General features: G+C 43.8%; 10 protein-coding genes across 17 annotated transcripts in view; 3 read left to right on the top strand and 7 right to left on the bottom strand.

The window, feature by feature from the left end:
* Positions 1–1,336, bottom strand: part of LOC108038341 (trypsin eta) — a 2,378-nt gene extending 1,042 nt beyond the window's left edge. The window contains exons 1-3 of the mRNA XM_017115119.1: positions 1,014–1,336; positions 694–964; positions 1–635 (exon numbers count right to left, since the gene is read on the bottom strand). The exon at positions 1–635 is cut by the window's left edge and continues 1,042 nt beyond it. Coding sequence (XP_016970608.1) covers positions 267–635; positions 694–964; positions 1,014–1,336 — 963 coding nt within the window. The 3' untranslated portion in view covers positions 1–266. The remainder of the gene's footprint in view (positions 636–693; positions 965–1,013) is intronic.
* A 22,387-nt stretch (positions 1,337–23,723) lies between these two features.
* Positions 23,724–25,887, top strand: LOC108052944 (protein a6). The gene is made up of 2 exons (XM_017135504.1): positions 23,724–24,048; positions 24,118–25,887. The coding sequence occupies exon 2, from the start codon at positions 24,120–24,122 to the stop codon at positions 25,335–25,337; it is 1,218 nt and encodes a 405-aa protein (XP_016990993.1). The 5' UTR covers positions 23,724–24,048; positions 24,118–24,119; the 3' UTR covers positions 25,338–25,887.
* On the bottom strand, positions 25,616–27,381 carry LOC108052945 (alpha-ketoglutarate-dependent dioxygenase alkB homolog 7, mitochondrial). The gene is made up of 3 exons (XM_017135505.1): positions 26,984–27,381; positions 26,759–26,926; positions 25,616–26,699 (listed from the first exon to the last, which is right to left on the bottom strand). The coding sequence occupies exons 1-3, from the start codon at positions 27,215–27,217 to the stop codon at positions 26,451–26,453; spliced, it is 651 nt and encodes a 216-aa protein (XP_016990994.1). The 5' UTR covers positions 27,218–27,381; the 3' UTR covers positions 25,616–26,450.
* Positions 27,382–27,552: 171 nt separating this feature from the next.
* LOC108052937 (coiled-coil domain-containing protein CG32809) lies at positions 27,553–46,893 on the top strand. Of its 8 annotated transcripts, none has more exons than XR_001769673.1 (18): positions 27,553–27,722; positions 28,654–28,807; positions 28,898–28,948; positions 29,029–29,171; positions 29,228–29,836; positions 34,474–34,564; positions 35,405–35,519; positions 35,585–35,689; positions 36,845–37,008; positions 37,260–37,325; positions 37,385–37,468; positions 37,837–37,899; positions 38,014–38,476; positions 38,533–38,715; positions 38,806–38,899; positions 40,125–40,168; positions 42,900–43,061; positions 43,127–43,239. XR_001769673.1 is itself a non-coding variant. In XM_017135495.1 (17 exons), exons 2-17 carry the CDS (start codon positions 28,702–28,704, stop codon positions 44,258–44,260), a joined length of 3,633 nt encoding a protein of 1,210 aa, XP_016990984.1. In that variant the 5' UTR covers positions 27,553–27,722; positions 28,654–28,701; the 3' UTR covers positions 44,261–46,893. The 8 variants fall into 8 exon arrangements, 6 of the variants coding, with proteins under 6 accessions (XP_016990984.1, XP_016990981.1, XP_016990982.1 ...); XR_001769672.1 differs by having other exon boundaries at positions 28,895–28,948; XM_017135495.1 differs by lacking the exon at positions 40,125–40,168 and having other exon boundaries at positions 43,127–46,893.
* Positions 29,852–33,718, bottom strand: LOC108052940. The gene is made up of 5 exons (XM_017135501.2): positions 32,592–33,718; positions 31,414–31,507; positions 31,229–31,349; positions 30,886–31,107; positions 29,852–30,814 (listed from the first exon to the last, which is right to left on the bottom strand). The coding sequence occupies exons 1-5, from the start codon at positions 33,130–33,132 to the stop codon at positions 30,116–30,118; spliced, it is 1,677 nt and encodes a 558-aa protein (XP_016990990.1). The 5' UTR covers positions 33,133–33,718; the 3' UTR covers positions 29,852–30,115.
* On the bottom strand, positions 35,686–36,713 carry LOC108052934. Its single transcript, XM_017135482.2, has 3 exons — positions 36,407–36,713; positions 36,138–36,327; positions 35,686–36,082 (listed from the first exon to the last, which is right to left on the bottom strand). The coding sequence occupies exons 1-3, from the start codon at positions 36,420–36,422 to the stop codon at positions 35,686–35,688; spliced, it is 603 nt and encodes a 200-aa protein (XP_016990971.2). The 5' UTR covers positions 36,423–36,713.
* A 93-nt stretch (positions 46,894–46,986) lies between the features above and the next one.
* LOC108052939 (protein halfway) lies at positions 46,987–50,276 on the bottom strand. The gene is made up of 4 exons (XM_017135500.2): positions 49,910–50,276; positions 48,319–49,187; positions 47,746–48,256; positions 46,987–47,684 (listed from the first exon to the last, which is right to left on the bottom strand). Exons 1-4 carry the CDS (start codon positions 49,952–49,954, stop codon positions 47,292–47,294), a joined length of 1,818 nt encoding a protein of 605 aa, XP_016990989.1. The 5' UTR covers positions 49,955–50,276; the 3' UTR covers positions 46,987–47,291.
* A 108-nt stretch (positions 50,277–50,384) lies between these two features.
* LOC108052941 (protein C19orf12 homolog) lies at positions 50,385–51,297 on the top strand. The gene is made up of 2 exons (XM_017135502.1): positions 50,385–50,872; positions 50,960–51,297. The coding sequence occupies exons 1-2, from the start codon at positions 50,671–50,673 to the stop codon at positions 51,178–51,180; spliced, it is 423 nt and encodes a 140-aa protein (XP_016990991.1). The 5' UTR covers positions 50,385–50,670; the 3' UTR covers positions 51,181–51,297.
* On the bottom strand, positions 51,243–54,652 carry LOC108052938 (vacuolar protein sorting-associated protein 18 homolog). The gene is made up of 5 exons (XM_017135498.2): positions 54,274–54,652; positions 53,553–54,211; positions 52,073–53,498; positions 51,851–52,002; positions 51,243–51,791 (listed from the first exon to the last, which is right to left on the bottom strand). Exons 1-5 carry the CDS (start codon positions 54,554–54,556, stop codon positions 51,327–51,329), a joined length of 2,985 nt encoding a protein of 994 aa, XP_016990987.1. The 5' UTR covers positions 54,557–54,652; the 3' UTR covers positions 51,243–51,326.
* Positions 54,653–57,017: 2,365 nt separating this feature from the next.
* Positions 57,018–64,536, bottom strand: LOC123037978 (uncharacterized protein DDB_G0286175-like). Its single transcript, XM_044461089.1, has 2 exons — positions 64,299–64,536; positions 57,018–60,645 (listed from the first exon to the last, which is right to left on the bottom strand). Exons 1-2 carry the CDS (start codon positions 64,534–64,536, stop codon positions 59,774–59,776), a joined length of 1,110 nt encoding a protein of 369 aa, XP_044317024.1. The 3' UTR covers positions 57,018–59,773.
* Between the last annotated feature and the right edge of the window lie 3,547 nt (positions 64,537–68,083).

The following is a 68,083-nucleotide window of genomic DNA, read 5'->3' as shown; positions in this document are numbered from 1 at the left end:
TGCATGTGTGCGCGGGTAATGGCGCGGCGTGCACCACATTTCGCCTTTTGCCACCAGCCTCCCATTATGTCCCAGTATGTCCACCGCCATTGCTGGCCGCCTTCCCGGTCATGGATGACAGGCCATGCCCGCTGGTTTCAGTCGATTTTGGTTTGTCGTCCACAGACTCCAGGCTTGCAGGATAATAGCCGCGATTACTTAGTAGCACTTGCTGCTTTTCCCGGCGCGTCGACCGCCTGTTGAATGAATCGCAAAAAGGGCAGGCGCTACCATATACCCCTGAAAATGGCAAGAAAGGCCAGCAGAAGCTGCATTAGAATTAATAGTGTGGACACCGGACTCGAGACTCGAGGGCATGAGTTTTCGTTGATCCAATCCCGGAAATGGTAGACGTCGGTGTAGACTCCGGCCGAGTCGGGCTCACCGCAACCCGTGCCGAAGGACACGACGCCGGCCACCTTATTGTCACAAATAAGCGGGCCGCCCGAATCGCCTTGGCAGCTGTCCACTTCGGTGTTGCTCTGGTCATTGGCGCATAGCATACCCACCTTGGTCCAGCCTAGGAGCTTCTGGCAGAAGGTGTCTGGCAAGACTTTAACATCGCCGTTGATGACTTCATCGGGGAGTGGCCCGTACTATGGAAAAAGGTGCGTAGGGGATGGGAAGGCGAGAAAAGGGACGAAAGAAGCTGACCTGTATGACCGTGCCCCAGCCGACGATGGTGCACTGGACCCCGGCCACCGGTGCCTTGTCATACAGAGGCATGCTGGCGACGGCATCCCCCAAGCTCAGATCCTCCTTCATCAACACCAGTCCGATGTCAAATTTTTGCGATTTTCCCTTCTTGTACTTGGGGTGCGGAATAAGCCTCTTCGCTTGGACACTCTGTGTGGTACTACTTCTCACCAGCCTTTTTGGCGTACCAGCTATGACCGTTAACTTCTTGGCCATCAGCTTGCGACGACTGCAGGGGTCGATTAATGGTCGTTTAATGGGGCTACTGCAATACTCACTCATGATACAGGCAGTGGGCCGCCGTTAGGATTGACCGCTGGCTGATGATCGCTCCCGCGCAAAAGTGATTGTCCCCGAAGAACTTCTTCGACTTTCCCATTCGCAGCGAAACTACGTACTTAACCAGATCATTTGTGTGGGGCCGATAGCCACCCGTAATCATGAATTGAAAGTCTGAGGCGCTGGGACTATCCCGCTTCCGGGGCGGCGTCGTTTTTGATCCTCTTGATTCTCCGGGTCCCATTGCATCGATATCGAACGGGACTAACTCAGCGCTAACGGAAATCAGCAAAAAACACACAACAAATTTGGACGAACACATTTTGAATATTTTTCTTTAAAATTCTGACTAAAAAACTCCAGCTTAGTGACTGTTTGGTTGTAACTTTAAATAGGGCCTAAACAAGAAGACCAGCAAATGGAAGATAGCGCTTACAGCCATTTAATAAACTAATGAAAAAGTCGCCTTCATAAATAACTTGCACGCGTTAAGAGGCGAGTGATAAGTGTGCGTGTGAAGCAACAGGAAGCATTTATTTATCCCCTAAACCGCACAGCTAGCTGCGAACTGCAGTTCACCCTATTTTGAACCACTCACTCAAGTCAGGCCAAGGCATTCTAAACGAGCAATCCGGCCAAAGGCACATACACTGGCACTGTGTTGTCAAGTTATTTCCCGCTCCACACACACCCTTGCCAGTAAGTAGTTGGTTGTTTCATGTCACTTAAGTCGCTGCCTCGTCGGGCTTCCTTCCATAAGTCCTGTATGGCAATCGTGCCAGGCATTCGACGTCCGGGTGGAAGGTGTTGGTCGGGCCGTTATCATTAATTTGCAGCCTGCTTTTTGCAATAATTTACTAGACACTTCTTTTTCCTTAGCCATGAGCTCCATGGAATGAGCATTCCTGACTCCGGCGGGAAGAAGGTCCACGGTGGGTTGTTCGCTTACTGGTGCTCGGCATCGGGCCATCGACCAGGGCGCTGCAGGCGGGTCTAAGGACCCTGAGCAGCTCCTCGAGCTTTTTTGCCGGCAGTGTTCGGCTTCCTGCTGCCTTGGCCAAGTTTATAAGTTGAGTTGTCATTTCGCCCGCTTACTAAAAACAAGTTTGTGCGGCAGAACAAAAAATGATACCCATTTTTTACCCTCCGACCCACATTTAGGCGGCTCAGAGACAGCAATTTCATGCGTAATGATAAAGCAGGGGCAACTGAAAGTGCAGTGAAAGTCGAGCTTTCTTCATATTTTCATTTTACAATTAAAAGCTTCGACAAATTCGATACAGAGTCCAGGCCCAATGCAAACATTTATTCGATGAGCAGTCAGTGCCAAACTGAATCGTATTCCGAGACGATGCCAGCAGCAGCTGCATAAGTTCCCCAGGGCGGTGTGCAGAGACTGATTGTCCCCAGCCAAACAATTAAGGCACCTGACTGCCCTCTGATAGCAGACCGCCAGACATGCCACACAAGCCAGACTTGCACGAGTGTGCTCTTCTTATTACTTATCGCCACTGGACGATGCCGAGCTTTGATTATTGTTGCCTTTTACAGTTTTAGCCTAAGCACATTCGGACGAGTTCGACTCGAACTGGGTCAGGGGACAGAAGCGGCAGAAGCGGTTGGCTGTGCAACAACTGCAGCCAGAGTCGTTGCTTTTCCAATGCTTTGGTAGTCCCCTTAGCCTGGTCGGGCACATTTGGCTCCTTGCGCCGCCCCTGTCCTGTATTTGTTTGCATACATTGATTGAATTTGTTCACGCCATTAAATTTGCAAATTGCTATCGGCAATTTTGCATAAACTGCAGTGTAAGATTGTACCGCACAACTTCCCCGTCTGTTGCATGGCTAATGCCCCACACAGCTCCTGTTGTGTCATTGTCCGGTCCGTGTCCGTTTCCGTGTCGGTGATTCCGGCAAGGACAAGGCCAGGGCCGTACACTGTGTCCGTGTGTGAGTCTGCCATTTGAGTTATTAACTATTCATATGGCAAACCAGCAAATCAGCATGGGAGGGGGCGCATGATGACACATTTGATTCCGCCTGTCAACGGCCGACAACAGGTGCAAGGCCGGGTCAGTCCGGGATAGTTGTCACCAAACCGCACTCCAAGCTTAGCTCCGGCTGTAAACTGAAGAGCCTTAACCCGAAAGAACCTTACTCGGAGCTCAGCCAGATCGAGCTAAGTGGGATTGATACCAGGTTGACCTTTATTTGATTCCGTTTAACAGGCATAAACAGTGCTTAACTTTCCACCAAATGGTGGATCAGGGACTGGAAAGCGCAGAAAAATTGAAATTATCCATCCCGCGGGCGCTTTTCACTTATTTGATATAGGCGTGAGCTGGGAAATCGAATCGCTGACGGCTTAAAGAATTCAGTCGGAATATGCGAACGTTTTAAAAGCGGCCATTGTCTTCGAAGGGCGTTTGGGAGATGATCAGGTGGCAGGGGACCGGCAATATATTTACATTACCCCACTCAGCAACTCGGCTCGCGCTGCGCTGCTACATTATTATACTTGTGTGCCCTCTTAAATTTATGATAAAAGTTGTTCGTTTTTGGTAAAGGCAGAGGCTGTGGGGCAGCATTCAATATTTCTCATATCGCTTCATTCGGGTCAGTATTGGTACGACTACCCAGTCTGAAGGTCAACGGTGGCTAAAAGCTTTTTCCGCCGGCCATATAAAGTGGCGCTTTTAGTATGTTACATATACCCATTTGAGATATTGTGTTGCACCTGGCATGGATATTATTTAAAACGAGACATTTAGTTCACTAATCTGCACTTCATAGGCTACTAGTGAATCTTTCTTATCTAGCAGTTTTCGTCGATCCTATCTAGACTGAGCTGACCGAATCGCGGGCAAACTACTTTTCCGCTCGACGAGAGCACTGTAATGAGCATAATCCTAATTATCTTTGCCATTTCTTTCATGCTAGAGAACATAGTCATCTTCTCGTCCACGCTAATTCTACAGCTATTCGAGTGACCAACTCCAGGGGCCATAGCCTTTGTGCGCTGATGTGTACTTCCTTGAAGCGCTGCCTTCACTGACCTTCTGGCTTAATTACATTTTTTCCCCAGACCCGTCCTGCGCCATACCAAAAGCATGAACTTTGGAGCGGCGTGGGCGGGAATGTGCAACGGCTGATTGAAATTGGAAATTCTGTCGGCTGCACTCTAAGTTGGCATCGCCTCTGTCCGGCCAAATTACATTAGTTGCAGTGCGGCCGCGGCTTATCTTATTAAAAGCAATTATAGATAGGCGGCTCCATTCAAAACCATCTACATAAAACCCATTAAATAAACCAGTAACCGGTACCCTAATTCAAGTCTAAACAAGAAAGGAAAGCTAACTTCGGGCGGAGCCGAAATTGATATACCCTTGCAGAATACTCTGTAAATTATATTCACCAAAATTATTCATATGATGCATTCTTAATACTCATAAAAAATCATAACTTCCTAACTTTAAAAACACCAAAGTTATGGCATTTCCAATCGTTCAGTTATATGGCAGCTATAGGATAGGCCGATCCATATGAAATTTGGTAGGTCGGATTACTTGGCCAAAAATAAAACCCATAGGAAATCCCAACAAAAGAATAGTGTGTGCAAAGTTTCAATTCGATATCTTTAAAACTGAGAGACTAGTTCGCGTAGAAACAGACAGACGGACAGACAGACAGACAGACAGACAGACAGACAGACAGACAGACAGACAGACAGACAGACAGACAGACAGACGGACAGACGGACATGGCTATATAAACTCAGGAGGTGATCCTGATCAAGAATATATATACTTTATAGGGTCGGAGATGTCTCCTTCACTGCGTTGCACACGTTTGACCAAAATTATAATACCCTCTGCAAGGGTATAAAAACAGTGCCTAGGAAAATTTAAAGGGTAATTGACTTTTATCCTTGTTATACAAGATATTCAAGTTCTGCTAATATCATATGTTGGCAAATGCAGCACAAATCATATGTTTAACATGTGAAAAAAAATCGTAAGCAAAAACACCTGTCAAAAAGCGTTTCCGGCTCCATAAAGTATTTTAAAAGAAAACACCTCTTAACGACAACATACAAAATTTCTTTAAATCACATCTTGCGACGAAAAATGGTTTTGCCTACCACAAAACAAATACAACATTCCGTAAATTTTTCAATATTACGCCCTTTTCATTTCGTTAGAAGGTTCTTTACCAAATTTTTTTTTTCCCCCGCATGCACTCAAAACAAAATTTCCTTAAAAAGTGGACTTTGAAATCGGCTATCTGCAAGAAAAGTTATGGGCCTAGAAGTGGAGGTTTTCTACCACTTTTCTGCGAAGCCATTTTTTTTTTAAATTAGGAAAGCGGTAACATTATAAAACAAGAAAGGAAAGCTAACTTCGGGCGGAGCCGAAGTTGATATACCCTTGCAGAATACTCTGTAAATTATATTCTCCAAAATTATTCATATGATGCATTCTTAATACTCATAAAAAATCCAAACTTCCTAACTTTAAAAACACCAAAGTTATGACATTTCCAATCGTTCAGTTATATGGCAGCTATAGGATATAGTAGACCGATCCATATGAAATTTGGTACGTCGGATTGATTGGCCAAATATAAAACCGATAGAAAATCACAGCTTCCTAACTTTACAAACACCAAAGTTATGGCATTTCCGATCAATCAGTTATATGGCCGCTATAGGATATAGTCGGCCGATCCCGATCCGACTTATATACTGCGTGCAAAGGAACGAAGGGTGTGTGCAAAGTTCCAATTCGATATCTTTAAAACTGAGAGACTAGTTTGCGTAGAAACAGACAGACGGACATGCTTATATCAACTCAGGACGCGATCCTGATCAAGAATATATATACTTTAGAGGGTCGGATATGTCTCCTTCACTGCGGTGCACACTTTGGCCAAAATTATAATACCCTCTGCAAGGGTATAATGACGAATTAAGCCACAATCTTTTAAAAGTATGCCACTACTGAATATCTATCGCGTTTTTTCTATTTAATTGTTAGCACTCTTCTGCATTGAATATTTCTGCATAAATGATGTAATGAAAAACACAAACCTAAATAAATCCATGCATTTTCTCGGCAAACATCCCCGGCCCATTGTGACAGTCGCCGAAAACTCCGCGCGGCTATTAAGCGAAGCATAACGGATAACGGAGAACTTGCAAAGCGTTTCATCCAATTAGAAAGTGTAGTTTCATTGTTAATTGCTCCATCAGAGCATCTGCGGACGGAGGCAACTCAACTTTTCCCAGGCTCACAGCGCATACCCAATGAGCTGTAATTAACTTTATCCGAAAATCTTTGCCGCCGCTATTGTAGAGTGTGGCCGGGGGGGGGCTGGGGTGGTGGGTTGGATGGAAGATGGCCAGAAAGTCAGTCCGCCAGCAAGCTGACGGCTCGTTACTTGGGATCCGCGTCCGCTTCAGTGGCACTTCGCACTGCTCCAGTGTTGGCATTTTTATTGAGTTAAGCAGCCAAAGTTATGTTAAGATGCCCTAATTTATGGTTGCTTTATGCGGGTGCCCATCTTTAACCGAAGACAACCGTTCCGATATCCTGGCGTTCTGTCAGACAAGTGGGTATGGAGAATGGTGGAGGGGCACAGTCCTGGTCACTAAAGGCGTTCGAACACATCAGCCACCCTTTGTCCTCGTTAGCTTTTGCTTGTTTTGCTCCCAGACATTTCCTCCACACCCAAACTCTTCGCCAGTTCTTAGTCTTTGCGGACTACGTTTGGCCATTGTTGTTGCCGGTTCTGTTTCCTGATTATTTTTGTAATTGTTGTTTAAGTTGTTGTGGCTACATCAAGCGCACTTCCTTGGATGCCGTTTTGGGCGTGATTTAATTGAAATCAATTAGCGGTAATGAGTGGTCATTAGTTGGCTTAGTGGTAGTCCCTCCTCCAATCCGTCAGTTCATTCTTTTTTTACGCTTGGGCCATGCTAATTACGACTTTGCTCCTTTTTAGCTGGGATAACTTGGCCAAACGGACTCAAGAGGCACAAGAGTTCTTGGTTTGTCTAAATATAATTTAATGTTACTTGAACGCAAACTTTTACACATACGTTTTAATTAGGTAGTGGACCCTCGGTCGCATGCGAGGCCGAAGCGATTACTAACGATAACAAATTAACTTCGCCGCCAGCAAACTCACCACCCCACCCCACCCAAACGGCCACAAGTCCAGTTTACATATTAAATGAAGGCATAACGTTTGCCTTCTACAAACGCAACCCAAAGTTGGGAAGATGAGGGGGTTGGAGCGTTGCGAAAATGGCAGATGAACAGTTGGTTGGTCGCACTTAAAAGTACACGGCCCAAAGGGGGAGGGAACACAGGAGGATAGAAGCGCAGGAAAAGAGGAAGGGGAAAAGCGGAAGGGGGAAGGGCAAGCGCAACTTTTTAACTAGGTTTTTAGCGTTGCCTATTACTGCTACTGGTAGTGCCCATGGGGTAGGTTGGTGTGGTTAGCTCAGTGTCGCTCCACTTGGCAAAACGTTACATCCTCTGCTTTGTCGTCGGTCCTCCCAGCCCCTTTTTTAAAATTGTTTTGCTGTTTATTGCAAAATTACACAAAAACAATGCACGTTGATGAAGACGGCAGCAAAGCAGAGCAAGAAGCAGAAACAGGAGCTGAGTAAGAAAGTCAAGTCGACGTAGGAAACCGAAGCCAGGAATGCTCTATAGGAACAATTATATAGTAAACAGCTATGGGACACAATCATTTTCGATAAGATTTTGTCTGTCAATTTCTAATTATTTCTGAATTTAAAACTAACATGCTCCTAATCCACAAACTTCTTCACATCGTTCCTCTGGATTGAAATTTCCATTTACTTGGAATACGCCCGAACAGAGTATAAAACATAGGCCAAGTAGTGGACGGCTTAATGATGATGATGATGGTGATTGTGATTGTGATGACGTTGGCTGCGGCGTCGAAGAGTGAAACGCAGAGGCAGAGGCGGAGGCAGAACCAGAAGCAGAAGCGAACCAAAGCAAAGCAGAAGCCCCAAAACAAAAGAGATAACTGTATTGGTTGTATTCAGAAGTCAGTGCAACTGCAGGCCAGCAAATTCAGCCAAGGCAGCAGCACAAAATAAAAACTTTTCGAAATGGGAAAACTTTTTTCCTCAACGAGGACACCATGGACGGATGGGGCGGCAACGACCAGTAACGAGCCAAGTTGAAAAATCTTTATTGTGTATCAAACCATTTGTATTAATTAGAAGCGGTAGCGCCAGCAAAATAATTACAACAATGCTTCTCTTTGCATTGCCCGAGCACACAGAAACCGAAAAGAGCAACAACAACAATAACAGCATCCCAGCAATTGGTACTTCCGCTCCGGAGCTAAGAATATTTAGTTCAGCCGTGGAGTTCCTCCAGTGGGCATGTAAATACGTAGAAACTAAATGGAAACTCGTCCTCTGTAGGCCATTTCCACAGAGGACTCCCCAAACTGTGCCCCGAGTGCAGGGTGCTTTCAGGGTAGAGAGCATTCATCAGGGTCGAATCTAAGAGCAGTTATGCTGCGGCATCGGGCAGTAGCAACTGGAGACAAAAGGGTGTTACAACTACAGCGAGAGACTGCCATAAAGACAGAGGGCGTCGTGGAGGAACGAAAATGAAGCGTGGCCCAATATTGAATCTAAAGCAGCCAGAGGAAATAAGAACCAAGCCGGGTGATAATAAACTTATTTACTGCATAGTTTATGTACTGCAGATATCACTCATACGACATGGTGTCGCACATTTAACATGCACCCTGCTGTAAAATACGATACGACCAAAAGTTGCAAAAACGAACTCCGGCGGAGGAGTGGCGGAGCTCCCAAGGAGTCGCTGAAGAAACCCTGAACAAGTTAATGCGAGCACTGTTACAACCGCACAAACATATCCCTGGGTACCCGCCCGTCTGGGTTTGGGTGTGTATCGAATAGACGCATGATAGAACTACTGAAATATAAGTACGTACAAGCATAATGCGATCGTAAAAAGGCTTTTCATTGCGAGCATAAAGTATTAAGCTACTTTGCAGCATCTTTGCATGCAAAACCAAGGATAATACACAGACAAAAGTCGCAGGCCTGCTCAAGTGCCTCCATTCCCGCCCACACGCACACTTCAGCCAACGGAATCACGTATCGTAGAGCCGGATTAGCACATGTATGTATATGTAGTCAGCGAGAACTCCACCTTACTGATGGAGATGCAACTTTCTGAGAAGACTCTTGCTGGCCAGAAACCTTCTTTTAGTCGATCCAACAGGGACAACTCGCGAAATTGAATCTGACGCCAGCCAGCTGATAAATTGCCGAGCAAAATACATTTTCGATTAGCTCAATGGGTACGTGGATGAGAGGTCTAAGTCTCAACCCGAGAGAAACAACAAACCGAATTTATGAAATAACTCATCTAGCCCGCCAGCCTTCTGCATTGCTCGCATGGAAGCACGAGTGTATTTGTACTCAGCTTAAAGACTCCTACTCGATTCCCATACGGACGGATGCATTTACAAGCACTCGCAAGTGGCCGAGGGATATTTTATTGCTGCACTAGGTCCACGTCCATGTGGTCACACGGAGACACTCTAAGTAAGACCCCACAGGCATATGCGGTGAGTGAGAGTGAGTGGACACAAGGATTCCCACATATGGATGTGTATAAATACATTTTTGCGCCGCGCTTGCTTGTTTATTTTAGCTGCGACTTCAGCCCGGTTTCGTTTTCAGTTAACTTGTCTCCTTGCTCATTCCAACACTATCACTCCCTTAAGCACACCCACACATGCAGGCAGCACAGGACACCCACTCACACTCAGGCGTTGCTCGGTTGGACGGCGGCGACATTTCGTTTTGGCATTTCGCATGCAATTTGCGGTTCATTGATTCGGAAGTTTTCCCATTTAACTTAAGCCTCTTTAACCATCCTATTGACACAAATTTCTACTTACCGTTGCCCGGGCACTTGCCGCCGCATCCGCATCCGTGGAACCAGTACTGGGAGTGCTACAGATGCAGATGGGGCCACCGATACCGATGCGGAACAGATGGCTTTGCCGCAGGTGAGTGCCTTTGATTGCCGTCCACCTCAGTGTCCACTTAGACGGCGCATTTCTCCAGGCTTGCTTGCTTTCCGCCTGCTCGATAATTATAATAATGTCAATGGCCAATGGGTGATGAGTGTCATCCCCTCGTAGTAGGGTGAGACATTAAGAGTTAGTTGATGAGGGCTAAAAGGTCTTTGATCGTAGTGAACAAAGCAGTCTTCAAAGTTAATGAATTAAGAAAGTCGAATTTTGGCAGAGCGACTTGCAAGTTCAGTTTGTTCTGTCGAAACAATAACATTTCCCACATGAGGAGAGAGCACCTCGGTCCTACGGGGGGAAATGTCCCAGAGGAGCACTTGCAGCCTCTGGAAGAAGATCATTAAAATAAGTGATGTGCTTGGTCTAACAGGCAGCATGCACATCAGCAATAGAAGCGGCAACATCATCACTATCTGCATCATCGATGAGCTGGCCATCAGAGAAACGAGCCAGAGCCCGAGCAACAAGAACAGCTTAGAGTGGCCTGGTTGGTTGCCAATGGACACACAACCAGACCTTGAACAGAGAGAAACCAAGGCGCTGCTCCAAGGACAGGTGCAATGTGCAATCTTTTGGTATTTTGTTGGCTTTGAACATTTGGCGAAATGCCAAAACACAATATAAAAGATGCGGGGGATGGCAAACCTGCGGAATGAAGGCCGAGGGACCAAAGGTGGGGAAGTCTAAGGCAAAACTACACCGGCAGACGATGAAAAAAAAAATGACAATGCCAACTTGACTCAGCAACTCAACTCAACACCTGCGGAAGGCAAACACTTGAAGACGAGCCGAGGCTTCCACGCGATGGAGAAAGCAGGAACGTCAGGACGCGCACGGGATGAGCAGCATGGACGTGCATTCATTCAAATCGACTTCGGGGCGCAGTTCTTGCCCCTCACCCGAAACCATTTTACTTTGGTCCTTTGAACCGGCAAACGTTTGCAGGCACAGTCTGGTCGACCTGGAAGGCATGGTAGGTGGACACGGATACGGAAACAGCAGTGGAGCAGGAAAGGGAGTTGGAGGGCGGATGCAAAGCCAGGGGAGTCGATTACGGGTGCGTGTGGTGCGCCGAGACTTCGCGAACTTAAACGGCCAAAGTGCAATCAAAAAATACAACACAACACACAAACAGTCAAAGGAGCTGCGGCTGGATCTGCAAGGAGTGCGGCCAGAGGTGCTGTGCTGGCAAAACCCAAAGCACCGGCTAGAGCCAAGCCAAGCCAAGACCGAGTCTATAATTTTGGTTGTGGTTCCCGTCTATTGTCTTATGGCGCCCGGCTCCTCTTCGGTGGGTTTTTCCTCATCCTTTCAGCAGTTATTTTGCTGGTTCTGCCCTTGTTGCTCGGCTTGCTGGGGAAATGAGCCATTCGCGTGAATTACTGAAATCGGATCTTCCTCGTCCCTCTTTCCAGGGGACTTTATTTGGCTCATGGTTGTTGAACGAAACGCTCTTAAAGTTGCTGAATTTAAATACCCAATACTTTATATAAGTCTCTAAAAATCTGCATTCAAATGTGACATTTTTACGTTGATCAATTTTTTGACTTATTTTCATGTAAGTTTTTTCTAAGTTTTTCTAAGTTTTTTTTTCTTCCGATGACTGTAACAAGGTTACGCCCAATTGGACCTCCACAGTTTGTAACTTTACCAAATTTAAGCCGATCTTAATGTGGCATACCTCTAAAGACTTGTGATTCAATTCTTTAAAAATCTGCATTCAAAATTTTCAATTTATCGTTGATCAAATTTTTGACCCATTCTTATGTTAGTTATTTCTAATTTTCCGACGACTTGTTTAACGTTGACCCAAAATTGGTCTTCGAGAGTCTATAACTTTACCAAATTTAATCCGATCTTAAAGTGGCATACCTCTAAAGACTTGTGATTTGATTCTCTAAAAATCTGCATTCAAAATTTTTAATATGACGTTGATAAAATTTTGGACCCATATTTCCAAGTTTTCGATTAGTTGCATAAATGCTAACCAAAATTGGTCTTCGTAAATCTATAACATTACCAAATTTAATCCGCTCTTCAAGTGGCATACCTCTAAAGACTTGTGATTCAATTCTCTAAAAATCTGCATTCAAAATTTTCAATTTATCGTTGCTCAAATTTTTGACCCATTTTCATGTTAGTTATTTCCAAGTTTTCGCTGAGTTGTTTAACGTTGACCCAAAATTGGTCTTCGAGAGTCTATAACTTTACCAATTTTCATCCGATTTCAAAGTGACATACCTCCTAAGACTTGTGATTTAATTCTCTAAAAATCTGCATTCAAGACTTTCCATTTAACGTTAATCAAATTTTTGATCCATTTTCATGTAAGTTATTTCTAATTTTTCGATGACTTGTTTAACGTTGACCCAAAATTGGTCTTCGTGAGTCTATAACTTTACCAAATTTAATCCGATCTTAAAGTGGCATACCTCTAAAGACTTGTGATTCAATTCTCTAAAAATCTGCATTCAAAATTTTCAATTTATCGTTGCTCAAATTTTTGACCCATTTTCATGTTAGTTATTTCCAAGTTTTCGCTGAGTTGTTTAACGTTGACCCAAAATTGGTCTTCGAGAGTCTATAACTTTACCAATTTTCATCCGATTTCAAAGTGACATACCTCCTAAGACTTGTGATTTAATTCTCTAAAAATCTGCATTCAAGACTTTCCATTTAACGTTAATCAAATTTTTGATCCATTTTCATGTAAGTTATTTCTAATTTTTCGATGACTTGTTTAACGTTGACCCAAAATTGGTCTTCGTGAGTCTATAACTTTACCAAATTTAATCCGATCTTAAAGTGGCATACCTCTAAAGACTTGTGATTTGATTCTCTAAAAATCTGCATTCAAAATTTTTAATATGACGTTGATAAAATTTTGGACCCATATTTCCAAGTTTTCGATTAGTTGCATAAATGCTAACCAAAATTGGTCTTCGTAAATCTATAACATTACCAAATTTAATCCGCTCTTCAAGTGGCATACCTCTAAAGACTTGTGATTCAATTCTCTAAAAATCTGCATTCAAAATTTTCAATTTATCGTTGCTCAAATTTTTGACCCATTTTCATGTTAGTTATTTCCAAGTTTTCGCTGAGTTGTTTAACGTTGACCCAAAATTGGTCTTCGAGAGTCTATAACTTTACCAATTTTCATCCGATTTCAAAGTGACATACCTCCTAAGACTTGTGATTTAATTCTCTAAAAATCTGCATTCAAGACTTTCCATTTAACGTTAATCAAATTTTTGATCCATTTTCATGTAAGTTATTTCTAATTTTTCGATGACTTGTTTAACGTTGACCCAAAATTGGTCTTCGTGAGTCTATAACTTTACCAAATTTAATCCGATCTTAAAGTGGCATACCTCTAAAGACTTGTGATTTGATTCTCTAAAAATCTGCATTCAAAATTTTTAATATGACGTTGATAAAATTTTGGACCCATATTTCCAAGTTTTCGATTAGTTGCATAAATGCTAACCAAAATTGGTCTTCGTAAATCTATAACATTACCAAATTTAATCCGCTCTTCAAGTGGCATACCTCTAAAGACTTGTGATTCAATTCTCTAAAAATCTGCATTCAAAATTTTCAATTTATCGTTGCTCAAATTTTTGACCCATTTTCATGTTAGTTATTTCCAAGTTTTCGCTGAGTTGTTTAACGTTGACCCAAAATTGGTCTTCGTGAGTCTATAACTTTACCAAATTTAATCCGATCTTAAAGTGGCATACCTCTAAAGACTTGTGATTTGATTCTCTAAAAATCTGCATTCCAAATTTTTAATTTAACGTTGATCAAATTTTGGACCCATATTTCCAAGTTTTCGATGAGTTGCATAAATGCTAACCAAAGTGCACTTCTAGAGTCTATAACTTTACCAAATTTAATCCGATCTTAAAGTGGCATACCTCTAGAGACTTGTGATTCGATTCTCTAAAAATCTGCGTTCAAAATTTTTCATTTAACGTTGATCAAATTTTGGACCTATTTTTATGTTAGTTATTTCCAAGTTTTCGATGAGTTGTTTAACGTTGACCCAAAATTGGTCTTCCAGAGTCTATAACTTTACCAAATTTCATCCGATTTCAAAGTGACATACCTCCTAAGACTTGTGATTTAATTCTCTAAAAATCTGCATTCAAGACTTTCCATTTAACGTTAATCAAATTTTTGATCCATTTTCATGTAAGTTATTTCTAATTTTTCGATGACTTGTTTAACGTTGACCCAAAATTGGTCTTCGTGAGTCTATAACTTTACCAAATTTAATCCGATCTTAAAGTGGCATACCTCTAAAGACTTGTGATTCAATTCTCTAAAAATCTGCATTCAAAATTTTCAATTTATCGTTGCTCAAATTTTTGACCCATTTTCATGTTAGTTATTTCCAAGTTTTCGCTGAGTTGTTTAACGTTGACCCAAAATTGGTCTTCGAGAGTCTATAACTTTACCAATTTTCATCCGATTTCAAAGTGACATACCTCCTAAGACTTGTGATTTAATTCTCTAAAAATCTGCATTCAAGACTTTCCATTTAACGTTAATCAAATTTTTGATCCATTTTCATGTAAGTTATTTCTAATTTTTCGATGACTTGTTTAACGTTGACCCAAAATTGGTCTTCGTGAGTCTATAACTTTACCAAATTTAATCCGATCTTAAAGTGGCATACCTCTAAAGACTTGTGATTCAATTCTCTAAAAATCTGCATTCAAAATTTTCAATTTATCGTTGGTCAAATTTTATACCCATTTTCATGTTAGTTATTTCCAAGTTTCGCTGAGTTGTTTAACGTTGACCCAAAATTGGTATTCGAGAGTCTATAACTTTACCAAATTTGATCCGATTTCAAAGTGACATACCTCCTAAGACTTGTGATTTGATCCTCTAAAAATCTGCATTCAAAATTTTCAATTTATCGTTGATCAAATTTTTGACCCATTTTCATGTAAGTTATTTCTAATTTTTCGATGACTTGTTTAACGTTGACCCAAAATTGGTCTTCGTGAGTCTATAACTTTACCAAATTTAATCCGATCTTAAAGTGGCATACCTCTAAAGACTTGTGATTCAATTCTCTAAAAATCTGCATTCAAAATTTTCAATTTATCGTTGATCAAATTTTTTACCCATTTTCATGTTAGTTATTTCCAATTTTCCGATGACTTGTTTAACGTTGACCCAAAATTGGTATTCGAGAGTCTATAACTTTACCAAATTTGATCCGATTTCAAAGTTGCATACCTCTAAAGACTTGTGATTTGATCCTCTAAAAATCTGCATTCAAAATTTTCAATATATCGTTGATCAAATTTTTGACCCATTTTCATGTTAGTTATTTCCAAGTTTTCGCTGAGTTGTTTAACGTTGACCCAAAATTGGTATTCGAGAGTCTATAACTTTACCAAATTTGATCCGATTTCAAAGTGACATACCTCCTAAGACTTGTGATTTGATCCTCTAAAAATCTGCATTCAAAATTTTCAATTTATCGTTGATCAAATTTTTGACCCATTCTTATGTTAGTTATTTCTAATTTTCCGACGACTTGTTTAACGTTGACCCAAAATTGGTCTTCGAGAGTCTATAACTTTACCAAATTTAATCCGATCTTAAAGTGGCATACCTCTAGAGACTTGTGATTCGATTCTCTAAAAATCTGCGTTCAAAATTTTTCATTTAACGTTGATCAAATTTTGGACCTATTTTTATGTTAGTTATTTCGATGACCTGTTTAACGTTGACCCAAAATTGGTCTTCGTGAGTCTATAACTTTACCAAATTTAATCCGATCTTAAAGTGGCATACCTCTAAAGACTTGTGATTCAATTCTTTAAAAATCTGCGTTCAAAATTTTTCATTTAACGTTGATCAAATTTTGGACCTATTTTTATGTTAGTTATTTCCAAGTTTTCGATGAGTTGTTTAACGTTGACCCAAAATTGGTCTTCGAGAGTCTATAACTTTACCAAATTTCATCCGATTTCAAAGTGACATACCTCCTAAGACTTGTGATTTAATTCTCTAAAAATCTGCATTCAAGACTTTCCATTTAACGTTAATCAAATTTTTGATCCATTTTCATGTAAGTTATTTCTAATTTTTCGATGACTTGTTTAACGTTGACCCAAAATTGGTCTTCGTGAGTCTATAACTTTACCAAATTTAATCCGATCTTAAAGTGGCATACCTCTAAAGACTTGTGATTCAATTCTCTAAAAATCTGCATTCAAAATTTTCAATTTATCGTTGCTCAAATTTTTGACCCATTTTCATGTTAGTTATTTCCAAGTTTTCGCTGAGTTGTTTAACGTTGACCCAAAATTGGTCTTCGAGAGTCTATAACTTTACCAAATTTCATCCGATTTCAAAGTGACATACCTCCTAAGACTTGTGATTTAATTCTCTAAAAATCTGCATTCAAGACTTTCCATTTAACGTTAATCAAATTTTTGATCCATTTTCATGTAAGTTATTTCTAATTTTTCGATGACTTGTTTAACGTTGACCCAAAATTGGTCTTCGTGAGTCTATAACTTTACCAAATTTAATCCGATCTTAAAGTGGCATACCTCTAAAGACTTGTGATTCAATTCTCTAAAAATCTGCATTCAAAATTTTCAATTTATCGTTGGTCAAATTTTTTACCCATTTTCATGTTAGTTATTTCCAAGTTTCGCTGAGTTGTTTAACGTTGACCCAAAATTGGTATTCGAGAGTCTATAACTTTACCAAATTTGATCCGATTTCAAAGTGACATACCTCCTAAGACTTGTGATTTGATCCTCTAAAAATCTGCATTCAAAATTTTCAATTTATCGTTGATCAAATTTTTGACCCATTTTCATGTAAGTTATTTCTAATTTTTCGATGACTTGTTTAACGTTGACCCAAAATTGGTATTCGAGAGTCTATAACTTTACCAAATTTGATCCGATTTCAAAGTGACATACCTCCTAAGACTTGTGATTTGATCCTCTAAAAATCTGCATTCAAAATTTTCAATTTATCGTTGATCAAATTTTTGACCCATTTTCATGTTAGTTATTTCCAAGTTTTCGCTGAGTTGTTTAACGTTGACCCAAAATTGGTCTTCGAGAGTCTATAACTTTACCAAATTTCATCCGATTTCAAAGTGACATACCTCCTAAGACTTGTGATTTAATTCTCTAAAAATCTGCATTCAAGACTTTCCATTTAACGTTAATCAAATTTTTGATCCATTTTCATGTAAGTTATTTCTAATTTTTCGATGACTTGTTTAACGTTGACCCAAAATTGGTCTTCGTGAGTCTATAACTTTACCAAATTTAATCCGATCTTAAAGTGGCATACCTCTAAAGACTTGTGATTCAATTCTCTAAAAATCTGCATTCAAAATTTTCAATTTATCGTTGGTCAAATTTTTTACCCATTTTCATGTTAGTTATTTCCAAGTTTCGCTGAGTTGTTTAACGTTGACCCAAAATTGGTATTCGAGAGTCTATAACTTTACCAAATTTGATCCGATTTCAAAGTTGCATACCTCTAAAGACTTGTGATTTGATCCTCTAAAAATCTGCATTCAAAATTTTCAATATATCGTTGATCAAATTTTTGACCCATTTTCATGTTAGTTATTTCCAAGTTTTCGCTGAGTTGTTTAACGTTGACCCAAAATTGGTATTCGAGAGTCTATAACTTTACCAAATTTGATCCGATTTCAAAGTGACATACCTCCTAAGACTTGTGATTTGATCCTCTAAAAATCTGCATTCAAAATTTTCAATTTATCGTTGATCAAATTTTTGACCCATTCTTATGTTAGTTATTTCTAATTTTCCGACGACTTGTTTAACGTTGACCCAAAATTGGTCTTCGAGAGTCTATAACTTTACCAAATTTAATTCGATCTTAAAGTGGCATACCTCTAGAGACTTGTGATTCGATTCTCTAAAAATCTGCGTTCAAAATTTTTCATTTAACGTTGATCAAATTTTGGACCTATTTTTATGTTAGTTATTTCGATGACCTGTTTAACGTTGACCCAAAATTGGTCTTCGTGAGTCTATAACTTTACCAAATTTAATCCGATCTTAAAGTGGCATACCTCTAAAGACTTGTGATTCAATTCTTTAAAAATCTGCGTTCAAAATTTTTCATTTAACGTTGATCAAATTTTGGACCTATTTTTATGTTAGTTATTTCCAAGTTTTCGCTGAGTTGTTTAACGTTGACCCAAAATTGGTCTTCGAGAGTCTATAACTTTACCAAATTTCATCCGATTTCAAAGTGACATACCTCCTAAGACTTGTGATTTAATTCTCTAAAAATTTGCATTCAAGACTTTCCATTTAACGTTAATCAAATTTTTGATCCATTTTCATGTAAGTTATTTCTAATTTTTCGATGACTTGTTTAACGTTGACCCAAAATTGGTCTTCGTGAGTCTATAACTTTACCAAATTTAATCCGATCTTAATGTGGCATACCTCTAAAGACTTGTGATTCAATTCTTTAAAAATCTGCATTCAAAATTTTCAATTTATCGTTGCTCAAATTTTTTACCCATTTTCATGTTAGTTATTTCCAAGTTTTCGCTGAGTTGTTTAACGTTGACCCAAAATTGGTCTTCGAGAGTCTATAACTTCACCAAATTTCATCCGATTTCAAAGTGACATACCTCCTAAGACTTGTGATTTAATTCTCTAAAAATCTGCATTCAAGACTTTCCATTTAACGTTAATCAAATTTTTGATCCATTTTCATGTAAGTTATTTCTAATTTTTCGATGACTTGTTTAACGTTGACCCAAAATTGGTCTTCGTGAGTCTATAACTTTACCAAATTTAATCCGATCTTAAAGTGGCATACCTCTAAAGACTTGTGATTCAATTCTCTAAAAATCTGCATTCAAAATTTTCAATTTATCGTTGGTCAATCCGATCTTAAAGTGGCATACCTCTAAAGACTTGTGATTCAATTCTTTAAAAATCTGCATTCAAAATTTTCAATTTATCGTTGATCAAATTTTTGACCCATTCTTATGTTAGTTATTTCTAATTTTCCGACGACTTGTTTAACGTTGACCCAAAATTGGTCTTCGAGAGTCTATAACTTTACCAAATTTAATCCGATCTTAAAGTGGCATACCTCTAAAGACTTGTGATTCAATTCTCTAAAAATCTGCATTCAAAATTTTCAATTTATCGTTGGTCAAATTTTTTTACCCATTTTCATGTTAGTTATTTCCAAGTTTCGCTGAGTTGTTTAACGTTGACCCTAAATTGGTATTCGAGAGTCTATAACTTTACCAAATTTGATCCGATTTCAAAGTGACATACCTCCTAAGACTTGTGATTTGATCCTCTAAAAATCTGCATTCAAAATTTTCAATTTATCGTTGATCAAATTTTTGACCCATTTTCATGTAAGTTATTTCTAATTTTTCGATGACTTGTTTAACGTTGACCCAAAATTGGTCTTCGTGAGTCTATAACTTTACCAAATTTAATCCGATCTTAAAGTGGCATACCTCTAAAGACTTGTGATTCAATTCTTTAAAAATCTGCATTCAAAATTTTCAATTTATCGTTGCTCAAATTTTTGACCCATTTTCATGTTAGTTATTTCCAAGTTTTCGCTGAGTTGTTTAACGTTGACCCAAAATTGGTCTTCGAGAGTCTATAACTTCACCAAATTTCATCCGATTTCAAAGTGACATACCTCCTAAGACTTGTGATTTAATTCTCTAAAAATCTGCATTCAAGACTTTCCATTTAACGTTAATCAAATTTTTGATCCATTTTCATGTAAGTTATTTCTAATTTTTCGATGACTTGTTTAACGTTGACCCAAAATTGGTCTTCGTGAGTCTATAACTTTACCAAATTTAATCCGATCTTAAAGTGGCATACCTCTAAAGACTTGTGATTCAATTCTCTAAAAATCTGCATTCAAAATTTTCAATTTATCGTTGGTCAATCCGATCTTAAAGTGGCATACCTCTAAAGACTTGTGATTCAATTCTTTAAAAATCTGCATTCAAAATTTTCAATTTATCGTTGATCAAATTTTTGACCCATTCTTATGTTAGTTATTTCTAATTTTCCGACGACTTGTTTAACGTTGACCCAAAATTGGTCTTCGAGAGTCTATAACTTTACCAAATTTAATCCGATCTTAAAGTGGCATACCTCTAAAGACTTGTGATTCAATTCTCTAAAAATCTGCATTCAAAATTTTCAATTTATCGTTGGTCAAATTTTTTTACCCATTTTCATGTTAGTTATTTCCAAGTTTCGCTGAGTTGTTTAACGTTGACCCTAAATTGGTATTCGAGAGTCTATAACTTTACCAAATTTGATCCGATTTCAAAGTGACATACCTCCTAAGACTTGTGATTTGATCCTCTAAAAATCTGCATTCAAAATTTTCAATTTATCGTTGATCAAATTTTTGACCCATTTTCATGTAAGTTATTTCTAATTTTTCGATGACTTGTTTAACGTTGACCCAAAATTGGTCTTCGTGAGTCTATAACTTTACCAAATTTAATCCGATCTTAAAGTGGCATACCTCTAAAGACTTGTGATTCAATTCTCTAAAAATCTGCATTCAAAATTTTCAATTTATCGTTGGTCAAATTTTTTACCCATTTTCATGTTAGTTATTTCCAAGTTTCGCTGAGTTGTTTAACGTTGACCCAAAATTGGTATTCGAGAGTCTATAACTTTACCAAATTTGATCCGATTTCAAAGTTGCATACCTCTAAAGACTTGTGATTTGATCCTCTAAAAATCTGCATTCAAAATTTTCAATATATCGTTGATCAAATTTTTGACCCATTTTCATGTTAGTTATTTCCAAGTTTTCGCTGAGTTGTTTAACGTTGACCCAAAATTGGTCTTCGTGAGTCTATAACTTTACCAAATTTAATCCGATCTTAAAGTGGCATACCTCTAAAGACTTGTGATTCAATTCTCTAAAAATCTGCATTCAAAATTTTCAATTTATCGTTGATCAAATTTTTTACCCATTTTCATGTTAGTTATTTCTAATTTGTCGATGACTTGTTTAACGTTGACCCAAAATTGGTCTTCGTGAGTCTATAACTTTACCAAATTTAATCCGATCTTAAAGTGGCATACCTCTAAAGACTTGTGATTCAATTCTCTAAAAATCTGCATTCAAAATTTTCAATTTATCGTTGGTCAAATTTTTTACCCATTTTCATGTTAGTTATTTCCAAGTTTCGCTGAGTTGTTTAACGTTGACCCAAAATTGGTATTCGAGAGTCTATAACTTTACCAAATTTGATCCGATTTCAAAGTGACATACCTCCTAAGACTTGTGATTTGATCCTCTAAAAATCTGCATTCAAAATTTTCAATTTATCGTTGATCAAATTTTTGACCCATTTTCATGTTAGTTATTTCCAATTTTTCGATGACTTGTTTAACGTTGACCCAAAATTGGTCTTCGTGAGTCTATAACTTTACCAAATTTAATCCGATCTTAAAGTGGCATACCTCTAAAGACTTGTGATTCAATTCTCTAAAAATCTGCACTCAAAATTTTCAATTTATCGTTGATCAAATTTTTTACCCATTTTCATGTTAGTTATTTCCAAGTTTTCGCTGAGTTGTTTAACGTTGACCCAAAATTGGTATTCGAGAGTCTATAACTTTACCAAATTTGATCCGATTTCAAAGTGACATACCTCCTAAGACTTGTGATTTAAATCTCTAAAAATCTGCATTCAAGACTTTCCATTTAACGTTAATCAAATTTTTGATTCATTTTCATGTAAGTTATTTCTAATTTGTCGATGACTTGTTTAACGTTGACCCAAAATTGGTCTTCGTGAGTCTATAACTTTACCAAATTTAATCTGATCTTAAAGTGGCATACCTCTAAAGACTTGTGATTCAATTCTCTAAAAATCTGCATTCAAAATTTTCAATTTATCGTTGATCAAATTTTTTACCCATTTTCATGTTAGTTATTTCCAATTTTCCGATGACTTGTTTAACGTTGACCCAAAATTGGTATTCGAGAGTCTATAACTTTACCAAATTTGATCCGATTTCAAAGTTGCATACCTCTAAAGACTTGTGATTTGATCCTCTAAAAATCTGCATTCAAAATTTTCAATATATCGTTGATCAAATTTTTGACCCATTTTCATGTTAGTTATTTCCAAGTTTTCGCTGAGTTGTTGACCCAAAATTGGTATTCGAGAGTCTATAACTTTAACAAATTTGATCCGATTTCAAAGTGACATACCTCCTAAGACTTGTGATTTGATCCTCTAAAAATCTGCATTCAAAATTTTCAATTTATCGCTGATCAAATTTTTGACCCATTTTCATGTTAGTTATTTGCAATTTTTCGATGACTTGTTTAACATTGACCCAAAATTGATATTCGAGAGTCTATAACTTAACCAAATTTAATCCGATCTTAAAGTGGTATACCTCTAAAGACTTGTGATTCAATTCTCTAAAAATCTGCATTCAAAATTTTCCATTTAACGTTGATAAAATTTTGGACCCATTTTCATGTAAGTTATTTCTAATTTTTCGATGACTTGTTTAACGTTGACCCAAAATTGGTCTTCGTGAGTCTATAACTTTACCAAATTTAATCCGATCTTAAAGTGGCATACCTCTAAAGACTTGTGATTCAATTCTCTAAAAATCTGCATTCAAAATTTTCAATTTATCGTTGGTCAAATTTTTGACCCATTTTCATGTTAGTTATTTCTAATTTTCCGATTACTTGTTAAACGTTGACCCAAAATTGGTCTTCGAGAGTCTATAACTTTACCAAATTTAATCCGATCTTAAAGTGGCATACCTCTAAAGACTTGTGATTCAATTCTCTAAAAATCTGCATTCAAATTCGCCAATTTGTTGTTGATCCATTTTTTGACCCATTTCCATATTAGTTATTTCCAGTTCCTATTTTCCGATACATTTTCCGATTGTTCCTATGGCAGCAATAGGATATAATCGTCCGATCAGCGAGATATTTTACCATAACATAATTTTTTCAATAAATCCTAAAAAAATGTTTTGGAAAGTTTTATGTATGCATGCGTTCTATAGGACAGCGACCGAGCGGTCATCTTCATCGCTTATTGAAGGTGACTTTTTGCCAACTGACTCCGCACGGAGTTGGCGACTTTCTGATTGTTTCAGTACTCGTGCGGTAGTCGAATGAAAGCTGCCGACGGATGTGAGTGAAAGCTTTCCTGAAATAAAGCGCCTGCGCCTGTCAGTTGAGTGGATTTCGGAATTGTGGGTGGCGCCAAAATTAGCTTGAGTGGTTTCCGAACAGACACGTCGAGTTTCTGTGATTTCGTTGAATCCCGCACAGCCCCTTAAAATAAAAAATTTTACGCTTTTCGGCCGGTGAGTTCGTGAATACCTAGAGAGCCCTAGGAGAAGGCGTAATTTTCATATTTTCCTCTATAAAAAAATTGAAAGTGATTCAAACCGCGCGCCAAAATGGTAAAGTACCATTGGTGTGACCAGTTGTTGCTCACGAATATCGAAGGAAGCGCAATCGATATGTGACGTTTAGCGGAGCTGTTTTTCACATCGCTAGCCCAATTTTGGGGTCCCCAAAATAAACAAGGCAAGGAAAATACAACAAGAGCGCTAATTCAGAAACTGGCGCACTGAAAACCACCCGACTTGGCCTTGCTTGCTCCCGGCATGTCTTGCTGCGGGAGGCGCAGCGCCTAGATCGCGCAGCCGCCGCTGGAGCGCCCTGCCCGCCACGCATTATGCAAGTTGCAGCAACGGATCGGATCCAACTGTACCCGCCCAGCCGCCAGTGGAAGTGGAGGAGCCAGAAGAGGAGTCCCAGCCCAGCGCCCATGACCGTTGACCCACCCCCTACACAATCGGTGAGCAAACGGCAGATTGGTCGCCTCCGGCCGGCTGACCAAAACTAAGACTCATGGTACCTCTTGCAGTTATGAACCAGAGACATTCCGAACCATTTTATATATCGCCACGGCTGTTCGACAACAGGCGGCTCAGGCGGCGCCGCGGTCGGTGGATGGAACGCCTGCGAGAGCGCCAGCGGATCTGCTTGGCCCAGAAGCGCACCCAGACCCTGGCTTCCAAGACTGAGCGTTTGTCCCAGCAGCAGCGCTATGCGGCCGCCACCCTGCCCGCGGACGTGACAATAGACTTGCTATCAGATGAAGACGACGACGCTAGGGAAACGGCGGGACCGTCCACTGCCGCTAGCCACAATCGCGATCTGATTCCAGCCCCCGTCGCCAGGCAACGACGGCCTACAGAGCGTAGAAGACAGGCGAGAACCCCCTCCTACACCGTGATTGAGAGTATCCTAATACCAAGCGACGACGAGCACAACGACCAGGAAGCCAGCAGCATGGCCATAGCGCGCCCACAACTTTCCATGCGCTCGCCACCACCGCTCGCACCGCTCACCCTCTCGGAGAGCATGGAGGAAGTCACTGTTTCGCTGGTGCCACGCACCTCCACCACTGCCAACTGCCGGACACGAGTACCCGGCCACCTTAAGCCCTGCCGTGCGCCGAATCCGGCCACCAACGGGGTGGGAATGTCCGGAGGAGGGGGCGGCAACGATACAAGATGCTTTCTGGAGGTGGACGTGGGCGGTGGCATCTCAGCCACCCTGCCTGACGAGACCACCGTGCATACGGTCATCGCCAACCGCATCTACGAACTCTCGCTTAGCAAGCTACGGGAAGGCCTGGCCTCCAGTGGAGTGCCGGAGTACACGCACGACCTGCTGCCTGAACAGCTGCAGAAACTGTCGCCAGCATTGCGCGCCAAAGTGGCACCTCTGGTGGCGCCCTCTCCGCCTACGCCCATCTCCCTAAAACTGTCCAGCGACCTCAGCATATCACTGATCTCAGACGACGACGACTGCGAGAGCAGCGGCCCACATGCGAGTGGAGGCGGATTTGGCACCGAGCTGGTGCATCCTGTTGTGGTGGCAGCGGCGGAGGCCCACGCGGCCGCCAAGCTGCTCAAGCAGCAGCAGCCGCAGCTCTCGGTCGTGCAGCACCTGCAGTACGTTGGAGCGGGACTGGCGGCACCCGTGGCTTTGGCCGTCCCGGTAATGGGGCACGCGACTTCGTCCGCATCTGCGGTGGCTGTGCCGCTGCAACTTCCACAACGCCGGAAGCTGCGATGAGCCAACTAAGGACTGTACTCTGATCCTGATGCGCAGTCCGACCCGAACACACTTCGCCATGATATCATTCCCCGTGCAAATATGAACTTAGATTTAGCGATATCCCATCCGAGTTTCCCAGTTACCCTTACACTGTGCCGAGTGATTACTCGGCCGTTTTTCCTCCCATTATCTTTCCATATCACACGCTCTCCATCTCACTCTGTTTCGTTTCCCTTTTCTCTCCCTGTCTCTGTTTTTCTCATATTTTAAGCTTTAAAAGAAACGAGACGACAACGTACAAAAGAAAGTAGAAAAGCATCAAACCATATATTTGAGAAAAAAATAACATTTTTAACATTAATAGGGATTAGACAATTTGGAAGCGCGAGGTTAAGATGAACCCAATATTTATACCGTGCAGGTAGTTAGATTAAGTTATGCATTATGCACATTTGATTTAGTGGATCGTACTTGGGTGAATCTGAAGTGTGATTTGTCTCAGCCCGCAATCTGTATTACATTTAACTGATCACTGAATCGGAATAAACATTTATTGTATATACCTGTACATTCCTATCAACCAGACTTTTTTCACTAGGAACACTAATCATTCTAAAAACATAAGGAATGTGATGTGCTATGCTCCAAAAGTCCAATAAGCTTAAAAATATTATTTTAGTAATACGTAAGTATTGTTTTGCTGCCTACCAATTTAAACAACTCTTCTTTAACGAGGTATAAATATTACAATGTTTCTGCGACCAGAAATCTACTTTCTTCATAAAATAAGTTGTATTCTTTAATAGTTTTAAAAAGCACTGACTGTCTACGCTCTTTTTAAAGCTTTAAACACAAAATAAATAGTGTAGTCCCCGTCAATTAGCAGAGTCCCCTGGATCGTGTCCCAGTTTTTTGTGGATCCTGCCTAACCAATGCAACTGCTCCGGCTAATTTCGGTGTGCCTATTATGTACCCACCTTCCTCATCGGTTGATATTTGGCAGATTAGAAAAGGCAACGCCCACCGGTAAGGGCAAGCAGATCGGGATGATTACCAGTGTCTGTACAGTGACTCAATTTTTGGTCATCAGGATCAGTGCGATCCCCGTAACGTATACGCAAGGGTGTGTGTTCAAGGTTCCGTTCGACAAATTATGGAAATGCGTCGACTCCTTTTCACCGGGTACTCCCTGAACCGCGACTGTTCACCGACCAATATTTCGTGCGTAAACTCGTACCGCGCCAGATGGCTCATGATGTAAAGTGAGCGTCGCGGCAGGAGAACATCCGCGGAGTGGCCAACGGTATCTTTGGTGGCCCGCTTTAGTCGCATAACGCAGTCGCTGAGCAGGCTGATGCCCGCGATGGTGTGCCCGCAAAACTGTTGATAATAGGGATAATCGAATTTTGGAACACTTTCAATGGGCTGGTCCAACTCACCCGAGTGCTGTCTACGTGCGGTTTAACCATGCCAACCTCAGCCAGGTCCAGGACGTGGACGAAGGGCAACACATGACCGCCACAGGCCTCTCTGGAGACGCGGTCCAACACAGCACGACTGTGGGGTGTCCACTTCTTTCTCTCCACTTCGCGGTACCCATGGATCGCCTGAAAATGGCACAGATGGCACCACTGGAACCAGGTCAACTACATACATATACCCACATCATCCCAGTGACTTGACTCGTAAGGCAAGCGGCTGATGTGGGGCTCGATTTCCCGTATCAGGCGTTGTTCCTCTTTCTCCGTGACAAAATCACAGATCACACGCATGTTTGCTTGAAACTGTCGTCTTTCTAAACTAGACCACTGACCGGCAAACTCCACCAGACTCAAGCTGCGCCCCCTGACACCCACAAAATTGGCTCCCGGAGAAGCTAGTCGGCGTAGGACAAGCATGTGCGTCACGACACGCAGATTGCGTCACTAGCATTCAAAGGACTTCCGCCAATCGCCTATCGATTGGAGTCATTCGATTAACACAGCTGCTACCGTTGTGCCTTCTCGTAACGGTCAAGCAAGGACGTAGACTTGCCCGGCAGCAGGACACTGCTAGGACCAAAGGCCGGAACGTGCACCGTCGGAATGCAGGGATGCCAGGTCGCCAGGTGTCTTTGCTGGTCCGGGAACACTCGATTTCCAGCGAATGCCCACGCATGCGCCGGAACACCACGCAGTCCGCGCTCGGCTAGGGCGGAAACGCTTTCCGGTGTAGATATACCAGAAATATTTCTGCTCTTCAGCCGTATGCTGCGGCGGTGGCTGAGTGCAGAGAGCTGGGTGCAGAGTGTCGGTTTCGAGTACTGGTCGCAAATTGTGTCGAACGGATTTTAAAGAAGGTCGCTCCAGCTATGAGCTGTGGGGCATAGACCCGTTGTATTGTTAAACATTCCTGAATCGGCGAGTGCGTAATAGTTGCAGTTCCAGTTGCAGTCCCAAAAAAAGCCAGAAGCACCGCCGGCGGTGGCCCAGTGAACCGCCCACACACCCACATGTGCATAGGTACAGGCAAGATGAGATCCCCTGTGAAAACTCCCCGGAATGCATCCAAGTATCTGCACCGTGAACTTCTTTCCCCATCGCACTAGTCGATTCTGACAGAAATGGAGGCGTGCTGGAAAAAAACGCAATTGACCTCTTGGCACCGCACCTAAATCGAATCAAAAATTCCTTTGGAGCCCCGCAATTATGCCGATAGGAATGTGTGTACACACAGCACAGCCTCACAAACTCGTGTAGTGTGTGCACTGAAAAGTATACCTTGTTCCTCCGTGTGTACACATGTCTATTCCTGCCCCTTCCCTGGAGCTGTTGTTTGGGTACAACAGGCAAAGTGTCTACATGCATGTAGCGGGAAGGAGAGAGTGCGAAAAATTGCTGTACATGCCCACGCACATTCTGTTCCTTTTTTAAAAGCTCGTCATAAATGAAATCATAGATAAAATGTCACTACCCATTCGATATTGAAGTCGGGATATAGGGAATATTTTTGCATTTGGAAAAGTTAACTTTCCTTAGATTCTCTCATGTGGAGCGCTGTTGTCCAGATCCAGATCCAGTCACGCCTTCTGCTCAGTCCGCGCAGCAGAATTTGCGCACTCCCGTCGTCTCATGTGAAAGGTTCACCTCCACCACACCCTCTTGACGGTCCAAAGGTATGGGCGTGCAGTTGCGCCAGAGAACATATTCGAGCTGGTTTGCCTACACCACAGTTTAAGGATGCATGTGCAGGGTGTGAGCGGGTCAATGTGTTGTTGCCGGTGCCAAACGTAAACAAAGTCCATTGCAAACATTGCATTTTGACATTTTCCAATATCCTGGTGTCTTTTCCGCAGCTGGAACACAACTACTGAGCGCCACACACCTCAGAAGAAATCAGCAGGATGTTGATCCGGTGGAAGAGCAAAGACAAGAGCGCCTCCTCCAACCAGAGCGCCTGCGGCAGCAGCAGCTCCTCCTCGAAGAAGAAACGCAAGGGACGCGAGGGCGGTAAGTAGCCGCAAGCTAAGATAAGGGCTAGGTGGAGCAAGCCATTGGGTCAGGACAATGCCTAATTCGGTGGTGCCTCTGTTTCAGAAGAAGATTGGCAAAATGACGCCAAGTCGGGACGCCTTCCTCCAAATGAACAAGGTAAGTGCATCTGGCAGAGTTCCTGGTGAAACGTCCACTCATCCGGAACTCCTGCATATACATATATATCCTTAACCCAGTTGGCGAAGAGAGACGCAGAGCCATGCGACGCGACGATCCGCGTCGCCACACGCTCGGAGGCGATATATTGGTCTACGGCGGCTCTCAGCACCCTCACGCCCATCAGGTGGCGCCCCAGCAACAGCGCGCCATGGACTTGGAGGTAGGGACTTCAGTAGGAAACTCACACGAACAGTTTTTAATCCTACTCCCTTGCAGATGAGTACGCGCGCCCAAAAGAACAAAAAGAACCAGCCGATGAGGGGATATGCGCCCGTTAATCAGGGCCCACTGTTCGATGACGATCCGGGCATCATGTCAGAAGTAGAAACGGCTAGCACCGGATTCCGGAGGGGCGGCAAGCAGCGCTCCTCGCTCCCCGTAGTACGCACGCCATCCAAAACGCTGGAGCGGCCGCTGGGACTGGTCTTTCTACAGTACCGCTCGGAGACGAAGCGCGCCCTGCTGCCCAACGAGATCACATCGATCGACACGGTGCGCGCCCTGTTTGTGCGCTCGTTTCCGCGCCAGTTGACCATGTCGTACTTGGAGGGGCCCAACGTGAAGATCTACATCCACGACGCCAGTAAGGACATGTTCTACGAGCTGGAGGACGTGCGTTCGCATCTGCGAGAGATCCGCGACCGCTCTGTGCTTCGTCTCTTCGAGTCAACCGAGGTGGCGGCCCCGCCCCAGATCCTGCCCGGCGGGCCTGGCATCCCGCAGCCCCTGCCCCCGGCACAGGCTAACTGGGACCAGGATCAGAGCTATTTCAGCGAGCCGGAGTTCGACTCGGACTACAAGCATCAGCACATCCACAAATCAAAGGTGAGTGCCGGCTAGTTTGGCTAAAATAGTCCTTTATTTAGTATCACCGCGTAGTTGCTAGGGTGTGGGGCTCAAGGATGGGTGTCCATGAGCGAGTCAAGGATTGTTGGGGACCATGGCACCACTGTAAAGCGTTGACTCCCACATGGACATGGGGAAAGGTGGTTCGGGACAGAATATGCCAACTCCAAACGAATACTTACTCGTATGTATAAAAAAAATTCATTGATAAGATGTGGGACACTAGGATTATATCCGTTGTCCGTACTGGAAGTAGAACTAGAAGTTGCCGCATGGGCCCACGCTAAGGCCCTTGAGCGCGTTATTCATGTGCTCCCGCACATCCTTCCAGGCGAACACAATGGCGCCCTGAAAGGGCTCCGAGTGGCAACTGCTGCAGATGGCCATTACGGCCTTCACCTCCTCCTCGGCGGGCTCTCGGTCGTGCGTGCTGATCTCGTCCTCCAAACTCATTTTCATGGTCAGGTCCTGTTTGAACTGCATGCCACCAAAGTCGGCGAGGCCGTTGTAAATCTCGCTGGCGTCCGTTCCGGATCCGTCATCTACCACTGAACCGTTATCCAGGAGCACCAGTCCGCGCTTTTGCAGATTTTTTGCGTCGGCCTCACGCTTGAACTGAATGTGAGTCTCCGTTTCGTCGATGAACTGGACGTTCGCCGAGTTGCTCAGCATCTGAAAGCGGTTGCCTCCGCTAGGCTGCAGCTGGGCCTGGGCCGAACCGCTCGGCGGCAAGAGTCCTAGAAGCTGCTGGGCCACCAGCCGCGAGCCCGCGTTGATCTGTCCATTAACGAAATTTGTATTGATGGTAATGGCCTGCTGCGCGGGATCGCCAAGCCCACCGCCAGCGGGCAGGGCGGCTCCTGCTGCCGCTGGCGGCGGGTTGGCCAAGTTGATGCGCACTCGAGTCGGGATCTGACCACTGGCAAGCAGCGAGTGCATGGGCTGAGGACGGTTGATCTGGATGCAGATCAGGAGAAATGCAGGTTAGCTATATATCTATCTTTAACCGGAGAAGACTCCCAACTCACTGAGGGTGGGGCACGTGTGGTGCTGGAGACCTCCAGGCCCTCGTGATCGAAGTGGTGGACGTGGTGGTGCTTGTGATCACGGTGCGCTTTGCCGGCACTGAGTGCCACTCGGTAGACCTGAACCAGAGTCATCTCGAAGTGCAGGCCGTGACTCACCTCGCCGGTGACCGAACTGCCGCCGGAACGCAGCTTGCCGTTCGCTGGAATTTTATGACCCACCAACTGCATAGACAGGAAAGTAATTAAAGAGATTACAGCATCTGCCATTCGCACGCGTAAATTTAAAGCGCAAATATGGGATTTTGCAATTGAACGTAATTGGAGCTGAGTCTGCTCCACTTACCGAATTGTGGAAACCACGACCAATGCGTTCTGCCTTCAGCCATGCTTGCCACTCGCCCGTCTTGCCATTCCACGAGCTGCACATGTGATGCCACTGGCGCATTTTCAGCGGGTAGTTTAATCTTCGTCGGGGACGGTAAAGAGACCATTATTCAGCTGGATAGATTGACGGTTTAATCGACTTACCTGTACATTTGCTGACCTTTTATGGCCATCGAAAGGAAACTTGAATTCTGCGCATTTGCGACCCAGATTTGCACTTCGCGTTGTTCCTTTCCAGCTGTGAATGCATAAAAGTGGATCAAATTGGCTTTCATGCCATTAATGGCGAAACTAGTGAGATTTTGAAATCAAGCAGAGCAACATTCCCTACGCCGACACATCGGCAGAACGCTTTCCTAACCCTCATCCCACTTGATCCCATCCCATCTACTTGGGGCCAACCCAACTGAGTGGGGAGCCGTGGAGCTCGGTTATACAACCAGCGGCTGGGAGTGTGCACATGCGGCAAATCCTGTTAGGCTGCTGAGCATGTTGCGATATGCATATTCACATTTAAATGTGAATCACCGGCTGTGAGGAAAGCATTTCCTAGCGGCAGGCCGGGGAAAAATCCGGAAGCTCGAGTGCTGATCGCCGTCGCCGCGACTTCCCGCTACTTGAAGCTCTGGAATTAAGTCAAATGCAAAAGCCAGCTGATTCAGCTTAAGCTGCGCTCAGAGTGCGACGCCAACAATGCCGACAACATCCAACTGGAAACAGGTAAATTATCGCTTATGTAATGCGACCGCAACGACAGCTTCACAAGCACCAACAATTCAAGATAACAAAAACAACAACAGTTAAACATTTCCGAAAATCAAGACGATGAAAAACAAAGCGAATCTTAAAGGGTGCAGCCACCAGACCTAGTCAGTCAGCCGCCTCGACAATAGCACCAATCCTCCTCCCAAACGGAGCCAACATAGTGGTAAGCCAGCATCATCATTAGCACCATCATCGTGATCATCACCAACTTCGTTGAGCATCAAGCTGAGTGCGGGCAACTTGTCGCTTGGTCTGACTTGCGTCAGGAAGTGGGCTTCCTTTCACTTTCGTAGACAGGTGCGAGCGGCGGAGCGTGGCCACAGTTTTCATTGGCCACAGCGAAGGTCTCTTTCTGGCGCCGTGGCCCATCAAAAGATCGACGTCCGTTACCACTCGCCCTTCGCCCGTTGTCCGCTTATGCAACAGCGTTCGCCCGTTGAAAGTGGTCATTGTGGAGCCGTTGTCTCGAATGCCGCTGAAGCTAGTGCAAGTCACGGTAAGAGGCTAACCACCACCCAACCCGGTCGCGACCCACCCAAGCCCGCTCAGTCACTCACCCTCGTAGGTCAAAAGGACGTGGTCGCCACTGTGGTTGGTGAATCGCATCCAAAAGCAAAGTGTGAACTGGTCCAGCTCCGGTATCTGGTTGCCGTACTCTACCTGGCCGTCCTGGTTGAAAGCAAACTTCTTGACGCTGCAGCGATCGGAACCGTACAGCGGAGTCCGCGTGAAGGTCAGTGGCTCCTCGTCCTCGATACTGTAGGACTCATACTGGTCCTCCACATGATCTGCGAAGCTGATGGGGTGGACCACCGAGGCACTGGAGTCCCCTCCGCTTAAAATGACAGCTCGGCCCGGGAGCACCTCGTCCCCGACCGCTGCGGTCTCCTTTTCGTTGCCAAACTGCGAGAAGCTGGCGGACATTTCGTGGCTGCTGCTGGCAGTCCCCGGATGCGACTGCTTGAGGCTGTAGGAGGCGGTGCTGCCGCTGATCCCGGTGCTGCCGCCCAAACTAACGGCGATTGGCTTCCAGGCGAAGGAAACAGCCGCGTTTAGGAGCACGACCCTGAGCAGAGTTAGAGGAAGGCCCTGCGCCATTTTTATGATGTACCTTTATTTTGATCCCCGATTGAATTTGGATGTGTCTGGGAAGATTGACAATTGGCTCTTCCACGCGTCTGCAACGTCCGATTGCCGCGATGTCTCGCACTTCACTAATCATCCACGCATGCGCCATAGCCAAGTTGAGTTGCGCCGAAAACCTAGCCGCTGCCGTAACAATAACAACAGCAGCAGCTCTGCCCAACTGGCCGCTCGTCTGGCTCAGTTGTAACAAATTGTAAAAAAAACTGTTGTATTGAAACCGAAACTGGTTGAGGTTTGTCGGCTGCGCTGCTGTGGCAGTAGCAGGCAGTGAATGAGCAAAACACTTGCACTAGCTGCACTCCGGGGACCGCCGCCCATAGCCGGATGGTTCCATAATGCACCTTATGAGCAGTCGCTGTACTGGCAGAACCCAAATTGAGCCAAGCCTCACCACTAAACTAACCAGCTGGACAGAGCGATCTCCCACAATGACTCCAGTCAATAGACAGCAGAAGAACTCTTTTGCTTTACAACATCGACGAAATTAGCTAATTTGCCAAGGGAGTGGATCGAATTGATCGAGTGGTGGGTGGGTACAATGCCAATTATTAGGTATTGATCTTATCACGGCCATGAGCCCGTGTTATTGAGCCAATGTTGTTGCACAAAAAAATGTTATTTCGATTTTTATTCAATTCAATTAATCAAATAATAAATAAATAATAATAATTAAAGAAAAAGTTTGGTTGCTAAAAAAAAAAAAAATATATCAATTCTGACACATTATCATAACAGGTGTAAGAAACAGTACTTCACTATACTCCCAAATATTCATAAAAATACGAAATAAAGGATCAGAGATTAATTCCCACCGGGAAAACAAAGTTTCAAAACACAAACTTGATAAGAAAATTTCATTTGATTAAAACCGAGAATCAGTTAGACACCTCTCCGAATCAACTTGTTTGGTAGCTCGCTACCGAGCCTCGCAGCCATGATTATAAACTTACTGCGATTCTTTCAGCTCACCCGATTATTTCGCTTTCTAGTCCCAACCATACCTAACCTATGTAGGTATCAACTCGTCTTGTTGTATAAAAACAATAATTTTTCTCTTTGTGTGATGGCGAGTAAGTGTGTCTATGCGCACTTTTTGGAATAGGCGACGGACCGTCATTAAAGGGAGGAGAAATCAAATTGGACAGTTCGGACACTTGAACGAAGGCCAATTGGCAGTGTTAAGCGAAATACCTGTCCCTTGCCCTTGCCCCTGTCCCTGTCCCAGTTGCTGCTATGGGCCTGCGGCGGTTGATGAACTTATCCAACAGCGTTTATCCATCTATTATATTTCAGATTGGCAAACAGCCGGCACCCTACTACGTGGGATCGTCGCAGACCTTGCCCCGCGGCATGTACTCTTCAGAACGAAATAAGGTGTCGATGGGTGCGTAACGTAGTCGAACCGACTAATTGATTTCGTATTCTTTTGTTTCGTTCCTTTGAGTAGTGGACTCTTGCTTTGAGTTGACCGATCCTCCTCCACCTCCGTTTGGGTGATCCCTCCTGGCTCATTTGCCGCTCCCATCATTCCCGGGTCTCCAGAATTTTCCGGGCTTTTGTTGTGCCTTGTCTTGCTTTGTTTGGTTCAGTTCTCAGTCATGCGCATTCTCTGCTCGAGAGAAAGCCCAGTCTAAATATGATTCATGTTCCATCCATTAACCCAACACTCACATCCGAACACCAACTCTGTGTGTATCAAATCAAACCGAACCAAACCAATCTAAACAAAACCGAAAAAGGAGCGCCTGTGAAACCACTCAGATCACTCAATCCAAGGGGTAGCATGGAACCCCTGTTCCCCTACACCCCGGATCAATTATACAGCATTCCAGGTACACGAGAATTTGCCTTTCTATCCAATTATAGCTAAGATTGTACGACCGCTTCCATGTACTTACTTGTGCAATGTGAACAGTCGCTTACATTATACGCGCTTACTCGCATCTGATCATTCATTGGCTTGCGCTTGCTTTACGGAACCGCTAGAATATTAAATTCAAACTCAAATTTAATGCGATATTGACAGTTCACTATCCACACAAACGAATCGGAAAGCGTTATTTATTTTCATTTCGAATCATTCTTATGCGTTCCTTTATTGCGTTTCGTCACTCCAAAATTCAACTAACGAGTGTAATCTAGTACCGTCTGATAACCAAGTCCATAAACACTTACTACCTACCCATCCGAGTTGCACTGCTAACCGAGCCGGTTCCTTTTGTAGACGGCTACACCAGTTCTCCAGAGCGCGGCAGCCGCGGCAACTACGAGGAGCCGTACTACAGCCAGTACGGCACAAGGGGCACTGTCGTGGCCCCCATCATCGACGAGGAGCAGAGGTGAGTGCAGGGGGGCGGGGTGGATGGTTCTATGAGTAATATTTGCTAATCTGTGCCCACCACAGCGACGGAACCATGACCGAGGATCAGTACGCCTTGTACGGCATTAAGGTGGGACCGGGACTTAACCGCCTAGCGCACCGCGGCAATCAGATCTACGACCCCACTAGGTGAGCATGCTCCTCCTTCGATCCCTCGCAGCTTTCATGTAGAAGGCGTAGTCTTGCTGTAGCAGAATCCCCATAGGCGAAGCTGAGGGCAGATGCCCTGACCGTACGAAACTGCGCTTGCTGCGGCGGTATATCTTGATGCGCTTCACGCTCCCGTTGGATGAGGTGGTGGTGGCCGTAGCCACCGGGTGGAAGTAGGTGGTGCCCTTGCTCTTGATGGCCTGCACAATTAGGCAGAGCAGGTAGCCGCCAAACGAGAGAAAGGCCAAAGCTGTAATACTAATCTGAAACAGGGTTTGCAGCTTTGACGGCTTCTGCTCGACCCAAGGAGTCGCGGCCTGTGGATGCGTCGATTGCCAAGAACCACTAGAGCCAGTAGTATCGTGCTCACCCCTGAAACGGATAAGTTTTCACTGCAAGCCAGCACCTGGTCGAAAAAAGGGCTAACCGATCTGCAGCCATCAAGGCCATACGTTCTGGGAGCTGCGATCCCTCCACATCCGGACATTCCCTGGCTGGCGTTGGAGAACTGCCTGCGTCCTGGAACTCCATTCTCAGCACGGACTTCTTCAGCAACAGCAGCTCGTCCATTTGAAAGTTTGCCAGGCAGCGGGCGAACCGCGCTGGTGTGCTGGAAACTGTCGGAATTGTGTGCAAGTCGGATTCAGCATGTGTCCAGGGCCACTGGGTTTCCCAATCTAATGGAATCGTACATACCACTGCAGGTAGTCATGTTTTTGCAGCCAGCTCAGTGGTTCTTGCACTGCTCCAACTTGCGTTCGGTTGACGACTGCAAAAGCGGACTGGCATTGCGTGCCAACGCAGCTGTGGCTGATGCTGCTGAACGGAATGGAGGGTATACTGAACCAGTTCAAGAGCATCGGGGTCTGCAGCGGTAGAGTGTACTGGAGTAGCATCGCAGTTAGCATTCTTGCCTGTGCACTAGGTGTTCCGACCCGCGTTTCGACATCAGTTCCAATTCCGGTGTCTAAGCGTAAGCCCCAGCCAGTTGTATGATGCCTAGGCTGGGCTGCGCAATTGGAGCATTTCAGTGGCGGCGGATGTGTGGCCCAGTAAGCGCGGTGGAGCGACTCGAAAAAGCAAAACATTTGGAGACAAGTTTTATACTGATTTCTACTTTTTGCTTACTTGCAGGCCAGAAGACTTGCACCGCATTCGAGTGGAACACATGGAACGGCAGCTGGCCAACCTCACGGGATTGGTGCAGAAAGCCCTAGTTAACCAGAACCCCCAGATCGCTCCTCTGGCAGTGCCCACCCTGGATCCAAATTATCTGGTCGTACCAACGCAGATGCAAGGTATGTTTCTGAACCTTCTGAATTTCTGGGTTCGCTTCCGTATGTGTTGTTGTCTCGGCACTCACTTACCTTGGAGCACCTACGTTGGCCGCACCGTCTGACACTGCTTTGTAGAACTTACATTTTTGGAACATTTTAGTTGCTCGGACAAAGCTTGTTGTTAGATGCAAGTGTTCGGTTAATTAAGCCTTGCTGCTAGTTTGTCTTTTATCCTCTTATCTTATTTGTTCTCTCCTCCGCACGCTGCGCAGCCAACGGCTCCGGAGACGAACTGTACATTCGGGAGAAAGCTCCCAAGCTGGGCAAGAACTCCTGCCGTAAGTTTCGCACAGTCTCGCTTCCAAACGGCCATCACATGTATTGTCCTTGCTTGCAGAAAAATCGGTGTCCTTTGAGAAATCTGTGTCCTTTAGCGATGACATACAGGGAATACCAAAATCTCACAACCCTCTTCATACCGGTAATTATTTCACATCGGCCTTTTTACCTTAACACTCTAAATAAAATTCGACCAGAAATCCACAAGATCAGAATAAATTTATGAATAGATTGGAATAAATAAAAAATGTTAATTATCATAAACGATTATGTGTTTAATCATTATGTAGAAAACATTAACGACTTTAAATTTATTATACCCTAGTATAATAGTACTATAATATCAATCAAAAGTGTGGTAACTTCGTTCGAATTTCGTTCTGAGTCTGGGAAAGTGATGTGCCTGATTCGCTTTCTACACACAAGGCAAGCCAAGATCGTATAAAGGCATCCATTTCCCTTTCTCACCACTGCCACCCAATGCCTTCGATACGGGCATGGTTTTTACAGCTGACACGAAACCAACCAAGCCGGCAATCAAGTCGTCCACCCTACCACGCACTTCTTCACAAGGTAAGAACAGCAAAACCTGTTACGCATGCATCAACCACGTTTTCCCACCAAACGGCATTGCCTCGCTTTCCCACTACATATTCCTCCCCCTCCCTTCTCTGCCCACCACAACAGAGCGCGACCGCCTAAAGCCTCCTCCGCCGCCCAAGCCCATCGTTCTGGCTCAGACCACTCACCCCAGCTACCGGGCGGACATTGCACTGGCCCCCGAGGTGTACAACCACCTGCGCGGTCTGCAGAAGAAGGCGAAGGACCTGCGGATGGAGGTGCGCACCCTACGGCGCCTCTCCCAGGCCCAGGCGGTCGCCGTACGCGAGGACATCAAGGGCACTTTTATGCGCATTCGCGCCACGCTGCTGGCGAGCAGCGGCAGCTTCTGGGACCACCAGGGCGACCAGGACGCCACTCGAATTTCGCGCGAGGAGGAGCTCTACAAGCAGGAAGTCATCCGCCTGGAGAAGGACCTGAGTGACCTGGAGGGGTCCGTGGAGAACCTGCGGGGCGAGGTAATCAACCGGCGCACCCGCGTCAACATGACCGCTGTCGAGGACATGGCTTTGGTGCTGAGTCGGGCTAGGTAAGTGCTGAAGTTGACCAGTAGCCGACGAATGAAAGTAGCCTACTCCTTTTCAGCAAAACTGTCGCTGAACTGAAGCTTAAGTTCCCGGCCCTCTCAAACGGCCTCCGCTGCATCTTGTCCAACGAGATGGAGAAGGTGGTGCGAGAAGAAAAGTTCCTCAAAGAAGAGCCCGACCGCTTGGAGTCGGCGCTGCGCCGCTGCAAGAAGCTGACTGGCACATTAGTGACGCTCAAACGGTTTGTAGCCCCGTCGACCATCTGTGGCTGTCCATCACCAACTCCTCAGGTCCGTGCCGATGAGCTTATCCTCTCCTTTTGCTTCCACAGCTTAGCCAGTGTGCAGGAGCAACGGCTACCGCCCAACGAGCCAACTATTAGTGAGGAGCCACCGCGGTCCGCGGACATCTCGGCACCCGACAAGGTGAGTGCGAAGCACCCAAGGTTTAGGGTGAGACAGAGATCGTGCTGCTGCGACAGTTACACAGAGCTAGTTCAAATCCAAATCGAAGAAAGCGTTATGAGGCCCGGCCACAGCTCCATGTCCATATACTTATATACATATTATTCTGCTACATAACGTATCATGACTATCTATACATATGTATAAAAGTATTGTTTTCACTTTTTTTATCGCAGAGATTAGTTGCTTTTGTCCTACCATATATCGAGTTTGCTATGCTTTCATTTCGAATCCACCTCACCGGATCAGATCTGATCCTGTCTCTAGACTCGTAGCTTTCACCCGAATATCCGAACCTGCGATGTTTCCGAGCAAGCAATATCGCATAGGTGCTGCAAATTCCCGCCTTTCCAGCGGTCCTTCCGTCTTTCCTCTTTCGCTTATCCGGGAAAAGCGAATTTCTGGTTATATGAGGAGCAGAGTCGAATGAAGCTTATCCAACTCTTTACCTCGAGTTCTGGCGGTGATTTAACATTTAAATTGGGTACTGTGCTTAGTTTGAATACGAACCCTCTTAGTTGTATAAACATAAATAACCTTGATTACTTTACACTTATTCGTTTGTAGTCTTTGGTTTATCTTTTGTGCGATTATCTTATAAATAAGTTGCAATTGGCTGTTGTTACAAAAATAGTGTTTTGGTTCATCGCTCATTTCACACAAATTATTCAACCATTCAACTAATTCATTCAGAGAAAATAACCGTATCAAAATTTTATTACGTACAATTTGAATCGAATGGGATCGCGTGAAGTCCAATCAAACTGGCACAAGTTGAGATAGCGCCCCACTTAGCACCGCAAAACACCGTGAAGCTTCACCGATCCAGCCACCGACCCGGACCCCGCCCTTTTAGTCTTTGCCTTTGCCCTTGTCCCTTACCCATACTACTGGCCTCTGCCCCTTATCCCTCAAGCTGATTGTTCTGAGCTTGCTTTGTTGGGTCTTAGATATTTAAACACACAACTAACTACCAAATTCCACACGTACAATTACAGATACTTTTAAGGTATCCTGTTCCATCATCACATGCTAAGAACCAAAAAATGAAAACAATTAAACAGAACACAACAGTTAATTTATAAAGCTAACGTCTTATAAAATGAGGTTTACCTTCGTTTTCTCTCTTTCGCCTTTTCTCAAACATTTTGAATATCGTTTACAACAACAACTACAACCCACATAGTTTAACTGGCGATGGAGTTCAAACTTCAAAGAGGCAATTACTGAGTAATGACTGAAAATCAAAATATAAAAGAACATTACAAAAACAAACTCAAAAAATCTAAAACAAAACAAAATCTAATTAAAAAGCAAAAAAACCTTATCGAAAAAGAAGAAATCATAAAACTAAGTCAATTTTCTTTTTGCCAAACATAATTTGCTCTGCATTAAACATAATAGTTTATATTTTTATACTATTTACTACTGCTATAAACTTCTAACTAAACTAATACTCGTACTAAACTCGAAACCCATGTCAAACCTCATCAAAGCTGTCCATAAGCCACGAAAAAAACACTTCTAATAACCGCAACCCTTTTAACTAACCAAACAAATGCAACATATCCATGTTCGTATGTACATATGTATTAATAAAAGCCCATTTGAATGACTGTCATTTAAAACACCGTTCCACGGGTTACATCTCATCCCTGCTATATAAAATACCACATGCGATCCGGTTGCGCATTTATTTCAAACGCCAGTTCTCTCGCGTAACCACGTCTTCTAATCAGGAGCTTTTCCTGGACCGTCCTTTAACAACTTTCTGGGCGCAGTCATAAGCATTTCCTGAGTGGGTCAAAAATGTGGGAAAGAAACTTTGAATTCATTGATTTTTATTGATTTTTTTGTATTTGCTTTCCGATTGAAACAAATTTCGTGTGTTATGAATCACCCGTTTGTTATTTTTCAGACAGTTGAACCTGAGTCAGGGCAATATTAAAAAAATAAATAGCGTTAATTTTGAGAACTTTATCCGGTGGGATAGACATACATACATCCGGTAGCGCTAACAAAATACATCCGCACCTATAAGTGCAAGAAGGCTTATTTTCATTGATTTTGTTCCACTCCTACATCCTTCCTGTTTCCGTGCCACCCCCCTGTATCCGTTATCGTAAACGGAGTTTTGTTTTCAGTGTTCGCTGCTTTGCAAGTCTTCCGTTGGTGTTTGTTCTTTGTTCTACATGTTGTTCTGTCTTTGTCTCCTTCTACAAAATGTGTACATTACTCCTCGGTAAGCTCGCATCAAAAGTGATTCTTGGGATCTTATTCCGTTTAAATTTCCTTCAGATTATGTTCAGGCGCGGTCCGTGACTTGTCTTAGTACACCTACACACGTGAAAACCGGGGAACAAATTATTTGACCAATCTCTTGGTTGGAGATAATTAAGCAAACCAGGAATAAATTAAACACGCACATCCACAGAAACAGAAACGGATACAGTGGCCAATATACAGAGATGCAGAATTAAAGTTATAATACAGATTTTTAGTGAACGTTCCTGGTTTCATTTTATTAAGTGTTTCTATTTATTATAATCATACAGACACTTCCCGCTGAAAAAATAACTCACCAGTTAATCGCGTTCTACCCGAATCTTTTTTAACTTTTAATTGATATTTTGTAGTTGCGAACGACGCATATTTGTGTATATATACAAATATACAAATTAGAGAATATGTATGTATATGTACCCTTGTTTATGTACGTACACACCAGCCACTTCCCCCCAAGTCCCTTAAACCAAACACACCGATCCCCGAAATCATAATTACTCATAGTACCTAATAATTAATCTTAAGCAGACAATCGAAGGGCCAGTTGTATTGCAGTCAATAAAGAATGCAAACTGTCACCACTGTTCAGTCACTGTTCTCACTCATCGATTGTTGTCTTTGAAGTTTCAACAATATATCAACCCATCAGCCCCACATCAATCACATGCGTAACTCCGAAAGTGTGTTTCCCCATTATCATCAGATTTAATTACCAATTTAGTAATCAGAGCCTTTTATCTTGTCCGCTCTATACACATCAGAACAATCCCTGCTGGGAGCGAGATAATATTATACTTCAAGCTATAGTCATAAGAGAAGCTATCGTACTAGAGATTTAGTGCTGGTAAAGTCCTGCACCCGAGGGATGCGCGTGGTCTAAAGTTCATACATGGAAACTTAGATTAATACCTTATAGAAAGACGTTTGTCCCGACATTCAGAATACAAAAATCGGTGAAGACTTCCTTAAAATCCATGAATGCGTCTCAAATGGTTTTCGATTTTTTTTAGTTTAGAGTTTCTGTAGTACAAGAACCTCACCAACCCACCCATCTGGAATCTGCCGTCATCTGTCGCATCCGTATCTTCCCTTTTTCAAACGCCGCCTTTAAAGCTATTCGTTCTTTTTACCACATAATCGTACACATGCCTACCGTACTTTGCCTTAGATATATCGTTTATCATCATACCGTACCACCATTCCACCTTTGTAGACCGTTTACCTTTGCTTGCTGCCTGCTTGCTATGTTTGCTTAGCTCCTGTGAATATTCATTAGTTTTATGTGCTGTGACATATGGCGATCAATCATGTAATTTACTCGTAAGCTCATATATGTGTTCGTACGTGTTTGATACAAACTTTGCTGCAAGTCGGCTTTTTTTTTCACAGCATGATCCTTTGCAACTGCACCTTTTTTCGATCGCCAAGGCGGTTGGTTTGTTTAAGCTATCTATATATTTTGCTGGGTTACTTGCGTATTAGATGTTTATGTGTAATAATCAAATAACTTGCGAGCATATACGTATGTCCCGTTTGAGTACCTTATTACCGAATGTATAAATGTGAGATGTTATCCGACTATTAACTATATATATATATATCATGTATCTTGGCTTCGCCTCGCGGGAGCTGCATTAGAACTTGTGTTTTACCGACAAATTGTGTGTTCTTGTAGCCAATCGCAACACCCAGGATGGGGTCGTTCGCTCTCAGCGGGGGACTCGCACCCGAAAACGCACTCGATGCTCTGCTAGATGAGCTCAAGACATTCTCCAAGCCCATTGCCCAACAACAGCAGCAGCAGCAACAACAGCAGCCACACCAGCAACTATACGAGGTAAGTGTGCACACCCGGCCCGCCATCCCCAGCCGAACTCAAGGGGTCCAAGTCTTCTCCTGCAGATTCGGCCCGAAGATTCGGCATCCGATGAGAGCGCACAGGCCGCAGTACAAAGCACCGTCACCACGCAAATATCGCAGGCCCGTCTGTACACGGAGGCGAGCGTCAACATGCAGCAGGCGATCACCGGCAGCATGGTCATCGCTGTCGCCTCGGGCAGCGTGCCAGCTCAAGCCCTGCGCGGCGTGCTAACCCACCAGCACTCACAGTCGCAGCAGTCCTATCAGTCTCAGTCTCAGCCTCAGCCTCAGCCGCAGCTGATGGTGCACACCAACATGGGCAGCCTGCGTCGCCTGCACTCTTACCCCAGCGAGTCGGACTCCGAGCTGCCTGGGCCGCCGACTGGTTCGCGGGCCAGCGAGATGGTCCTGGCCAACGGTGGCGGCAGCAGCAGCAAGCCTCCCGTGCCCGAGCGAAACGCTGAACTGATCACCAAGGTGGGCCACAAGCGCATACCGCCACCTCCGCCGCCACGCACCAGCTCACGTAGTCCACTGGCCAGTCCAACCAGCCCAAACATGCCACAGAACCTAGCTGCCGCAGCCACAACCACAGCCACAATCAATGTCAATGTCAACGTCAATTCGAATGAAAATACCACTGGAAACAGCGTGATGGCTGACCCCGTCGTGGCTAGCGGCGACACCTCCAGTGGGGACAACTCGAGCGGCAACGAGTCGGGCAACGACCACGTCCAGCGTCAGGTGGCCCTCGAGATGCGCCACCAGGAGCTGCTCAAGAAGCAGAAGCTGCTGCAGGAGCAGTACCAACGCCTGCAGCAGATGAGCAAGCTTCCGTCGGTGGACGTTCCGCAGACACAAGACATGGCCGGTGGCAGCAACACGCTTCGCAAGCTGGGTAGCGAGACCAACATCCAGCAGAAGATTGCAGCATTAAGTCTAGCTTGTGAGGCTAGTGGAGCCGCAGCTGCGGCGGCGGCGGCTGCTGCGGCTACCAATGGTGTGTTGGTCAGTGATGCTACGAGCGGTGCGGTCGGCGGCGCGCTGGGTGGTGGTGCAGCTGCAGGGGCGGCTGGTGCGGGCGCTGCTGCTGTTCACTCGAATCTGAATTTGAACTCCCAACACCAGACAGCCCCGACAACCACCAAACAGCTGTACGAGACCGAGATACTCTAACACAACTGGAAATTGGCGTGGAACGAAGCTAAAATTGACATTTAATTGGAGCGGTCAGGCATCTGACATTAAAATGAAAGCTTAGGCAAGTCTAGCCGAAGTCCTTTATCACCACCCCTATTATTAGCGTGAATTACGACTTCGATAAGGAAAAAACGTTAAAACTTACAGCCCCTGGTCGCTCCCACCCAGACATTATCAACGCTGACAAAACCGTACAGAACCGATATGAATGTATATTTACAACGAGTACCATTTCGTGTGTCCGGGTGGGCAGAGGATCACAACATACTTGTATTTACTATCATATATTTGTCGTACATAAATGTGTATTTGCACAACTCCAGCATCCGATGTTCGTTAGGTGTTGTCTCTAAAAACGCAATGCAAATGATCGGAAACAAAATGAAAACAATTATAGAATCGAATCACAAATCAAAAACCGTTCATATGTGTAACACGTAATCACCATTTGTGCACACCCATAACAAGTGGGCATCGCCCCATAAAGCAGATGAATGTATTTATGTATTCGCTAACATTGATGTACTTGTTGCATGTTGTATTTTTGTTGTTGTTTCAATGAAGTTGCACATAGGTCAAGAGCAGGAGGGGAAGCGATTAAAGCCCACAAATATTGCACAACACTACGACGTAGTCGAAGATTGAGAAGACTACACAATGTTTCCCAGCACGAACACCCCCAGCACTAAGGCTCGATGTATCCATCTGAGTAGATGTGTCAATGCCCAAGCAGCACCCCTAGTCCAAGGTCTAGGACCCAGGACCTGGCAACTCCACAGCCACACGTAGAACAAACATTTCTCAGCATAGCCAAGCACAACGACACTAGGAACACGAACCGATTTACGATTAACTATTATGCATATGTACAGATCTACGTATATGCTGAAAATATGTCATAGATTTGTATTATTACCTTGGTATGGGACGTGAGACTGATAGTTCTATATATGTAGCTCACAATATATACATATACAATATGAAATGCGAAAACAAAGATATTGTACTTATTTTTGTTAAAAAGGTGATTAGCTAATTGTATTCCCCCACAAAAACACACAAGCATTCCCTCCTACTCGAAGGAGAGGCTCGTTATTCTTAATAGAAATTTCGGACAGTGTTCGAGACTTTTCGGACTACCGAAGGCAGTATTACCTACACGGAGCACCTATCAAATGGGTAAACGAAATGCGATTGCGCGGCTACGTGCATGCATATTTAGCCATATGCATTTAACGCTACATACGACATCGAAAGATGGGCGGCTAGGAACGCCCCCCCAAAACCATATCCATGGGTAGGTCACGGGCATTGCCTAAAGGCTCAGCGACATACGGACTCGGACGGATAGACAAAGCTCCCCGGGAACGTAATGGGTTTATTTTCCTCCCAACCCATTTCGATCGTGATGAGGCGTCCGGGAATTTCGTAGTCAAGAGCTCTTGACTGCATTTGTTTTTAGCAAATCCAAAGTTATCCGAAAATCGTACACCAGCATCCCTACCATGTAAGCATGTACATATATTCCGATGTTTGGAAGAAATAATGAAATAATGTGGATAGACAACTTGCACACCAATGCACAGATATAGATTTGTTAATTTTACTGCTCGGCCAGCATTACACTTGAGTATTAATGGTTAATTTACTTTTAAATTTAAATTAACACACGAACTTAAACAATTAAACACAAAAACTCATTCCTTAAATTGTTCAAGTCTCGAAGTCTGAATGGGGACTAAAGTTCAGTTCGCTGATCCTGATCGATGTGGGAACGAAGCGAACGTTGAGCGTTTTAACTTAAGATCTAACACCACACCACACATAAAAAGTTACAATAAACATTTTGGAGTATATGTATCTCTGCTACTCATATATGTATAAATGCAGAGTTCTATTATATGCATATCCAATAGCTTAAATACAACCACAGAAGGTCACCTTCTCAAGGCTTCTGCTGATCGTAATTTATAGCCTAACACGGTTAGCCGTATTATTTATAAGGAGGCCCAGTTTTAATGCCCAAGAGTCCTGGCCGGTGCAATAGACTTGAATTTAAGACTAAAATTCGAAACACTTAAACCCCTAGGTGCGCGCTCAATACATAACATATACACAGAAACAAATATTTAATATTAAGTTAGTAGATTTGTATTATTTATTTAGTGCCATTCGACGTATATGTACAACATATATTTACATGCTAATTCACGCAACGAATACACATTTAAATAAACATATTACATGCAAACGATGATAACAATGCGAACTCAAGATATTTAAGTATAAAGATAAATAAGCAGACGTGTCGAAATCAATGGCACCCTACAAATAATTATATTCCTTACATGGCATACCACACTCACACTTTTCACAGACACATTCAGACGCACACGTCCCACTCTCCTACACCTACACAGATATTTAGTATCGCTAACAGGTGGATACGATCCAAAATCCCTGCCCGACTGGGAGAAGGGAGTTGTAAAATGCAAAACTCTTAATGAAGCTGCATTAAAAGAGTTAAAAGTGCATATTTTTTTCTTAATAATAATTACTCTATTTAAATTACAACAATCCACAACAATAAATATCATTCGTAAAATGAACTCTTAACATGACTTTTTCTAATGGTTTAAACGTTCCCTGCTGTTTTTACTTACATCTGCTAAATAATGGCCCTAATCGATATGCTGTGATTGTTCTGATCAACGTTACTCTGTTTATATTTCCAGATGCTGCCACTTCATTTCAGCAAGTACAAGTACATGCATACAGTTCTTAATGCTAGTAGACTGTAAACAACAAAATCTTTCGCATTTATATGTAAAAGGCACAAATTTTGCAGACGGATATATAAATCACGTATCAAAATACGTCCTGTCATGTGATGAGTCACAGTCAAAGTTATTTAAGTTGCCGAATTAAAACTTAGACTCTTTTTGTCTGTTTGCCAACTCAACTTCCTTTTTATCTGAATATATCCCCGCCTCGACAAGTTTGTACTCTACGATTCGCATAGCCAGTCACAAGGCAATTTGGGCATTTTGCTAGCTGGCCATGGCAAATAGCCAGCTGTCTTAAAAACCCAATAGTCGTAGGACACCTTCGCAATTAGAGCCAGCAGCAGGATGACCTCGGCGGCAATTAAATAATAGATGTAGTCGGTCCAGTCGGGAGGTGATTGACACAGCTTGGTCTCCTGCAGTTCAATGACACTCAGGGGAATGTTGCGACACCGTATGTCCATATAGTCGGGTATATCCGAGCTGCGCTCTTTCAGCCAGTTTTGCAGCGTCTTGGCCGAATTGCAGTCGCACTGGAGCTTGTTGCCCGCCAGGTAGATACGACGACCCAGACCCGAATCCATCAGGGCATTGTTAAGGAAATACTCGGGAATCTATATTTGGCGGCACTCTTCATTTTTGTGTTCCGCTCAGAAATGGGTTCTGCGCACTCACCTTGCTTAGCGAATTGTTCCGCATGTAGATGCGTTGGAAGGTTTCGATGAACTTGGTGCCCTCGAACTCAAGGATGGAGGATATCTGGTTGTTGTCGGCCACGAATCGGTTGATGTTGTGGTAGGTAGGATTTGTTTGGAAGTAATCGCCCAGTCTGGTTATCTTATTGTTCGTGATATTAAGCATAAATGTGTTGTCTGGCAGCCTTTGCGGTAGTTCCACCAGGCCAAGGTTGGAGCAGTCGACATGGCACTGGGGCTTTGACTGGTTATCCTGTATGATCATTATGTTCTCCAGGGTGCACTTGCAGTTACCGTAGTTCGGAATTACCGGGCAATTTGTCAGACACCGCTTTCTGTTCTCCAGCTGCTCCACGGACACTTTGTCTGTGGACTGGAACCAGGTGCGGGTGGCGTTGTACTGGCAGTAGGAGTGCTCGGGGTTCAGAAAGTTGATAGATTCGTTGTATATGATTTCGTTGAGTGGGGTACACAACATACGCATGTTGCCACTGAAAGCAGTCGTTGGGTTAAGCTGTTTTCTCATTGTCTTTATATTAGCCATCGGCCTCACCTGATGTCCAGCGTAATGTTTTTGTTCTGGTTCCGGTGGGGCACCAGTGAAAGATTATTGTGCGACATGCCGAAGAACTCCAGATGCGGGACGTCCTTGACCGCCCGCGAATGGATCTCCGAAATGTTGTTGTTCGATATGTTTAGGCACTTGAGGGCCGAGTGTCGCGGAAAGGCGTTTACCAGGCGCGTAATATTTCCGTCTGTGACGGCGAGCGACTGCAGTGATCGGAAAATGGGGTTGGACAGGTCCACGTCCTTCACAGTCATGTTGCGCACGTGCAGGTTGGTCCACTTCGATATGTTGCTGCAGCTCGAGATCATCGTTACCTGCGATATGTTGCAGCAGTACCACGAGTTGGTCCTAACCGGGTGCTCCCTGCACTGACAATTATTGCCCTGCGCCCCTGCGTTTTGGGATTGGGAATCCGACTGCGGCATTGAAGCGGTCTGGCCATCGGGCGATTCGGCTCGTCCGTCGAAGGAGTTGCCACACAGCTGCTCTTCGGCATGGAAGCAGTGCTTCAGATACTTCGGCTGTTCAGGTGCAGCCGGCGGAAGAGTGGCGGCCGAAGTGGTCGAGGTGGAGGAGGACGTGGACTCAACTGTTGTTACGACGGCTGGCGCCTGAGTGGTTTCTGTCACAGCTCCTGAATTGGATGTAACCGCCATGGCTATTTCAGCTAAGGTCACATTATCGGGTGTCAAGGTACGAGCCGGTTTGGATGTCCATTGCTCACCTTCCTCCAGCTCGCCTTCCTCCATGGTATGCGTCAATGAGGAGGATTGCTCGCTGAGTGGAGGGTCCTGTGATGTTTCTGGCCGCGCGCATGCGCCTGCTAAAAGAAGCAGTATAAGCAGCCACGAGCCCTGTAACGACAATCAAATGGCACATTAGTGGGAACTGAGTAGGGTAAAGTACAAAGTCAGATGTTGGACATATGCAAATATTTGCCAGACGCGTTTATTTGCTATTCGAATTAGCCTCGGCAGCCCGACAAGGGCTTGGCGCGTCCTCTGGTCGCCGCAATTAGGGTAAGTGAGGCGCACCCTGCAATTGCTGGGCCCACTTTGTTTGGCACCCTGCGGCTTAGCTTATGATGACACCGCTCCGCTAATTCGGCAATTAATTAACGAATCGTATCGGCCGTATGTGATAAAAGGCCAATAAAAAGATTAATTGTGTTAGGAAGCTATTGTGGGTGGGCAATTTGGCAGTTTCGTTGGTTGATGTTGGTGGAACTTAAAGGTATGGCTTCTCAGTAAACATATGAGGTTTTAAATGTATGTCAACAGCTAGCTAACTCTATAAACAGCTACAAAAAAGTATACTCTTAAACAGTGGCTGGCGAAAACTAAGATAACAAGGGTGTTTTCCAAATTCCAACAACATTCTTATTATCCGTTATATCCTTTAAATAGCATTCGTCTACCGAAAGGATTCTGATGATAATTGACACAGTTTTAAGTATTCAATAAGAACAAGAATAGTATAATTAACCGAACACTACTACGCACTCCACCCACTGATATAATAGATACGCAGGAATTAGTAATGTACATGAATGCAATATCTGTCTGCCCCCACTCACACTGAACTGCATGCGCGTTCGACTTTGGTGGGTGTAGGCGAACATCGCCTCCGGAATACAATTCCGCTGGACTTCCGGGTACGGCTGCTGGCTAGTTTACTCCTAGATGAGGTTGCAGAGGAAGCAACTGGACATCCGAGGAATCACTTTTCCGTGCCCACAACTTAAATGATTTGCGCACATCCCACTCCCAGCACATACATAGGAGTTGTCTGTCGGCGGATTCACGGGCTTGGTCGTCCTCCCAAGTGATCTCCCACCAATGTGTAAAATATTTAAAACACTAAATAAATGTGTACAAAATGTACTCAATTTGTTAAAGTATGAAATGAACAAAAAAAAGGGAACTGTTAGGCGTAGCAGAGGACTGTTAAATGGCTGGCCTCCGCGACCTATCGATTCATCGATACAACAACTTGGGAAACGATGTATAAAATAAGATGTGTCCAAAAACGAAATCCATATTTTGCAGTCGATAGTGCCATCGACTTTTGTGCAGCTCTAATTTGACGCTATGCGATCCGCTCTGCTCGACTCAAAGATTTTTGTATTTTTGTCGCCGTTCCGTTGCCGTAGCGCAGACGCTATTGTTTATATTGTGAAGTTACTTACAAGTTTGAAAGTCTGAAACCAATCGGTTAAAACCTGGATCGACCTTGATCGGGGGCACGTAATCGAACCGATCGCATACGCATACGGAACAAAGTCTAAACAGGAAGCACGAGCATTGCGAAATTCGGGCAAAACCACGTAGCCGAAAGATGCCCATTGATACGAGGGAGCTAATGGAGGCGATAGCCATCGTGGCGGACGAGCGCAACGTGCGCGTCACCGTGAAACAGTCAGGCAAAGGAGCAGCCATCTGCGCCGCCTGCTCATTCGCGGGCGGAATGCTCCTGGGTCCCGTGGGACTGGCAGTGGGCGGGGCCGCCGGAGGCATCGCCGCCTACAAGATGACTAGCGGTAAGCTGAGGGCACTTGACTTGGAGGTCCCAATTTCATCAACCCCATCGTTCACGAGCATTGACCAATACTTTTTTTTTCCCACAGGCTCTTTCAGACCACTTGGTGAAGTCATCCTGAACGACCTGACGGACGCACAGCGCGAGCAGCTGGTGCAGCACGTGTCCAAGGCCGTGGCTGACATACATCCCACCGACGTGGTTATGCTCCTGCCGCTAATTGTCCAGAACGCCTCCATCCAGCAGGCAGTGCTCAACACGGTCATGTCCTTTGTGACTAACGAGTTGCGTATGCAGATTGTCGATTGACCTGCCGCGCGGAACAGTAGGCGATGGCCAGGTAATTGTAAAATTCGGGGCGCGATCTTAGTCGAAACCTTTGTGATCTGTGTAGGTTTATTAATAAATACTCTATATGTACATAAATATTTGGATAGTCCGAAAACGTGTGGGCACTACTCCCACTCGACATTAACTTGCTCCCAGTCGTCGACGAATGGTTGGTCGATAGTCTCGATTAGGAGGCCGCAGAACAGGCAGTCCGCCGCCAGGATGTCCTCGATCTCGGTCTTTAGTGCTGCTCGATTACGTTGCATCTCGATTGCCTGTTGTTTGCCCAAAGCGCTAGGCTGCGCCTGCACCTCAAGTTGCTGTTTCAGGGTGGTGAGGCGCCGACCCTGCTCCTTGGTCAGCATGGGAAAGACTTGCTTCTCCAAGCAGTCACTGTGGAACTTGTGTCCGCAGATGAACGCGAAAAATGGCTTTACCAACAGCATCATCTCACAGATGCCGCACGTGTCCTGCGCGTTCATGGTAATGCTGTGTTGGCGCAGATGCTGCAACTCGGCGCCGACGCGATCGGACTGATCCTGGGTCTCGGCCATTTCGCGCTGCAGCTCCTGAATGCGATGATTGTAATCCTATTCAGGAATGGATCTGTTTGAAAATGGGACAACCCACATTTTAGCCTTCCGCTTACCCTTAAGGCATCGCAGATCGCCTCTTTGAAGTTGTCAATCTTCTCAAAGTCGGAAAAGAATGGCAGTAGGTCCTCGATGCGCAGAAGATCACACTCCTTGAGCAGATTCAGCGCCGTCTTGACATCGTTCGTTCCCTTTATATCGTGGTATGCTGAAAGAAAATTAGGAGCATTAAATTGATGCCTGTGTTTGAGAAATGACCCTGCACTCAATCAAAATACCTATGCGAAGCCAGAGCTTGCGGCGCATCTTGCTGTCCGACGGCCTTGAGGCAGTCTCCTTTGCCAGCTTCATGTCGAACTTTAGTGCCAGATCCACTGCGGAGACCCATTTGCGAAGCATGCACTCTAGGAACACGCAGGCCTCAGTCACGTTTAGGTCGGTGCATACTTTTAGGGCGTAATGGATGTCGTAGTGCACGAGGCTCTCGTCACGGCCCTGGATTTCAAGGTACTTCATTAGCAGCTTGGGCTCGTGCTCCGCGTACAAGTGCAGCAGGAAGTTGTGGATTGCATCATTCGTTGTGTTAAGCTTGTATATGGCAAACTCGAGGTATCGCTGCGTTTGCTCCCGCTGCTCTCGAGTTTCCATGATGATTAGCGTGGACACCAACTTCTCCACCTCCAGTCGGGGGCCTTGGGCAATTAGGGCGTCAACTGTGGGCTTCGGCAGCTTCACCATCAGCTCAGGCGCGTACTTGTAGAAAAGTTCCGGATTGCGCTGAGTGTTTAATGTTTGCAGTGCTTCGGCAAAGCACTCGGCCTTCAGCTGTTGCCCCACCACTTCCTCATAGTCTCCGATGGCGATTGCGAACTGTGCCATGTTGTGGGGATCCGCGTGCTCGGCGATCAGCTGCTGCACGGCCTTGCGATTTAGCCGCGTACAGTTAAGCACAGGTGCCTCCACCATGAATTCGTCGTACTCCGTCTGCCACGCCCTGCGCCACTCCTCACTGTGGTCGGGCATGTTGATCTGGATGAGGTAAAGGTCGATGAGCCAAATGACCAGAGCCTTAATGGCGTTCGTTTTATCCTCGTCCATCTCCTCTTTTTCCACTGGCTTGGTGGTTAGTCGGCTAAGGCGTTTCTTAACGTAGTTGATGATAGGTCTCTTGTCCGGTAGCACCATGAACTTTAAGCACACCTCTTCGAAGGACTTCTCCGTCTCCGCGTAGTAGTCAGCTGCCACTTGGTAGGATCCGTCCGTGAAGGCGGCATCCGCCCGCTGGCCGAGCACGATCTGCAAGTGCTGGGGGTCCTCTGCTGCATGAGCCGTGGCCAACTCGTACTGACCCTTATCAAGATATATGCGCCATACGTTTCGCTCCTCGCGTGTCACCCTGAGGATGAACACGTTCTTCACGGTGTAAACGTATATGGCGCCGCTGAGTTCGTCCCGTTCGATGTTCAGCGGTTTGCCCACCCGGGCCTCGTCGAAGGTTTCATGGTAGACCTGCTCCTGGTTCAGCAGGCAGATGGCCCGTATGTGGTCTGCGTACAGCAGTACGGCGTGGTACTCCGTCAGTACAAACGCTTTGGGAATGTTTAGACGCCGCTCCTCGTACGACAGGTGCATGGCCCTATCAAAATCCAGGTTGATCAGCGTGCTACCTATCAGGGTGGCCGAGCTGTTGCCTTCGATTGAGAACTGAAACCCCGAGGTGTTAACGGACTGATGTTGTCTTCTGGAACAACTACTTACCTCGCCCACACGGATGCCCTCTCCACAAAGCCAAGCCCACTGCTTTGGATACTTGCTGTTGGGCGGCGCAAATAATCGCAACTGCGAGTAGTTTAGGTCGGTTTTGCGCTCCTCGCAGTGCGGCTCCTGCACACCGCTCACGTAGCCTGCGAATATTGGCTGCAGGGAGCGCTCCTCTGTCTTCAGCGTCTCCTGGAATGTGTAGATGCACTCTGGACTGGTGACCACGATTATGTACCGGCTGCTGTTGGGCACCCGCAGCAACTTGAGGCCCGTAATGGGGTATTTTGAACGTCCCAAGCCCAGGTCATAGAGCTGCTTGCGTTGGACGTGGCCGTCGGAGGCGGGACTTAGTTCCGTCTCGAAGATGAGGCCGCGACTAGTGCCGAGCAGAATGGAGCCCGTGGTCGTCTCATTGCCATGGTACGGATTAAATGCTACGGCCGTGATCTCGTGGTCCTTGAACTTCTCTATTCGCCGCACCTTTAGCTGTTGCGCCTGGGTAGACTCAAGGCAGTGTATATACAGGAAGTCCGGTGAAACGCCGGCCGAAGCAGACTTTGGCACCAGCGCGATGATGAGGTGGTGGCCGGTGGGGTCCAGGAATATTCGGGTTATCTTGTAGCCAGACCCCGAGAGGTACTTCTCCAGTGTTGCTTCTACCAGGACAATAATACCATTAGGAATAGCTGGATTAAAATGACCAGGTGAGTTCACTTACCCCCAGGCGGGATCGCGCGCGGCAGGAAGAAACGACACAAAGTCGTCCGCTCCGCTGTGCCCAGCAGACAGACAAGCCAGTTCCGCGAGACGGCAAGGTGCATCAAGTCTCCGGTGCAGTTGCTGGGTATACGGAGCACCATCTTGTGCCTGCTAAAGATCTCCTCTTCGTCCGTCTCAAAGGGATTGCCGGAGGCGGTGGCTACGTAGGAGTGAGCAGCACCCGTGCCGTTACGCTCGATGCGGGGCAAGAACTTGGGCTGATTGGGCATTGCCTGGGCCATACTTTTTTGCGATGTTTACTTCCCGATACCCAATAAAATAATAATACGCCCACAGCAAAAGTGATGGCACTTGGAATATCTATGATTCGATGACCACTCAGCGAAGGAGCTATCGGAGGGCAGTAGCTGGTAGAGATGGACGCGATAGGCAGCAGCGTTTCGCCAATCGAAATTTAAACTTATAATCGTTACAAATTTAAATGCAATTGGTATTTTGGCGGCGAGGGTGATTCCAAGAAACCCTGAATCGTGCACATGTACATGAGACCCAAAAAGCAGTGAAATACGATTCGTATATTTTTTTGTTTAGTTTTTATTAATAATTTGTGTTTGCTTTGTATACATGTAATTATATTATTTATTTATATATATTTATGTTGAATGCGTGCTTTCCTGCCGTTGTTAAACATGTTTCAAATGGGGCAGAATACTTCAGCATGCAAAATGCCATCCGTTTTGTTAAACATCTTTCACACTCCTGACTCGATTTATATTTGTATTTTTCAATTTGAAGTACTTTTGTTTTCTGCTTTGCTTCAAAAAGTCTGTGCTGCGGCACAACGTCAGCTTGCTTCATAACAATGCGCTCAGGGGGGTGTTGTTTGATTTTCAATAGGGTTAGTAATAAAAATGTACAATTTGTTTGTATACATGTATGTTTGTATGCATGAAATTAGTTTCTTGTTATTTGTGCAATTTATTTACTAATGTGTAATTTTTGCTTCATTTTTTGATAATAAATCATCTTCTGTCTCCTTTCCTATTTTTTTTTTTTAATAAATTCGGACTTTAAAAGTGTTCGAAAATTCAGATATATTATGTCTAATAATCCTAAAAAAAAATATTTATATTAGTTAAATTTTTTTTTTTCAGGATTCCTTCAAGTACAACTAATCTGCATATAATGTGCGTGGATTTGTATCGCTGGGGGATGTGTTTGCATGTAAGTGTACCTAAATCTGCATCTCAATCCAAATTTCTGTTGGGGTCACCTTGGCTGCCGAGGGCGCCGTGCCTTAGTAAAATATGCATGTGAGTATGTATAGCCGAAAGTATGGAAAAATGCAATCGCATATACAGTATTTGACTATTAGATAAAATCCAAAAAGTTCGTGTTTCTAGTCTGATTCACATTCTTTTATTTTTGTTTTGGTTTGCTTGCAATTCAGCTTAATCATCGTTATCGCTTACTTGGCGCTATACAATTAATTTTTAAAATTTAAATTTTGTAGTTAATCACAGATTTTTGTTTTAAATACCGAAAAGTTAAATTAATAAACAGCGTAGTTCCGAAATGTATTTGGCTTTGTCCATATAAATATATGCATATAAACCTGTTAACATACATGCATATGTATTTCATATAATATAGTACATAATTTCGACTAATAATTTTCAATTATCTAATTGTTTACCGATTTAAGTTTTGTGTTCGAATTTGTAAGAATTTTTTTTCTTATCGAAGTATTGGATGCTTGTGATATGCGTTGCATTTTTTTTGCATTAATTTTTCTCTTGTCGATCATAAAAATTTTGCTCACACATACATGTACAAGGTACTTGTGTGGGTTGTGTGTGTGGTTTCTCTTGCATGAAAGAGTGACAGATAACAACAGATAGATAGATATTTAGATAGAAATTCAGTGACTGTCAAACGTCTCTGATACCTTAACCTTAATGCATTTGAGTGTAGTTTTGCTTCTGGTGGGGTAAGTGCGTCAAATATTGGTATACATATACGTTTTTATTTCTAAGATATCTTTATACGAATTTTAGAGCTATAAACTACATTAATATGATTCAAAATCTTCTTATTAATGGTACGAAAATATTCGTCTCCTTCAGTTTATTTTGGCCATGCTATTTCCTCATCATTGGTAATTCTTCTGGTTGATTACTGGTCGACTGCGGATAGGGGTTTCAGGTCGGGGTACGTGCGAAATAAATGGGTCTTACAATAAGTTCCCTGTGCATTGGTTAGCTTTCCTGAGTTTTTTCCGATGTATCCATTCGTGGAGGTCAAACAAAAGGCTTTACAACTTTTTAATTAATTTTTAGTAGTACCAAATAAAGCATGTTTATCGTTTGGGCCGAGAAAAATATATTTTGCTGTTTTTTCTTAAAATTATTTGTTTATTGTTTAACATATGCCAAAAAGTATAATTTTGAATAGGCTTAACTGGATATAGATACATAAACAATACGTGTATAAAGAAGGTGCACAAAAAATAATACAAAAGTTCGCATTCACAGTTTCGTAGAGTATCTAAACATAAATTTTGAAAGACAGATTTAATGTCTCGTTTGAGGTAACAAATTTAAAAAATATTAACAGCCAAAATAGAATTTTGAACAAACAAAGAAAATTAAAATTTTCATTTGTCAAAGATTTTTAAGATCACAGTTTGTTTTGCATTTGCATTATTTTTCGTTTTTGTCACTGATTTTCTTTTTGTATTCGTTTCAATAAAAAAAAGTAATAAATTTAAAGAAAACTAAAAGCTAATATAAAATGAAATTAAAAATGTTTGTTAAAGTTCAGAACAACCAAGTATAATATACATTAAAATTATATTATATAGTGAAAAAAAATAATAAATATGTAAAAAGTAAGTGTAAGTGGAAAAATTTTAATCTATGCGAATAAAAACATAATATTAGGACACTCGACTGGGGAAAGCAAATGTGCGTAATAGCTTGCCCCTCCCATTTCACCTATCCCATCCTTTTTGACAACCTTCCCTATACGAAAACTCACAAGGTTGAATAAATTAATTAAGACTACGTCCGATCTGCAGTGCGCACCTGCCCGATACTAATGTCTGATTACTAAGAACGAGCCTGAGTACGCTGTAAGCCATATACTTTAACCTGGATGGAACTTCGCTTCAACGCTGATAAGGAAATAGACCTTGTGAAACCAATGCTGATCACAAATCCCTATTATATCTACGGAAGTCTGATCCCGGGTTTTCTATCCCTATTATTAGGGTTCCGTCTGGATAGCATGGCACAAAGAATACTAATTACTTGCCTACAACTGTTCCTATTCCTACTACTGCAATCTGTATTTATATTTGTTACTGCCCATGATGCTGCACCTATGTCTAAATTTGTTTGCGAATGACAAGAAATCGGAAAACTCGCTCTTGATGATGAAGATGATATGCCCCATTACAGGTGTATTGATTGGAAGATTTTGTAGCTGTCTTTCCAGGCGTTCTTGTATTACATAAGTGTGTGTTATTATAATATAAAGTGTAAATTGGTTAAATGTAAGAAATTCCTGAGATATTCAATTGATACACAATCCTCGTATTTTCGTTTTCTTATTGACTTTGAATTGTTTTCTAACACAGATTAGGGAGTTTTTTTGCACTTCCAGTCTGAGTAGGGGCAGTTTTTATCTTTTCTAGTTACATTTGTTTTATAAGGTCCCTGAAGTGCCGATAATCTGATGTCCCATGAAAAGATATTGTTTTGCAGCTCCCACGTGAGGTATGAACAATGTTCTGCAGTGCAAACTCTTGCTATTTCTGATCTAACGGTTGTGGATGTGTTGCAAGAGCTGGATATTCGCATTTCTACTGTTAAAAACATAGTCTTCACTCTGATATTTGATTTACTCCTTTTTGTTTAACATTCTTTCTGCTCTTCAGCCTGCGACTTGGTTTTACATTTAATTTCAGAACATTTGTACTTCGCTGGTGGAAAATCACTGAGTTACTTTACAGTTTTGTTAAATGCGTTAATCCTCGATTTGCAAAAATGTTTACAGCTCTTCTATACACCAAACGTACTAGTACTGGTGCTTGTGCGTTGGTAGTTGTACATCGGTATATATTGTATACGGTAAATGGTGTAAAGTACATGCATGTACTTATACATAGACTATAGTATAATTGTTTTCTTTGACTACACGTACGCATATGCACATATACATGCGTGTATATGTGTATATATAAAAAATGATTTTAATTTCTGTTACTTTATTCGTCGTAAATATGTATAAGTAGAAAAAGGGCTTTTCCACTACTTACTTGATATTTTATCCCTGATAACGTTTTACTTTTGTTTGTTGGTTGGATTTGTTTGTTTGCTTGTTGCTTGTTACACTTCTCTGATCTTTCGACTTCATGTTTAACATTAGATTTGCGTTAATCTTACATTATTCTTACATTAGTCCTACATTTACATTAAAAAAAAAAACACACATCTCTTACTCTACATATTTGTTCTTACTGGATTCCGACACTTTAGAGAACGCACAATAGTGCAGCAGTTGGCAAATAAAATAGGATAAAGAGTAGATACTAGCAAAAAAAAAAGGTTTACATATGTATGTGTTTACATTTTTGTTGTATGATGACTGTTGTATGTGACCGTTTAACGCTGTTGGTGTGTGTTTAAACCAAAACAACAAAAATTGGCGCTGGACTGTGGGGGCTGGGCGGGGAGGTGACGGGGCAGAGCCTGAGTGCCGGTGGCACTAGACAGGTGGCTCAGATTATGTTTAAGATTCGGTTGCGATTTTGAATGCAGTTTTATCTTTAGTTTCAGTTTCAGTTTGAGTTACAGATTCAGATTCATTTGCAGTTGCGTGATATGTACCGTAATTGTTTAATCCGCACAGCGCCAGCCCACGCCCCCAGCATTTGTGTGTGTGTGTGTTATAGTCCTTCTTTCTCTTCCCATTTCGCTGTCGTTAATGGTAACATAACTCTAATCCTAATAAGTATTCCCTAAACGCAACTTCACGCTTTTTGTGTTGGCCTGCTCGTGCAGTTTCCAGAGGTATTTATGATTTATCGAAATTATTTACACGATTCTTGAGGTATTGCACATGAAGCAGCGAAAGTGCTTCAACTACTATGTAGGTGAGAGAAGCACAAATAACTAATGGTACGAATAGATACAAAAAAAAACTCTGGCATAGTAATAATCGTAATAATTACGTAACATAAAAGTAAGAATAATAAAACAGTTGACGCCAAAATATGCCTAAGCTTAGAGTACGCACGATAATTAATAATATAAACTAAGACCTAGTGCAGGCTGAGGACCCCGCTCGTTTCCTGGAGAGGGGTCATCGGTCCAGTGCAAAAACAATGGGCAAAGTATGTGTAGCTGGTCTGGGCTGCTGCTCCTTGGCGTCCGCCTGACAGACGGACTGGCGGGCAGGCTCGTTCTCTAAAAAATGGCGTTCCAGCTTAGCTCCTATTGGATGCCCGGCGGCGGCTGTCCCAGTTCGCTGGTGAAGTCGAACAGGCTGGTGCGCGGATGGGAGAGGGCGTGGTGGTGCTGATGCGGGTGGTGGCCATGTCCGTGGCCGTGGCCCACCAGCCCGTGTTTGATGGCCGACGTCTTGAGCAGCCGCTTGAGCATACCGCTCGAGCCGCGGTGCTGCAGGCTCTTGTGCGTCGTCAGCGAGTTCTTGGTGCGATACCGTCGGTGGCAGAACTCGCACACGTACAGCGTGTCCGACTGCTCGTGCTTGTCCTGGAAGTGCCGCTTCAGCGAGTAGTAGCACGAGAAGGTGCGACGGCAGTAGGGGCACTCCTGCGGCTCGTTGATGCCCCCGCTGGTAGGCGGCGGCATGCGGAGCGGTAGCTGCGGAGTGCCTGCCTGTGCGACGCCCCCTCCCGCTGCCGCCTGGCTGCCAGGACTCGAGCCGTTGTTGCTGTTCGTGTTGCCGTTGTTGCTGATTGTGTTGCCATTGTTGTTGCCGCTACTGTTGCTCCCGTTGCCCCCGCCGATAGAAGTGGAGGAGCAGAGGTTGCTGCCAACACTACTGCCCACGCTGCCCGGACGCGGCGGCGAGGTGGCGTGGCCCAGAACGTGGCCGTGGGCGTGGCTATGCAGGTTGTATACGGCGGCGGCCAGGCTGCCGTTCAACGAACTGGTGGGCGAGGTTAGGGCCGTGGGCGGCGACGGCGGCGATGAGGTAGAGCTGGCGGGCGATGTAGCTGCGGAGCGGGTGATGCTGTGCGGTCCTGCACAGGAGACAAAAAAGAAAGGCGTTAGAGCGGTTGGACTGGGTGCGATGGCTGTTGGTGGTTGGTGGGGTTGTCGGGATCGATTCGAATTAGCTTAGGTATATTTATTGGTATAGGTATCGGTATTGTATTTGATATTTATATTGCTGTTGTGGTTGTTCAGAAAGTATGAAAATAAAAGTGCAGTTAAAAGGTATAGATACATGATTGATTGTCGTTCGGTTCGCCGGCCTTTCGGACGACTAGGATACGGGAGGGGTAAGGGTGGAGGTACAGGAAAGAGGATAGAGGAAGATGTTTAAAATAAAATACGGTAGGTTGGTAGTAAATGCTTGAATGCTCTATTTTAGCATTAAGAACTTCCTGAATTGAGTTGAATTTAATTAAAATTGGTTGCTAGCAGAAAATAGAGGTAAAGCGTTAAGTACAAATATAAAGGTAAATATAAAGGCGTGTATTGGTTAAAGTTTAGATTTAATCTTCTGCCCCTAAATAGGCTATTCCGAACTTAGTTTCCGGCTCGTCGCGCTCTTTTATTTATACATTCTGTACAGAACGAATCGGAAACGGTTTGGAGTTGAAACAGAAGCGGTTAAATTTTTCGATGACTCGACAAGTTCGGACCTTGATTTTGAAAAAAAAAGTTTTTTTGCACGTCTAAGCTTTTGTTATATGCATATGTGTGGAGTTATGTCAGATACGTAATTCTACTTAAGTGTACTAACTGCTTTCCTACTTGAGATACCATCCCAGCCCGTGTCGAGCGTCTGGTAGCAGCGAATCCGATTCCGAGTCCGAGTCCGATAGGGATTCGGATTCGGAAAAGAGCATGCATGTACCGACAACCAGTTGTACTCGACAGCGGTCTTAGAACGAGGAGTTTGGGGTATTTGCATCTGATATGTAAACTGTACACTTGCGACTACTTCGTAGGCGTAAATAGGGAAATTGGGCTAGCTAACAACCGATTGTACAAATATACATATGAAGTACGAACGAGTTACACTACAAACCAAACAAAGTGCACATGCAATCACAACACGAACGAGTGAATGAGTGTCTATGAGTGAGTGTGTTTTTGTGTGTGTTATTTATGTAGGGTAGCAGGTAGATTAAATTGTCGCTAAGGACAAAGGCCACAGATGCAAGCAAGCAGCGTATGACTGTGAGGCAAGCGAGTAGCGAGTGGCATGCAGAGATACAAGCGAGAGCAAAGAACCAAAAGTAAAGCAATAAATTTGGAGCTAATCGCATTTCGAATATGGATTTCAGATGTGTCTTGCGAGCTTTTGCTCGTCGGTTTTGATCAATTTGGCTTGTTTTAGATACGGTTGGTTAGGCTGGCTTAGTTTACTTTGCTTTTCTTTTGAGAGCAGATATGGAAAATAAAACTAAACGAAAGCGTTACATAAATAATAAACTATGTTTGCAGTTAGTAGTTGGGCCCCTACTCGATTAAATAGATCAAGCGTAGACAATGCGTGGCGAGACTGGGATTTAATTCTTATTTGTCGTGGCCCTTCGACAACGCAAACTTACCAAAACGAAAAGCTAAATATTTGAATAGACTGATTTGTAAAAATTTATTTGTAGTTGCAGCGTTCGTTTTCGATTTCTTAGCTCTCTATATATTCGTACTTATATTTATAGTTGTAAGTAGTATTCTTTGTACATATGTACATTGCATATTTTTACAGTTGCATCAGAGCGGGAACAGGAAGTGATGAGACAGAGAGAGAGAAAGAGAGAGGAAAGAGACAACAATACGAGTACTGGAAACGCAGATGCCAAGTCAACGCGGCGTAAGAGGAGCAGAGGTTCGAAGATCAGATGAACTGGGGATCTGAGAAAGGGGTGTTAGCGGGTGTTGCTTCCAAGGGAGAAGTTGGATCGCCCCGCATCAGGGCGAATCTCCTCGGGACATATACTGAAAATGTTCAAATCATTTAAGAACAGGCGATATCGCTCTGGTCACTACGGTTAGTAAAGCTTCAGATATAGAGAGTAGAATTATAGATAGGGAAAGTGCCTCCCGTGAGCTAAACGACCTGATGTTATGTCTAAGAGTCGCTTTGCTATGGAGTATTACTTGTTAGGCGTGTAAACGAGTTGTATAAGACATAGCGAGTAGGAAACAAAAAGGCAGAAAGAGAGAGAGATAGAGAGAGAGGGATAGAGCGAGATCGACTACGGTATCGAGTGAGTGAATCGTACTTACAGATCGCAGATGTTCTTTGTACATGAGTGGTTTGGCTATAGCTACGGCGAGTCTAGTAGAAAGTGAGAACGAGAGCGGGGAGGAGTTCGGAGCGCGTGAGCAGGCAAGACATGGTTACAATATACATAAGAGTTCTTAGGCGGATGGTGCCAGAGCGGTGGATAGACGAGGAGAGTGCGTAGTAAGTGGCAAGTCGGCCAAGGCTGGCATACCACAAAAGATGGTCGGATCTATTGTTTTCTATATAGAAACAATTTTGACAGAATATATCGATAGCGCTGGGGTGGCGAAAACGCTCGATGGATCGTTAGTGTGTATGGTAAGTAGGAGAAAGATACAGAGGAAGAGAAAGGACTTGTACAGATAGATTTAGCCGAGTAGAGATGGCTGGGCTCAAGAGAAAGGCAGTGTGTAGATCGAGGCCATGAGAGGGAGATAGCATGTAATGTACTAACTACGTATCGGCGCATGGTCTGATACTTGGCTACCAATGTAGTTTAAGGTGTTGGGCTAACCTTTAGCAAGCGCGCGATCTTCTACTTTGACAGACTAACGAGTAGCGGGTGCGGGTAGCGAGGGGCTGGTAGCGAGTAAAGTTAAAGTTGCAGCTCTTGCGCTGGTGGATGGCTTGAAGTCAAGTGGAGCCAGCTCACATCCCTCTGATGCGGACCAGACTGTGGATGTTACAGATTCTGGATTCTGAGTCTCTTGCTCCGCTCGACAAATTGTGTTCTATGTGCGGCCTGTGGTTGTAGCTGTTGTCTGGTAGTTTTGGTTGTTGATGTTGAGCCGAGCCGAGTCGCACCAAGCCACGCCCTAGTAGTTGCACATTTATAGCATTAGGCACAAGTTGACCGGCAAACTAGGGGACTTACGTCTAAGGTTTATTTTTGTTCTTTACTTCCTATTTTAAGTTATTCGTCTACGAGTTATGTATATGTTATATATATTTTTACGAATATATATATGTATGTTGCTTTATATAAGTATTGATGCTACGGAAGAAAGCACTTTATAATCTGTTCAGTTTGTCCAAGTCGAGTGGGAAATTATGTAGATATTCAGAAAGGCAACTTGTGCAAGAGAGCTCTAATTGTAAAATTGACTACGAGTACGTTATATGAGGTATAAGGTAAAAGAAGGCCACAGAGTGTAAATAGTGTATATTCGTATTCTTTATACTGGTCCATAGGCATGAGTTATGAAAAAGTCAGCAAGTCTACATCGATGTACAGTTTGATCTGGCTAGTCTAAGTCTAATCTATAAGAGTTCCAAATATTCTCTTATGCCTAGCTTACGTCTAATGTGTTTTGTTAAGCAAATTATAGCTCTATTGTTCGTAATCGTCTCCCCTCCCCATAATGGGGTCTGCTCTCTTTGTTCGTCGTGTATAATAGATTGGTAGGTATGTATATATATCACTACATATTGGCATTGCTTTAAGTTTGAGCTAAGTCCTAGTCTAGGTCTAGTTGCTCGTGGTGGCAATCGAAGGGCCGTGACTTCTGCTGTGACTGGGGCGGTTACCGCTCGTAGTGCGCTGGTTTAGGTAGTAGTCGTACAGCGTCATTATCTGTCTCTGCTGGATAAGCAGCTGGTACTGGTCGTTTAGCGGCATTGGTCGCTTTGGATACAACCCGGGATGAGCGCGATCTATGTGATCGGTCCCGAGCAGAACTGTCATGGGAGTTGTAGTGGGAGTCAGGGTCAGCGACGTTAATAAAAAGGGGCTGGGGGTGGGTGTGGGAATGGTGTTAGTTGTCATGGTCGTGGTGTCGTTCTTCGCTGGTGGCTGTTGGTGTTGACTTTGCTGTGGCACGCTGCTAGGGCGACCCGGCAAGGGCGTTAAGTCTCAGATCGACGAGTTGAACTGGTTGTAGAGCTTTATGTCCTTCATCTCCATTTCGCCGGGCCGGGACTTGTGGTAGGTATAAATGTGCGTCATGAGCGAGTTGCGTGAGCAGTAGACCCGCTCGCAGATGGCGCAACGGTATTCCTCTTGGCGCACGGCGTGCTTGTCGGCAATGTGGCGCTTGAGCGAGGCTTTCGAGCAAAGGAGCTTACCGCAGAGCTGGCATGAGAAGAGTTTCTTGGGCGAGTTTCCTGCAAATTGGTGGATTGGTGGATTTGGATTTGGTATGATTGGTATTTGGTTGGTACTAGTGCTCAAATAGTTTGATCGGGTCGAAACTTTATCCTAACTACGAAAAATGACCGATACTTTCGTTTGGTGTTCACACGAAAGACTCTCGGATTCGTCTGAGCATTTTTACGCTAGGAGGAACTGAAATGCATAATTAGCCACTGATCAGAAGAGCAAACAACTGCCGATGTGTGATCGAGTGTCTGGCATGGTAATGGCAAAGGAGATACATAATTAACATAACATATATATACATAAAAATTATAATATAGATATATTTCCCGACCAGTCGCTGCATCACCTTTTTCTCCTGTGGACCGCAATGGAGTGAGTGAAGAGGAGCGTTGTGGTGCGCCACCACCACTGGCGACTGGTAAAAGGCGGCCGTGTTATCGACTAACAGTTTACAATTAGGGTTACGACTAGCGTTATCGGTTATCAGTGATCAGTTATCGTGTAATAGTGGGTTGTGGGTTGTGGGTGTAGGTGGTGGGACGGTCTTGATTTGGATTAATATAGCGATCAAATGTTAGGCCTCGATGATCAATTGGGGACACTTAGAAAGAACATGGCAAGGTAAGGCGATATTCTATGCTCGATGGGTGATGACGAAGAGCGGAGTGGAGTGGAGTGAATCAGTGGTCCCAGCACCAGACACTCATACAGATGGCGTGGACACAAATACAGCACATTTTTAAATCAGGATCGGGGAATGGGAAAGGTTAGTTAAAGAATCGAGATCCGCAAGTTCCAAGTTCTATTTCGGTGACCCAGGGACCAACAAAGGGGCAGTGGCAGGATAACCAGGGAGGGGTAAGAAAGAAATTCTCTGCACGCAAAACGATTCACTTATATACATTCTATTTTATTAAATAATAACACGATATCAGTTTGTTTTTATTTATGAAAATACTCCGTTTTCCTACTGTCTGTCTGAGTGTGTGAATGTGTCTGCGTTGCGCTTGTTGTGTGTCTGTCATTCGACAGATTTTTATAAACTTGTATTCCGATTTACGTATAACGAAATTAACGGGTATTTCTCTGTGTTTCGGTTCGGATTTATTTGTTTTGGTTTTTCTTTTATTAGAGCTGGTGGTTTACATTTACACAAATACATCAAATTAGTAATTAATAAAATTTTTTATTTTGCTTTGCATATATATGTGTGAGGGTGTATTTTATCGGCTTGCCGCTTGGGTTAGTTCTAGTGCTGGCACCTTGCTTATATACAAGTGTACGTACAGGAGACATGTACATTTCTTACTAGGCTAGAGTGGAAAACTTAATAGTTTTTATTGTAGTTTGAGTTCGAGTTTTTGGGAAAAACAATTCGAAAGTCTCGTTTAAGTGTCGCCAAAGAAAACTTTTGTTTGCTACTTTAGTTTTATGACTGATGCTGCTTTTTGTCCTGGCTGGATCTTCGATCTGCCTTGGTTTCAGTATGGTTGTGGTAGTTATGGATATTGGTATGGGTTATATTTCTACCGTTATAAGTATGCAAGCGTCTGTGTACGAGTGTTTGCAACTAGATGAGATATTTTATTGTATTGGCTTGTCTTTGATTCTGACCAAGCGGCATAAAGCGAGAAAAGAAGTAGAGTGATTTTGACCAGTAAGGTGGTTGTGTACTCTTTCCTTCGCTCCCTTTCTCCACTCAACACCGTCTGGGTTCTATTTCTATGCATATTCTATTGAATTTCGTGGGTAAGCCGCCACTTTTTACTGCTTCCTCGGATTTGCTATTTTACTTATGTATGTATATCCATGTAGTTACTGCATTTTTACTGTTGTTTAGTTTATTTCTTAAATATCGGGTATTGTAATTGTAATTGTATTTGTAATGTAATTGTAATTGTAAGCTTTATGTGGCTTGGAGCTAATGGTTCATTGGATAATACGGTTCAGTATGCATACATTCACTTAACTGGCAAGGGTATAGGAAAGTTTTTCGGTTAGGAAAAGGGTGGGAACATCTATACGAATAGGAAAATAATTCTCATAGTATACACGTTAAGCAGGCGAACCTACTGTTGATAACTCGTTATTTAATCGGTATTTTGTGTTCGGTTTTGCGTTTTGGTATTTCGGTAATCTGTTTGGGTTTCTCGCTTACAGAGATCTTACTGCTGATATTTCGATAATCAATATGCTATTTAGTTAGTTAGTAGTTGGTTAGCTCCTCAGTTTAGTTAGATGAGTTTATCCTGTGTTCTCACTTGATGTACCTTCTCATACACACTGGGGATTGTGAATTGCTATCTGGCATGCCTGTTAGTAGTACTTGTTTCAAGTAATCAACATTTAAAGTGCAAAGCTGCGACATTTTCACGTCTTCGAACTGCTTTGTGATTATGTACTCATTGGTTTGGGTTTAATTCCCACATTTATTGAACATAATAAAAACGAGGTGACATTTGGGGTGAGATCGGAGAGCTAAGGACAGCACTCGGATGCCCTTAATATGACATTGCAGCTGGCGATTGCTGATCGCTTTGGCTTAACAAACCGAATATTCTCTTTACAGGTAGATACAGATACAGCTATGAGTTAGCTCGTACGGTAAACTTATTATAGTCGTATGTGAATAGCTATGTTAATCGAAATTTGGTATCAAAACGTGGGTGATTTAACGTAATAAACTTTTCAGACTTTTCGTTTGCCAAAAGAAGCAAGACAAAATACAATGGGGAAATGAAATTTCGCCATGCGCCTAGATTATGCGTGGGTGAGTTACACTAAGTGTTAATTATAATGGGTTGTATAAAAATACAATTCGACTATACTCGCACACAACGTTTCAGCGCTCAAACCTTTCCACTTCTCTTCTATTTCTTCGACTTATCGGTATGCACAGATACCCAGCTAGGTCTGAATTTTAACTAAGGCTCTTCCTAGCGCTATCATCCCTAACGCTAGACCCAACCCATGATGAAATTGCACGCGCCTAAAAATAATATCGTTCTTTACGGTTCCTCTGCCCGACTCTTTCTTCGGGTTGTTCTAGTCCTTGCCCCTTCCAAAGTTCTACTTCAAATGGTCAGTCTTCAAATTAAGGTAAGTTGTGCTGGAAGCAAAGTAATCCATCTATATCTGGTCGCTAATTTTGATTATACATTTAGTGTCGCAAAATCTACCAATTGGAAAGAATAATTTGTGGCAACATTTTAAC

This window comes from Drosophila rhopaloa, unplaced genomic scaffold (genome assembly GCF_018152115.1).
Source record: "Drosophila rhopaloa isolate 14029-0021.01 unplaced genomic scaffold, ASM1815211v1 contig_3, whole genome shotgun sequence".
Taxonomy (NCBI): Eukaryota; Metazoa; Arthropoda; class Insecta; order Diptera; family Drosophilidae; genus Drosophila; species Drosophila rhopaloa.
The sequence above is the reverse complement of the archived record's forward strand: the minus strand, read 5'-3'. Positions and strand labels throughout refer to the sequence as shown.

Coding starts and splice junctions, on each gene's coding strand:
- LOC108052944 (XM_017135504.1), top strand. CDS start 24,120: ATGAACCAGAGACATTCCGAACCATTTTATATATCGCCACGGCTGTTC.
- LOC108052945 (XM_017135505.1), bottom strand. CDS start 27,217: ATGCTTGTCCTACGCCGACTAGCTTCTCCGGGAGCCAATTTTGTGGGT. Junction 26,927..26,983: donor AGTCAAGTCACTGGGATGAT/GTGGGTATATGT, acceptor TGCCATTTTCAG/GCGATCCATGGGTACCGCGA. Junction 26,700..26,758: donor CGCACGTAGACAGCACTCGG/GTGAGTTGGACC, acceptor TATTATCAACAG/TTTTGCGGGCACACCATCGC.
- LOC108052937 (XM_017135492.1), top strand. CDS start 28,702: ATGTTGATCCGGTGGAAGAGCAAAGACAAGAGCGCCTCCTCCAACCAG. Junction 34,565..35,404: donor ACGAAATAAGGTGTCGATGG/GTGCGTAACGTA, acceptor TTCCTTTTGTAG/ACGGCTACACCAGTTCTCCA. Junction 37,469..37,836: donor TCACAACCCTCTTCATACCG/GTAATTATTTCA, acceptor TGGTTTTTACAG/CTGACACGAAACCAACCAAG.
- LOC108052940 (XM_017135501.2), bottom strand. CDS start 33,132: ATGGCGCAGGGCCTTCCTCTAACTCTGCTCAGGGTCGTGCTCCTAAAC. Junction 31,508..32,591: donor CGTCCTTTTGACCTACGAGG/GTGAGTGACTGA, acceptor ATGCATTCACAG/CTGGAAAGGAACAACGCGAA. Junction 30,815..30,885: donor CCACACGTGCCCCACCCTCA/GTGAGTTGGGAG, acceptor ATCTGCATCCAG/ATCAACCGTCCTCAGCCCAT.
- LOC108052934 (XM_017135482.2), bottom strand. Junction 36,083..36,137: donor GCCTTGATGGCTGCAGATCG/GTTAGCCCTTTT, acceptor TATCCGTTTCAG/GGGTGAGCACGATACTACTG.
- LOC108052939 (XM_017135500.2), bottom strand. CDS start 49,954: ATGTTCGCCTACACCCACCAAAGTCGAACGCGCATGCAGTTCAGT. Junction 49,188..49,909: donor GAACGCGCATGCAGTTCAGT/GTGAGTGGGGGC, acceptor TTGTCGTTACAG/GGCTCGTGGCTGCTTATACT. Junction 47,685..47,745: donor GGAACAATTCGCTAAGCAAG/GTGAGTGCGCAG, acceptor CGCCAAATATAG/ATTCCCGAGTATTTCCTTAA.
- LOC108052941 (XM_017135502.1), top strand. CDS start 50,671: ATGCCCATTGATACGAGGGAGCTAATGGAGGCGATAGCCATCGTGGCG. Junction 50,873..50,959: donor CGCCTACAAGATGACTAGCG/GTAAGCTGAGGG, acceptor TTTTTCCCACAG/GCTCTTTCAGACCACTTGGT.
- LOC108052938 (XM_017135498.2), bottom strand. CDS start 54,556: ATGGCCCAGGCAATGCCCAATCAGCCCAAGTTCTTGCCCCGCATCGAG. Junction 54,212..54,273: donor GCGCGCGATCCCGCCTGGGG/GTAAGTGAACTC, acceptor TTGTCCTGGTAG/AAGCAACACTGGAGAAGTAC. Junction 51,792..51,850: donor CGATCTGCGATGCCTTAAGG/GTAAGCGGAAGG, acceptor ATTCCTGAATAG/GATTACAATCATCGCATTCA.
- LOC123037978 (XM_044461089.1), bottom strand. CDS start 64,536: ATGACAACTAACACCATTCCCACACCCACCCCCAGCCCCTTTTTATTA. Junction 60,646..64,298: donor AAACCAGCGCACTACGAGCG/GTAACCGCCCCA, acceptor AATATACCTAAG/CTAATTCGAATCGATCCCGA.